The sequence below is a fragment of the Ranitomeya variabilis genome, chromosome 1 (genome assembly GCF_051348905.1).
Source record: "Ranitomeya variabilis isolate aRanVar5 chromosome 1, aRanVar5.hap1, whole genome shotgun sequence".
NCBI classification, from domain to species: Eukaryota; Metazoa; Chordata; class Amphibia; order Anura; family Dendrobatidae; genus Ranitomeya; species Ranitomeya variabilis.
Genome location: NC_135232.1, coordinates 89,493,573 through 89,565,661, shown reverse-complemented (window position 1 = coordinate 89,565,661; position 72,089 = coordinate 89,493,573). Strand labels below are relative to the sequence as shown.

At 43.5% G+C, this 72,089-nt stretch overlaps 1 protein-coding gene across 1 annotated transcript; it reads left to right on the top strand.

Annotated features, from left to right (window-relative positions):
* Window positions 1-31,335: 31,335 nt before the first annotated feature.
* On the top strand, window positions 31,336-51,074 carry LOC143793576 (uncharacterized). The gene is made up of 5 exons (XM_077280651.1): window positions 31,336-31,365; window positions 47,822-47,896; window positions 48,707-48,905; window positions 49,060-49,222; window positions 50,008-51,074. The coding sequence occupies exons 1-5, from the start codon at window positions 31,336-31,338 to the stop codon at window positions 50,180-50,182; spliced, it is 642 nt and encodes a 213-aa protein (XP_077136766.1). The 3' UTR covers window positions 50,183-51,074.
* Window positions 51,075-72,089: the final 21,015 nt, after the last annotated feature.

Sequence of the window (72,089 nt, the reverse complement as noted above, 5' to 3'; positions counted from 1 at the left end):
ATATTGCGCAGCCCACGCAGTACATTGCGCAGCCCATGCAGTACATTGTGCAGCCCACGCAGTACATTGTGCAGCCCACGTTGTATATTGCGCAGCCCACGTTGTATATAGCACAGCCACGTAGTATATTGCCCAGCCACGTAGTATATAGCACAGCCCATGTAGTATATTGCCCAGCCACGTAGTATATAGCACAGCCCATGTAGTATATTGCCCAGCCACGTAGTATATTGCCCAGCCACTTATATAGCACAGCCCATGTAGTATATAGCACAGCCCATGTAGTATATAGCACAGCCCATGTAGTATATTGCACAGTCCATGTAGTATATTGCCCAGCCATGTAGTATATAGCAATGTGGGCATCATATCCCTGTTAAAAAAAGAAATAAAATAAAAAATAGTTATATACTCACCTTCCGGAGCCCCCGGATCCAAGCTCCGGTCCCAAGAGTGCATTGCGGTCTCGCGAGATGATGATGTAGCGGTCGCGCTAGACCACTACATCATCATCTCGCGAGATCGCAGCATGGAGCGTCGGGAGGAGCGGGTAAGGTCTGTTGTCGATCTGGGAGCCGACGGACGGTGAGTATCTAACAATTTTTTATTTTTTTTATTATTTTTAACATTAGATCGTTTTACTATTCATGCCGCATAGGCAGCATGAATAGTAAAAAGTTGGTCACACGGGGTTAATAGCAGCGGTAATGGAGTGCATTACACCGCGGCATAACGCGGTCCGTTACTGCTGCCATTAACCCTGTGTGAGGGCAGACTGGAGGGAAGTACGGTGCGGGCAGTGACTGCGCGGAGGAAGGAGCGGCCGTTTTTCCGCCGGACTGTGCCCGTCGCTGATTGGTCGTGGCTGTTTTGCCATGACCAATCAGCGACTTTGATTCCATGACAGACAGAGGCCGCGACCAATGAATATCCGCGACAGACAGACAGACAGAAGGACAGACAGAAAGACGGAAGTGACCCTTAGACAATTATATAGTAGATGTATTGTGATTAGAATAACCGTATATTAAAAATGGATTTAAATAACCAAAATCAACTCAACTACAGTACCACAAACTGCTAGCTATAAAACCAACCCACCTATTGTGGTATCACTTGGGTATCGCAATTAGAAAAACTAGTGTAACAAATTGCTATAAAATGAACATTTTTTCTAATTTATTCACTTTTATGCAAATACAATCAGACCATTAGCCTCAAAACCAACCCAGCTACAGTGGTAATACATGGGTAAAGAACCTGGGAATAAAAAACAGTGTAATAAAATTGTTTCTTAAGTAAAAGCAAAACATTTTTTGCAAAACAAAAAAATAAAACCAACAAAACCAAAAATGTTATAGTGGCATTGCCTGGGTATTTCAAACAGAAAGCCATTTTAACCCCTTAGTGAAGGAGCCAAATTTTTAAAATCTGACCAGTGTCACTTTATGTGGTAATAACTCTGCAACGCTTCAACATATCCTAGTGATTTTGACATCGTTTTTCCGTGACACATTATACTTTATGATAATGGTAAATTTAGGTCAATATATTTAGCGTTTATTTATAAAAAATATCAGAACTTTGAGAAAAATGTTAAAAAATTAGCAATTTTCAAACTTTGAATGATTATCTCTTTACTTGAGATAGTCATACCACAGCAAAATATCAATAAATAACATTTCCCACGTGTCTGCTTTACATCCTCACCATTTGTAAAATGTTATTTTATTTTGTTAGTAATTTAGGAGGTTTCAAAATGTAGCAGTAATTTTTCATTTTTTCAAGGAAATTTACAATATTTTTTTTTTAGGGACCTATCCATGTTTGAAGTGACTTTAGGGGTCCTATATATTGGGAAACCCCCAAACGTGATACCATTTTAAAAACAGAACCCCCTGACATAATGAAAACTGCAGTCAGGTAGTTTACTAACCCTTCAGGTAATTTTCAGGAATTAATGCAAAGTGGCATGACAGAAATGAAAATGTGTATTTTTACCACCTAAATGAGGCTAACTTCTGAACAGGCCGCTACAGCCATCAGACTCTGAGGCCACTATTTGGTCATGAATTGCCACAGCAAACATCAGGACCACACAATCATGACCTGAGGGCACCAATTGGGATAAAGAGGAAGCCCCCACACTCTGTTAACCATTTATATGATGTAGTCATTATTGACAGCAGCATCTAAGGGGTTAAACAGATTTGGATGGTGCAAACACTGATCATGGCTGATGCAGCAAATTGTCAGCTATAGTGTACAGTTGACAGCTCCTGGATTATTACCTGCATGGAGATGCTATTCTCTTATACCTTAGGTCAGTTAAAAGACGTATTGGCGGTCATTAAGGGGTTAATAAAGTGGCAATATATACACTGAATAGAATGTAATAAAGGATGCAGACTGGCGCTAAAATTCCGTTCCTATCCCCAACTGCTAGTTGGAAAGCCATCACCACAATTTGCAAACAATAGGATTACTTCTATTACACCAAATTGGGCTATGGGAAGTTAAAATACTGAAGAAAGACCAGCCTGAGATAATATATACTAAAATTATGATAGGAGAGCGTTATACACAATCAGAATTATTTGGGCTGGTATTTATGCTTGTTATAACTTGTTTTGCACTTTGATGAAACTTACTCCGTTTATTAATTATAGTTCAATAAAGATAGAGCCTTGAATGTGGCTCTATTCACTAGTCACTTATACCTGGAGCCCAAAGGAGAGTATAAATTCTGTGTATCTGATAAGCCACGTTAGGTGGAAAATGGCATCATAGAGCAAGATACATACAGACTTGCTCATGTACTACAAGAACACCAATTGTGGCACTTGAAATTTCCTTAAGCAAGGAATAGCGTCCTGCAGCCTGCTTATCTTAGCCCATGTTAATATATGAATATTTTCATGCCTCTGGATTCGATCCGGTGGTCCTGTGCGCGTCTCTGTCCACTGAGCCACAACAGATTCTGCCGCTGTCTGGGTGCTGATTACCTTTTACCTTTATCCATTCCTTTCGGACAGGATGTGTTTTTCATTTGTTATATAGCCTGTCCTATGACAGTGGATTCTGCTTGGAGTTCTGGTCCCACTCTGGGTATCTAGGCCAGTCAGATAAGTGTACTGATGGGCATTTTTCCTTACTCTGCACTCTCCCTCTGTTCCTTAAGAGGTAGGAGATACACTCCATGGTCTTTCAGGGAGCCAGGTCCAAGTGGTCTTCTCTAGTTTCACCTGCATGGGTTTTCCAGATGCGCTAAAGCAGCTAGGGCCTGCCTTACTGGATACTTTAAGCTGCACAGGAAATGGGTGGGGTTTTGCAGTTTATTCATAGTTAGATTGACACATAAGGCAGTAGGATTGCAAAAGAGATAACTGGCTCCTATCCTGTCCTTCGAGATAGGGGAACCCTAAGCTATCCCTGTCCCCAGGATTACCCCTGATGGTGGAGATGCCTGGATTTTGTAACTTGCTATGCTCTTATTTAAAACACTTATCTATTTCCTTCCCCACCTTGGGAGGTTTGGGACAGAAGCGTATGTAATAACACAAACCAGAGAGACAGGGATAGACTGATAGGGATTAAAATAAACTACAGTCATTGTCATGATTCTCAATGGCGAGAGAACATAGCCCAGCATATATGAGAACTAGCTCTTGGAAGATGGAAACTATACTGACCATGAACTAAACCTGCCGCACAACTAGAAGTGGCCGGGTAGCATGCCTACGTTTTTTATCCCTAGATGCCCAGCGCCAGCCGGAGAACTACCTAATCCTAGCAGAGGAAAAGACAGTCCTGGCTCACCTCTAGAGAAATTTTCCCAAAAGGCAGACAGAGGCCCCCACATATATTGGCGGTGATTTTAGATGAAATGACAAACGTAGTATGAAAATAGGTTTAGCAAAATCGAGGTCCGCTTACTAGATAGCATGAAGACAGAAAGGGCACTTTCATGGTCAGCAGAAAACCCTATCAAAACACCATCCAGAAATTACTTTAAGACTCTAGCATTAACTCATAACACCAGAGTGGCAATTTCCGCTCACAAGAGCTTTCCAGACACAGTAACGAAACAGCAGCTGTGAACAGGAACAAAATGCAAAAACACACAAGGACAAAAGTCCAACTTAGCTAGGAGTTGTCTAGTAGCAGGAACATGCACAGAAGGCTTCTGATTACATTGTTGACCGGCATGAAACTGACAGAGGAGCAAGGTTATATAGCGACTCCCACATCCTGATAGGAGCAGGTGAACAGAGGGGATGATGCACACAAGTACAATTCCACAAGTGGCCACCGGGGGAGCCCAGAATCCAATTTCACAACAAGTCATACAAAAACACTCAAGAAACAACTGAGAGGAAACAGGAAAGGAGCAAGAGGAAAAAACAAATGGGAAGAGGATGAGGAAAACCACACAAACCAAATCCATGCAGAAATCTCCTGAATACAACTCCAATCGCCTGCTATAAACTTTGAATACTCCAACAACTCCAAACCAGAAAGTGGTAAACTATCACTGGCAAGGTCAGAAGCAAGGAGGAGGGTTCTTCACATGCAGGGAGTAACCAACTCAGAGCAGCTGATGCAACACAAGACAAATAACTCCAGGAGTCCAACTAAGTAGTTTAACCCTTGCAGCACCAGAGCAAAGAAGGCCAGGACTGCTAATAGGACAGTGAAGCAGTACTAACTACTGCAGATGCATGTGTCACCAGATGCTGCGATCGTCTGACCCCACTCTATTGCAGTATCCACGTGAGATAGATTATTTCCCCCGTGTTTACTACCACATGTGCATAATATATATTTATATATGTATATAAAGGAGATAACCATTCATTCATAATAATAAATAATAATAATTCATCAACCATCCAGACTGGTAAATGAAACAATTATGGAATGAAGCCCATTCTTGTTACCAACAACCCATCACAGCATATAAGCTTGATGAGGAAAACTAGAAAGAAAAATAAAATAAACTATTTTTTTTTAAATAATAGCCTGTAGAAGACACAAACCACTAGTTGCAAATGATCCCGACTATTGGCACAACCTGGGTATCCCAACCTCTAACAGAAGCAACCTACTATGTATTATCATAAATTGCAGCCAGAATCTAATAACTAAATTTACTTGAAATGCGAGCAGTGAAGCTCCATATCAATAAACTGATTTAGCGAAGTCCTCGTCCCACGGTTCTCCCCTTAAAAAAGCTCATACATAATAACCTGTTTAACAATTATTAAAATAACAGTATGGTAATATAAAGACACTGCTGTGCTACCAAACTGCAAAATCTGTCACAAAATGTCTTGCATGTAGGGCAGAGGTGTCAAACTGCATTCCTCGAGGGCCGCCAACAGGTCATATTTTCAGGATTTCCTTGTATTGCACAGGTGATAATTTAATCACCTGCACAGAATGATTCCAGCACCTTGTGGAATGCTAAGGAAATCCTGAAAACATGACCTGTTGGCGGCCCTTGAGGAATGCAGTTTGACACCTCTGATGTAGGGTATTGCTACTGCTGGTAACATAGCACTGATATCTTCTCACAATCAGGCCTGGTTGCCATTAGAAAGGTGAATACTTGCCCCACCATTTGTAGGTTCTGCAGTTAACCTGTGAAAATGGACAGCGCCAGCGAGTGAAAAACATTGGCAGATGATGTCAGAGCTGATATATTCTTTTAAATGTCTGAAATGTATTTTGCATATTTTGAGTTTTTTGGTTATTATCTCGTTTTACATTATCATTCTAAAATTTACGTTTTTCCTTTAGTTGCTTAATTCTGCACACATAGATATTCTCCTAAGGCCTCATTCAGATGTTGAATTTTCTTCACGTATAAGAAAATCGGACCGATTATTCTGATCTGAGTTTGATCAGAGTGTGGTACGAGTGTCATCCGATCTCTTGCATGTGGAGAAATAAACAAAAAATATTTCTCCACCGTCTCCATTTTGACAGTTTGTGAAAATCAATTTTTTTTCACTTACTCATTGACTTTCACTGCTGATTTTCATCCGACCACTCAAAATCGGACATGTCTCTGATATTTGCCATTCAGTCTGAGGAAAAAGTCAGACATGTGAGTGGTGCCAAAGAATATCATGGACACGAGTCCTATCCGTGAAAAACATGGATAGCACTCGTACGCAAACTTTTTGAAATGTACAGGTTTCAGGTTTAATTTTTTATTAACCAACAGCACTTCAGTTGTTCAATAATAAAATGAATTATCAAAAATACAAGCTACCTTATAATTGTGAACATAATATATATTTTCTCCCAATTAACTATCTTACAATATTATTGATAATGCTATAGAAAATAGTGTGTTGTGAAAATAAATAGACATGTATGGAGCTGTATAAAAACGATAAATAAAAAAACATTTGATATGACAATCATCCTAGTCTTCAAAACTATAAGATTCCTAGTAACCGTCAGCCCTATGGGAGTAAATGGGCTTTTCTATGTCTTCAAAACTCTGCACACTTAAAGGTTTGCACCCCAGTGTTTCTTTATGAGAAACATTCTCAATCACTGTCAGTGAGTGTCATTACAATGTTCAGCTGGGACGCTCCCATCTGATATAGATATGATACAGGGATAGATGACTTTATTGCTTCCTGAATATACACACATCATTTCTTTGAAATTGCTTTGTGGTAGAAGAAGCATGAGTACTAGCACATGGCAAATATAGGAAACTTAGGATGCACAGCGCATTTCATTAGGATACGCAGCCAGTAAATTGTGTTATTTATTATTAGCTCCTCAGAGAAGAAGAGAGCAGCATCCGAACATCAGGGGGGAAAATTAACTTACATTTTTATTAATTGTCTTTTTATTGATTCTCCTGCACTTGGGCTATAATTAGACTTGGGTAGATGAATAATATCAGTGCACATTCTGAATAAATCATTTAATACTGAATATTCATAATTTCTGCTATTGCTCAAACCTATCAACAACCTATTTATTGAGTGAAAAAATTCCAGAAAAATGAAACGTTTCGGTCAATTCCTGACCTCCCTGTCTTAGCAGTGGACACTGCAGACTCTCACACGGCGCGCTACCACGCAGATCTCCTCTATCCAGATGACTGATGAAGGTCAGGTATTGACCGAAACGTCTCATTTTTCTGGAATTTCTTCACTCAATAAATAAGTTCTTGAACACACCTATACGAGTGCCAAGTATTTCTGCATCACAGCTGACGGATTTGGTTATCCTACTTGTGTACCACCAGAATTGCAGAAGTGCCATGTTTTCCTAATTACTTCAAATCTATCAACAAACACAATGATTTACACCGTAGATACAACAGATCTTGGGCAAAAAGCATTTAAAGGGTTATTCCCAACGTTGAAAATAATCACCTATCCATAGGATAGGTCATAACTTGCTAATGACCTCTCATAATGGACCGGTGGCCAAGCATGCCCACGACTGCTCCATAAGTTATCTATTCTGGATGAAAAAGATCACAAACAGTGTTTGGAACAAAGTCACACACAGAAAGAAGTATCAACTGGGCAGCTCTCCTAAGACTTTTCCCTCCCTGGTTTCTCTTGGTTGACAGATCTTTCTTTATATTCAAATAAGGAGAACCCTGACAATAAAATGCAGCAGGGTGGGCAAATGCAAGTCTACAGGTCCAAGAAAAAAAAACAGCACTCAGATGCCTTTTGTGTGTTGTTCATTTTTCATGGACTATTTAATAGGAAAAGAGTGAGAAACCTCCAGCAGTTCATTATTTCATCCAAGATAAAATGATGAAACTCTGACCAAAGTCTGAAGGTAAAAACTGACACTGACCAAACTCTACTGACACACTGATCAAAACTTCTGATTTAACTTGGACTATTATTAGCGTACAGGAAAAATCACTGACATCTGAATGAGCCCTTAGGCTAAGTTCTTCCACTAGGACGATTTTTTTTTCTCATTTGTCATCCATATGCAATACTTTTTATACATCAGCAGTTACTAAAAATGTATAAAACCAAATATAGTTTCATACATTGAAAGACTATCTTCTAAGGGTATGTTTCCATGGTCAGGAAACGCTGAGTGTTTGATACTCCATAGAGCCGCAGTGTCAAACACGCAGCGTCCAGATGTTACAGCATAGTGGAGGGGGTTTCATGAAATCCCATCTCCACTATGCGTTAAAACATGCATGCGGCAGACCCGCGCAAACGGACATGCGGTGCGGTGCGTCTTTTCAGAACGCAGCATGTCTGTTTACAATGCGGCGACGCTCCGTCGCTGCGCCATAAATTTCCTACGGTATAGACTATCATTAGCTGTGGTTAAACCACATCTAATGATTAGTCACATGAAGGGTTGAGCGACTTTTCATTTTTTGAGATCGAGTCGGGTTTCACGAAACCCGACTTTCTCAAAAGTCGGGTCGAGTGAAATTGGCCGATCTTATTGAAAAGTCGGGGTCGGGGATCGGCCAAAACACGAAACCCAATGCAATTCAATGGGGAAGCATACTTTTTAAATATTTGCTTCAGCGCGATAATGTTGAAAAGCCGGTAATTCAATTGCCGGCTTTTCATTTCTCCTGCCTAAACCCGACATGATATGAGACATGGTTTACATACAGTAAACCATCTCATATCCCCCTTTTTTTTGCATATTCCACACTACTAATGTTAGTAGTGTGTATGTGCAAAATTTCGGCGCTGTAGCTAATAAATTTAAGGGTTAAATCGCGGAAAAAATTGGCGTGGGCTCCCGTGCAATTTTCTCCGCCAGAGTGGTAAAGCCAGTGACTGAGGGCAGATATTAATAGCCAGGAGAGGGTCCATGGTTATTGGCCCCCTGGCTAAAAACATCTGCCCCCAGCCACCCCAGAAAAGGCACATCTGGAAGATGCGCCTATTCTGGCAATTGGCCACTCTCTTCCCACTCCCGTGTAGCGGTGGGATATGGGGTAATGAAGGGTTAATGCCACCTTGCTATTGTAAGGTGACATTAAGCCAGATTAAAAAATGGAGAGGCGTCAATTCTGACACCTATCCATTATTAATCCAATTGTATGAAAGGGTTAAAACACACACACACACACACACATGATTAAAAAGTATTTTAATGAAATAAACAAACAGGTTGTTTTAATATTTTATTGCTCTCTCAATCCACCTGAAGACCCTCGCTTGGAAAAATAATAAACCAACAATATACATACCCTCTGATGAACTGTCACGTCCCACGAGGTAAATCCATCTGAAGGGGTTAAAATAGTTTACAGGCAGGAGCTCGTGGGACGTGACAGTTCATCAGTTCATTTCATTAAAATACTTTTTAATCATGTGTGTTTTTTAACCCTTTCATACAATTGGATTAATAATGGATAGGTGTCAGAATTGACGCCTCTCCATTATTAATCTGGCTTAATGTCACCTCAATAGCAAGGTGACATTAACCCTTCATTACCCCATATCCCACCGCTACACGGGAGTGGGAAGAGAGTGGCCAATTGCCAGAATAGGCGCATCTTCCAGATGTGCCTTTTCTGGGGTGGCTGGGGGCAGATGTTTTTAGCCACGGGGGGGCCAATAACCATGGACCCTCTCCTGGCTATTAATATCTGCCCTCAGTCACTGGCTTTACCACTCTGGCGGAGAAAATTGCGCGGGAGCCCACGCCAATTTTTTCCGCGATTTAACCCTTAAATTTATTAGCTACAGCGCTGAAATTTTGCACATACACACTACTAACATTAGTAGTGTGGAATATGCAAAAAAAAGGGGGATATGAGATGGTTTACTGTATGTAAACCATGTCTCATATCATGTCGGGTTTAGGCAGGAGAAATGAAAAGCCGGCAATTGAATTACCGGCTTTTCAACATTATCGCGCTGAAGTAAATATAAATATATATATATATATGTGTCTCTATGACATATATATATATAAAAAACGAAACCCGACTTTGGATTACAGATCGTGTACCGCCGACCCGATCCCAGAGTGGGATCGGGTCGGGTTTCACGAAACCCGACTTTGCTAAAAGTCGGCGACTTTTGAAAAGTGCCGATCTGTTTCACTCAACCCTAGTCACATGCGTAGTAACTGCATAAAGGCAGCTTACTACGCATGTCTACTAATTTAAGTAATCTCTTATCTGTCCCACCGCCGGAAGTCCGCGTCCACTGCAGTTCTCGTGACTTAACTTTCCGTGAGAACTGCCGTGCACATGACCGGGGGTTATCTCCGGTCACACTAGGCTAGCTCTCATGTGCTAGAGTGTAGGTGATTGCCGGAGAGTTATCTCCAGCCGTCATCTACAAGCTCTGCTATGTCTGGATGTTAGGCATCCAGATGTAGCAGAGCTGGACTCGTTGTGGGACACTCGTTATTAAATGGATTGCATCGGAACAGGGAGTATCCTGTTGGTTAATATTTTTATTTTTTTTTTTCCAGGAGAACGAGGGCGTCGCAGGAATGAGTGTATAATAAAGATGGCAAAACTGTGTGGTGTTTTATTTAATTAAAACACTTTATTCTGCATGTGTGTGTTTTATTAACCCTTTACCAACTATAGGATTAGTAATGGTAGGTATCTTATTGACGCCTATCCAATACTAAGCTGGCTTAATGTCACCTTACAAAAGTGACATTAACTCCCTATTACCCCGTATGCCACCACAGGGCAGTGGGAAGAGAGAGGCTAAGAATAGGCCTGGAATAGGCGCATCTTACAGATGCGCCATTTCTAGGGTGGCTGGGAGCTGGTATTTGTAGGCGGGGGAGGGGCAATATCCATGGCCCCTCTCTAGGCTATGAATATCAGCTCGCAGCTGTCTGCATAACCTTTGCAGGTTAATTTTAATAGCCAGTAAAGGCTAAGTATACAGCTGCGGGCTGATATTCATAGCCTGGGAAGCTCCATGGGTATTATCCCCTTCCCAGGCTACAAACATCGGTCCCCAGTGGCTGGCTTTTCCTCTCTGGTGCAGAAAATCCGGGAGCCCACGCCATTTTTTTTATTATTTTTTTTAAAAATTAAACAGATATTGCATTTAAGGCCGGGGTCGTCTGAATTTCTCGCATGTGTGATCCCGGCCTAACTCTTCATTTACCATTTTGTTATGTTTATTACTAAACAACGGCTTGGTATTATCTATCTATCCCATATCTATCTATCTATCTATCTATCTATCTATCTATCTATCTATCTATCTATCTATCTATCTATCTATCTATCCCATATCTATCTATCTATCTATCTATTTATCTATCGTATCTATCGATATATCTATCGATATATCTATCTATTAATCGATATATCTATCTAGCTATCTATAGATATATCGATGGATACGATAGATAGATAGATAGATAGTTAGATAAATAGATAGATAAATACCATAGATATGGGATAGATAGATAGATAGATAGATAGATAGATAGATAGATAGATACGATAGATAGATAGATAGATAGATAGATAGATAGATAGATAGATAGATAGATAGATACGATAGATAGATAAATACGAAAGATATGGGATAGATAGATAATATATAGAAAGATATTAGATAGATAGATATGGGATAGATAGATGATAGATAGATTTGGGATAGATAGATAGATATCTATTATCTATCGTATTTATTATCTATCGTATCTATCTATTATCTATCTATAGCTATATAGCTATAGATAGATAATAGATAGTTGATAGATATACAGTAGCTATAGATAGATAGATAATAGTAGATAGATATGGTAGATAATAAATAGATACGATAGATAGATATAGCTATAGATAGATAATAGATGATAGATAGATATAGCTATAGATAGATAGATCTATCTTTCTATCTATCGCTATATCTATAATCTATCTATATATTATCTATCTAGCACAGAACTATCTATCATCTATCTATCTATTGATGTATCTATCTATCTGTGTGTAAACATTATTCTTCAATGGAGTATGTTAAAGAAGAGGTTGGACAAGAAAATTACATCACAATTCTTTCTTTTTTGCATATCTTTATTTAGCTTACAAAAACGCACAGAAATCTGAATGAAAAAAATGCATGAAAAATGAGGATGGATGCAGCGTCCAACCCGCAGCGTTTACTGACCATGGGAACATATCCCAATATATCTGCAAACAGGAAATCACTTTTTTTTTCCTTCCCAGAAGCCAACTTTCAATTAGCTTTATTTAAAGTGACAAAAAAAACATGCAATGAAAAAACGCATCAAAAACGCCGGGGACCTGCCAGTGACCTCAGATACAGATTTGGTACAGATTTTACCTGCATCAAATCCTGAGCAAATACTGAGCCATTCCTGACCGTGGAAACATACCCTAAGACTATTTTTCTTTTCACAGTGAGCATAAAACTAACAGGCAGCTGGTTGTTGTGCCTGTTGTAGACTGCTACAGACAGCGATTCAGTAGTTTCCACTGATATCACGCCATCAGAGCAGCAGCTTCTCTTATGCTCTACTGTATTGACTGTGTGACTGCTGGCATCATGCTGATTGACAGCTGGGGAGCCAGCTGTCAATCAGCATGACGTCGGCGGTTACGTCCTGTTGACGGAGCAGCCCAGAAGAGGAAGAGCTGCTCTGTTGACACTGAGCAGCTGAATCGCCGGCAGAAGCAGTCAATGAATGATCTGTGCCGGCGTTGGATAGAACAGTCAGGTAAGTTAGCTACAGTTACCTGCTTGTTAGTTTTTAGGCCCATAGTAAAAAAAGTTGTCTCGAATAAACCCTGGAATTTTTCACATGCAGATCCAGTCGCTGAAAAAAATTGCTACTCTGCACTGCACCCTTGTATTATATAGGTATGAGTGCTGTCTAAGTGCTGTCTGTTTTTAAAGAGCAGCACTTGGACCGAAAACACAGTTCTGTGAACTTGGCCTTAGGTTAAATTCACTCGAGCGTGTAAAATTTGTCAGATATTCCTTCAGAAAATGGACGATTTTTCATGTGTTTTGTAATCCGTATGCAATCTATTTTTATACATAGTTATTAAAATTTACAAGGCAAAATACAGCTTCCTCTGTTAAAAAACTGCTATGTACTGTATCTGTAAAAGTCAGATGACATATGGTTGACCATATGGGATTTTACTTTTTTTTTTGTGCAGCCATAGGCTTGTATAGGTGAGGGTTTTTTTCACTTGGATATTTTATATGTGTGAAAAAACGATTGTTTGAACAAACCAATTGAATAACATTGGTTCGAATGCTGTTAGTTTTTTCCATGAACAGCACTGATAATACGGTTGTGTGAACATAGCCTTATAAGGGAGCCTGTGGCTCCTCCAAGCTGCCTGATTTTTACTATTGTTCGGAAATTATACATGAGTGATCCATTGTGACATGCAACAGTACACTGCTGTCTGACAACAATGTTATGTCAGGTTGTTTTAATCCGTTTTCGGAAAAGTATAAAATATTAACCAAAATGTGATCAATTATTTTCCACCTTGCACAAGTCCACTATTTTACACTTTTTCTACTTACCTCCATAATCCAGTAGTCATGCTAATTTGAAGGTTGAATTGTTGGTATGTGAGGGAGAGCCAGGGCCATAGTCATGGCCGAGGACACCGGTGCTTTAGTGCCATGGCCTCCCATCACATGAAAATAGTGTCCATTACCCTGCATACCTGTGGCGTCACTTTCTGCACCATCAGGGTCCTCTCTGCTGTAGGCTCCCTATAAACGGTTCCACAAAGATAGAGACACAGTCCATTTCAACTTTCAAATGAACAACTTTACTGTTTTCTTTAGGCAGCGCATTCATATTCTTCACATCATTTACAACAGGTTTCACATTGCACATTTCTTTCTCTTTCCCTGCACTTCTCTTTCTGTCACACAGCACATACCCAGGTTGGACCATCTCACATGGTTTCGAGCATCCTCCCTGTTCAGCTCTGCAACGGTTAGACATTCCCTAGTCTGTTTCGCGCCAGACATGAGTATCAGCCTCCGAAGTCAGTTGCCTCATGGCGAGGGACCTGCTCAAATGTACTGTCTCTTGCGATGACACAGCATCCTCCTGATCCAAACTCAGTGCATCTTAGAGTTCCCTCAACCGCTTCGCACCGGATCTGAGGGCATCAGCCCGTGTGATAAGTTGACACATTATGGAGCCACCTGCATCCCTGTACTGTCAGTGCTGCTGTCTTAAGCTTCTTTTCCTGCTGCTGTTCTGGCCTACTACTGTTCAGGCCTGGTGCTGCAGATGCCTGGGCTTCTCCATTAATCAACCTTGCGTGGTCACTGCTATCATTCGGAGCACTTAAGCCTGTACAGGCGGTTTGGGCACCCTGGTGCGACTGACTATAATCATGAAGTCCTGTCTTAAGCACAGTGACCCCTCCTACATTAACTATTTACAGTGCTATATCTGAAACTATAATCTACCCCATCTTGTGGCTAAACCTTGGTACTACACTTTCCCAAAGCAGCAGTAATAAATACGTACATTATGAAACATACACAATAGCTGTAGTCAAAGGTAAAACCTTACATTATGCATAAATATACACTATAACATACGGTACCGGGATGAGCAAGAAATGGAAGGACATATTATACCACCTTACAGGTACAACAGATTAACCGCATTCTGGCCAATACTTTTATGTTTGGTCAGCACAAGCTATGAGTCATAATTAAGATTACCTTGTGAAATAGGAGCATGAAATAAGCCAGGCATACTTCATTAAATTTTGTTAGGAGTCTAGCAGGAAGGGACATTAGAGTAAAGATAAGTCTTCTGAAATAAAGCGCATGTAGAGTTCACAAGAATTATCTATGGAATTATTTTGTTGTGTTTCTGAATAAAGCTCTGAAGGGCATAATGGCATGTTGCTTCCCAATATGAGCAGAATCTGCTTGGGTACTGCATTGTCTCACTGATTGTTATTGTGAATGTCATCCCTCCGAGAGTGTGCGTCGGGGACCATATTGATCACTAAATATATTTGTGGTCAGTTGTGCATAGAGACAGATTTAGGGGTAGAAAACAGTTTCATTAGCTTCCCTATGACTCACAGGAACAACCAGAGAGTATAACTGAAAGAAGTTCCCCCCCCCCACTGGTTACTTAAACTGATAGGACTTGATTTGGAAAGGCACACACCTGTCTATATAAGACCTCACAGCTCACAGTGCATGTCAGACTAAATGAGAATCATGAGGTCAAAGGAACTGGCCAAGGAGCTCAGAGACAGAATTGTGGCAAGGAAAAGATCTGGCCAAGGTTACAAAACAATTTCTACAGTACTCAAGGTTCCTAGGAGCACAGTGGCCTCCATAATCCTTAAATGGAAGAAGTTTGTGACCACCAGAAGTCTTTCTAGACCTGGCCGTCCAGCCAAACTGAGCAGTAAAGAAAGAATGAGCAGTAAAGAATATAATATATATATATATTATATATATATAGTACATTTAAATATTTTTCTGTATTTTCATGACTATGGAAATTGTACATTCACACTGAAGGCATCAAAACTATGAATTAACACATGTGGAATTATATACTTAACAAAAAAGTGTGAAATAACTGAAATTATGTCTTATATTCTAGGTTCTTTAAAGTAGCCCTCTTTTGCTTTAATGACTGCTTTGCACACTCTTGGCATTCTCTTGATGAGCTTCAAGAGGTACTCACCGGGAATGGTCTTCCAACAATCTTGAAGGAGTTCCCAGAGATGCTTAGCACTTGTTGGCCCTTTTGCCTTCACTCTGCGGTCCAGCTCACCCTAAACCATGTCCATTGGGTTCAGGTGTGGTGACTGTGGAGGCCAGGTCATCTGGCGTAGCACCCCATCAATCACTCTCCTTCTTGGTCAAATAGCCCTTACACAGCTTGGAGGTGTGTTTGCGGTCATTGTCCTGTTGTCTCCCCCAATTTTTTATTTTCCCAAGGGTAAGAGAAGAAATTGGACCTCAAAAGTTGTTATACAATTTGTCCTGAGTACGCTGATACCCCATATGTGGGGGCAGGGCCGTATTTCCCACTAGGCACTCGAGGGCACGTGCCTGGGGCGGCGACATTGCGGGGGGGCGGCACCTGAGCAAGGTTTTTTTTTTTTTTTTTTTTTAAAGTCCCAGGTCACAAGCGACCGACCGCCCCTCCCCCCCCCCGCCTCCCGCCCCCTCCTCCAAGTCCGACCCGCCCTCCTTGAAGACAATACTCACAACTCACACCGGGCGGGGGGCGTGGAGAGCAGCTGCACCATCCAGGAAGTGTCTTCTCCGCGCTGCAGCTCGGAGGAGGCATGGGGCTGGAGGAAGCCGACGCTCGCATTTTCATGGAGGAGTTCAGCCGCTCCTCTGCCCAGATGCTGACGCCGGAGAAATCGTATGACAGTCAGCCGGACCGGGACCTGAACGGGCACCTGAAGGTGAGTGCTGCGCAGATGTAGCAGAGCCGAGCGGTCCCGGTCTGGCTGACTGGCAAACTCCCGGCACGCCATCCAAGTCCTGCACTGCCACCCCTGTGTATGCCAGGGCTGCAGGCACGGTATATACCTGGTCCTACGGGGGAATATATATATTCCACCTCCCCGTACGCATGGCTGATGGCCCATCAGCCATGCATACAGGGGGGGAGGGTGAATATGAGCCATGCATACAGGGGGGGAGGGTGAATATGAGCCATGCATACAGGGGGGGGAGGGTGAATATGAGCCATGCATACGGGGGGGGGGGGTGAATATGAGCCATGCATACGGGGGGGGGGTGAATATGAGCCATGCATACAGGGGGGGAGGGTGAATATGAGCCATGCATACGGGGGGGGGGAGGGTGAATATGAGCCATGCATACGGTGGGGGGGGGGTTGAATATGAGCCATGCATACGGGGGGGGGGGTTGACTATGAGCCATGCATACGGGGGGGAGGTGAATATGAGCCATGCATACAGGGGGGGGAGGGGGTGAATATGAGCCATGCATACGGGGGGGGGCGGGGTTGAATATGAGCCATGCATACGGGGGGGGGGTTGAATATGAGCCATGCATACGGGGGGGGTTGAATATGAGCCATGCATACGGGGGGGGGGGGGTTGAATATGAGCCATGCATACAGGGGGGGGAGGTGAATATGAGCCATGCATACAGGGGGGAGGTGAATATGAGCCATGCATGCAGGGGGGGGTGAATATGAGCCATGCATGCAGGGGGGGGTGAATATGAGCCATGCATACAGGGGGGGGTGAATATGAGCCATGCATGCAGGGGGAGGGTGAATATGAGCCATGCATGCAGGGGGAGGGTGAATATGAGCCATGCATACAGGGGGGGGAGGGTGAATGAGCCATGCATACAGGGGGGGGAGGTGAATATGAGCCATGCATACAGGGGGGGGAGGTGAATATGAGCCATGCATACAGGGGGGGGAGGTGAATATGAGCCATGCATACAGGGGGGAGGTGAATATGAGCCATGCATGCAGGGGGGGGTGAATATGAGCCATGCATGCAGGGGGGGGGTGAATATGAGCCATGCATACAGGGGGGGGTGAATATGAGCCATGCATGCAGGGGGAGGGTGAATATGAGCCATGCATGCAGGGGGAGGGTGAATATGAGCCATGCATACAGGGGGGGGAGGGTGAATGAGCCATGCATACAGGGGGGGGAGGTGAATATGAGCCATGCATACAGGGGGGGAAGGTGAATATGAGCCATGCATACAGGGGGGGGAGGTGAATATGAGCCATGCATACAGGGGGGAGGTGAATATGAGCCATGCATGCAGCGGGGGTGTATATGAGCCATGCATGCAGGGGGGGGTGAATATGAGCCATGCATACAGGGGGGAGGTGAATATGAGCCATGCATGCAGGGGGAGTGTGAGCCATGCATACAGGGGGGGGGGGGAGTGTGAGCCATGCATACAGGGGGGAATATGAGCCATGCATACAGGAGGGGGGGTCATTATACAGTATCATGGAGAACTGTGTGTGGCCATTATACAGTATTGAGCATCATGTGTGGCCGTTGTACAGTATTGAGCATCATGTGTGGCCGTTGTACAGTATTGAGCATCATGTGTGGCCGTTGTACAGTATTGAGCATCATGTGTGGCCGTTATACAGTATGGAGCATCATGTGTGGCCCATGGCCATTATACAATATGGAGCATCATGTGTGGCCGTTATACAGTATGGAGAACTGTGTGTGGCCATTATACAGTATGGAGCATCATGTGTGGCCCATGGCCATTATACAATATGGAGCAACATGTGTGGCCGTTATACAGTATGGAGCATCATGTGTGGCCCATGGCCATTATACAATATGGAGCATCATGTGTGGCCGTTATACAGTATGGAGAACTGTGTGTGGCCATTATACAGTATGGAGCATCATGTGTGGCCATTATACAGTATGGAGCACTGTGGCCATATTTTTTCGTTTATAATTATTGTATATAAAACAGTGTGATCAGCAGTGCTAATTGGCTGTGGTTGGGACGTGGATATGGGTGTGACTAGTTGTGAAATGGGTGTGGTCAGAGGCGTGGCCTAAAATTTGCCGCGGCGCGCTACGCGCGCCGCACACTTCGTACCTCCTTCCCTTCAAAAGTTGGGAGGTATGGTACCACATTTGCCAGATCATGGCAAGTGCCGCAAATACCATAGGGAATGAATGAGGCCGACCGCAGTGTTGCCGTAAGTGATCCGTTACGTGGCAGATGCAGAAAAACTGCCCCATCTGCTGCAAAAGGCGACTTTCACATCAGCGATTCTTGCTAAAGTCACTGCCGATAGTGTCATACTCACCAAAGGGGGAGGCAGCGCTAAAAGTGCCTAGGGCAGCAGAAGCTCTAAATACGGCCCTGGGTGGGGGTAAACCACTGTTTGGGCGCATGGGAGAGCTCAGAAGAGAAGGAGTGCCGTTTAACTTTTCAATGCAAAATTGACAGGAATTGAGATGGGACGCCATGTTGCGTTTGGAGAGCCACTGATGTGCATAAACATTGAAACCCCCCACAAGTGACACTTGGGTATTTTCTATCATATAGACCCCTCAAAATGACTTCAAATGAGATGTGGTCCCTAAAAAAAAAATGGTGTTGTAAAAATGAGAAATTGCTGGTCAACTTTTAACCCTTATAGCTCCCTAACAAAAAAAAATTTTGGTTCCAAAATTGTGCTGATGTAAAGTAGACATGTGGGAAATGTTACTTATTAAGTATTTTGTGTGACATATCTCTGTGATTTAATTGCATAAAAATTCAAAGTTGGAAAATTGCGAAATGTTCCAAATTTTTGCCAAATTTCTGTTTTTTTCACAAATAAACGCAGGTAATATCAAAGAAATTTTACCACTACCATGAAGTACAATATGTCATGAGAAAACAATGTCAGAATCATCAGGATCTGTTGAAGCGTTCCAGAGTTATAACCTCATAAAGGGACAGTGGTCAGAATTGTGAAAATTGGCCTGGTCATTAACGTGCAAACCACCCTTTGGGGTAAAGGGGTTAATAATAGTAATGAGTTACTGGTAGTTGTTAACAGACATAATCAGACTACAGATCATACAACAACTGCAGTACTGATGAGAGGAAATCATTATCACAAGTAATCATTTACATCTTATAGGTGACACCTTCTCTGAATGGAGTTGTTCTTTTTCATTTCGCCTCCATTTTGTCCAGATGTCATGATGAATTTGGACATCCACAGCTTGTCTCTGCAAATCTCAATCTTCTCCAAACTTCTGCAGCACATCTCGACACAGTGCCATTAAAAATTACATTGTCTTTATAATGCTCCTAAATAACAATATCTGCACATACGATATCACTGAATAATTATTGCCCCTCACTGTACTGGTTGCCCAAAATGTGTGCCCTACACCATCCGTCTTATGATGCATAGCCTCTACACTGTTCACCTCTATAAAATATTACCTCCACAACATTCACCTTTATAAACTCTAACTGTGACACTCTCTACCCTTATGAACTATAACCTTCACACTGTTTGATCCTATTGGCTGTAACCACCATACATTTCTTATGTATCTGGCCTCTTCACTATTTCCAAGTGATGATGTGATGTCACTTCATGTCCTGATGGAGATGTGTAGTTCCTAATTTTTGTGAGCCAAGATATCTATGACGTATTTTCCTCTTGCAAAGCCTGCACACAGAAAATAATTGCAATTTGACTCAAAGTTCGATTTTCTGCAGATCAATTCAGTCATCTCTAGTAATGAGGTATTATGACTTCTGCCGTTTTTATACAATTGCAGAAATCTGACATGACCTTAGGCGCAATCATATAGGATTCCACATAATGCCTTGCAACTATCACATTACATTGTGTAATGCAGACAATCAGAAGGGTCATCATAATTTACACCTGTGTAAAAGCTTAGGCAAGGAGTGCAGCAGCCATTTTAGGGTGACTACAGATAGGATGAGGATGTCAGAGCTCACAGCTCAGCAATAGAGATAAAAAAGAAAAAGCCCTATAACATCGAGGATTTATTCATAATATGGCAGGGTGCTGTGACTCAACTGGAGCAATTCATTAACCAATTGAATACAAATCCTTTCAATATCAAACGGACTTTCAACTATGACACAAGTAAAATATTATTTCTAGATATTATTATTGATGTTGATGACCATCATTCTCTACAGATGGATGTCTATAGGAAAACAACATCTGTAAACTCGTTACTACATGCTAAATCAGCACATAATTTTTCTACCATAAAGGCTGTCCCAGTTGGTCAATTCCTCAGAATGAAGCGGATCTGCTTTTCTGATACAAAGGGCTCGTTTCCACTTGCGAGAAACATGTCCCAACATAGTCAGCTCCTACACTCTAAACCTAAGCGGGAGTTTGGCCATGGACAACTTAGATTTATTTCCACCTACAGTCAGGATTGGGGGACCATGAGATCTATTCTTGAGAGACATTGGTGTGTATTACTCATTAAACCATCTTTAACATCCCACTTACCAGCTACCGCTTTGATGACTCAAAAGCACCGTAAAAACTTTAAAGATATATTGGTTAATAGCCATTACAAAATTCCTCCAAAATCCAGTATAAAATTAATCATGTGCTGGTTTCAACGTTATTTACTATGCAACTTATGGCTGTGGTAAGATATACGTTGGACTCACATCTAGAGAATTAACCCCTTCCTGACATGGGCTGTGAATATATTCGGCACTGTGGGAGTTGCATTCTCGCAAATCGTCGTATACATATGACGTGATGATTGCTAGGACTCACACTGAGCGCGACCGCGATCATATGCACGTGACAGCTCTATATGATAGATAACACCCAGCAGCATCACCCACGATCGGTGTTCTCACCGATCATGGGGGGTTAACCCCATTGATGCAGCTGTCAGCAGTAAAAAAGTGAAAAAAAAAAGTTACTATTGGAAAAATATTTTTTAAAAATCACAAAATGAACAAAAAAAGAAAACATTATTCAAATAAATGCATTTATTTATGTAAAAACAAAAATAAACAAAAAAGGTACACATATTTGGTATCACCGCATCCGGAACAACCCGACCTGAAAAACTGTCCCACTAGTTAACCCAGTGAACAACATTATACAAATAAATAAAAAACAAGGCAAAAAACTATGCTTTATCATCAGTGGAATAATTAAAAAAAAAGTTAGAGCTCTCAAAATAAAGCAATGCAAAAATAATTATATTTTTCTGTAAAATAGTTTTTATTGCATAAAAATGCCAAAACATTAAAAAAGATATAAATGTGATATCAATTATATCATACTGACCCGCAGTAAATCTGGTCTCACATTTATCCTGCTCTCTTCGCTGAGCGCTCACATTGGGGTTTCCATGTAAATCTCTGAAATACGTGATTCAGACAGAACCTCCAGCAGTAGATTCCCTATAGTGAAGCAGATGAAGGGACTGTGGACTTTGTCTGATCTGTGATCTGGCAGTGTCCGTCTTTTTAGGCGTGCATAAAAGCGCGGTCCGCCACATTTTTGTGCACTTCTGGAAAGAATGACACCACTGAATAGAGACCAGATGGAGTCCAGAGTAACTCTGCTGCCTTGTTATAATGAGTGACTCCCTAGGGGGTTTCAACTGAATCACGTCACTTGGGGATTTATATGGAAACCTCAATGTGCGTGCTCAGCATAGAGCACCAGATAAATGTGATCAAAATGTTATGTAAAATGTTCCCAATTAAAGCTCCAGGACCTTCATATGCTTCTTACGAAGCCACTCCTTCATTGCCCTGGCGGTGTGCTTGGGATCATTATCATGCTGAAAGACCTATCCACATTTCATCTTCAATGCCCTTGCTGATGGAAGGAGGTTTGCACTCACGATACATGGCCCCATTCATTCTTTCATATACACGAATCAGTTGTCCTGGTCCCTGTGCAGAGAAACAGCGCCAAAGCATGATGTTGCCATGATGTTGCCACCCCCATGTTTCACAGTAGGTATGGTGTTTTTTGGATTTTGGATGCAACTCAGCATTCTGTCTCCACCAAACACGACAAGTTTTGTTTCTACCAAACAGTTCTACTTTGGTTTCTTCAGACCATATGACATTCTCCCAGTACTCTTATGGATAATCCAAATGTTCTCTAGCAAACTTCAGATGGGCCCGTACATGTACTGGCTTAAGCAGGGGGACACATCTGGCACTGCAGGATCTGAGTCCCTGGCGGCGTAGTGTGTTACTGATGGTAGCCTTTGTTACGATGGTCCCATCTCTATGCAGGTCATTCTCTAGGTCCCCCCTAGTGGCTCTTGGATTTTTGCTCACTGTTCTTGTGATCATTTTGACACCACGAGGTGAGATCTTGCATGGAGCACCAGATCGAGGGAGATTATCAGTGGTATTGTATGTCTTCCATTTTCTTATTATTGCTCCCACAGTTGATTTCATCACACCAAGCTACTTGCCTATTGCAGATTCAGTCTTCCCAGCCTGGTGCAGGGCTACAATTTTGTTTCTAGTGTCCTTTGCAGCTCTTTGGTCTTCACCATAGCGGAGTTTGGAGTGTGACTGTTTGAGGTTGTGGATAGGTGTCTTTTATAAGGATAACAAGTTCAAACAGGTGCCATTACTACAGGTAATGAGTGGAGGACAGAGGAGTCTCTTAAAGAAGAAGTTACAGGTCTGTGAGAGTCAGAAATCTTGCATGTTTTTAGGTGACCAAATACTTATTTTCCAGCATAGTTTGCAAAATAAATCTTGCCAAATCAGCCAAGGTGATTTTCTGGATTTGTTTTCTCATTTTGACTCTCATAGTTGTGGTCTACCCAGGGCCGTATTTAGAGCTTCTGCTGCCCTAGGCACTTTTAGCGCTGCCTCCCCCTTTGGTGAGTATGACACTATCGGCAGTGACTTTAGCAAGAATCGCTGATGTGAAAGTCGCCTTTTGCAGCAGATGGGGCAGTTTTTCTGCATCTGCCACGTAACGGATCACTTACGGCAACACTGCGGTCGGCCTCATTCATTCCCTATGGTATTTGCGGCACTTGCCATGATCTGGCAAATGTGGTACCATACCTCCCAACTTTTGAAGGGAAGGAGGTACGAAGTGTGCGGCGCGCGTAGCGCGCCGCGGCAAATTTTAGGCCACGCCTCTGACCACACCCATTTCACAACTAGTCACACCCATATCCACGTCCCAACCACAGCCAATTAGCACTGCTGATCACACTGTTTTATATACAATAATTATAAACGAAAAAATATGGCCACAGTGCTCCATACTGTATAATGGCCACACATGATGCTCCATACTGTATAATGGCCACACACAGTTCTCCATACTGTATAACGGCCACACATGATGCTCCATATTGTATAATGGCCATGGGCCACACATGATGCTCCATACTGTATAACGGCCACACATGTTGCTCCATATTGTATAATGGCCATGGGCCACACATGATGCTCCATACTGTATAATGGCCACACACAGTTCTCCATACTGTATAACGGCCACACATGATGCTCCATATTGTATAATGGCCATGGGCCACACATGATGCTCCATACTGTATAACGGCCACACATGATGCTCAATACTGTACAACGGCCACACATGATGCTCAATACTGTACAACGGCCACACATGATGCTCAATACTGTACAACGGCCACACATGATGCTCAATACTGTATAATGGCCACACACAGTTCTCCATGATACTGTATAATGACCCCCCCTCCTGTATGCATGGCTCATATTCCCCCCTGTATGCATGGCTCACACTCCCCCCCCCCCCTGTATGCATGGCTCACACTCCCCCTGCATGCATGGCTCATATTCACCTCCCCCCTGTATGCATGGCTCATATTCACCCCCCCCTGCATGCATGGCTCATATACACCCCCGCTGCATGCATGGCTCATATTCACCTCCCCCCTGTATGCATGGCTCATATTCACCTCCCCCCCCTGTATGCATGGCTCATATTCACCTCCCCCCCCTGTATGCATGGCTCATATTCACCTCCCCCCCCTGTATGCATGGCTCATATTCAACCCCCCCCCCGTATGCATGGCTCATATTCAACCCCCCCCGTATGCATGGCTCATATTCAACCCCCCCCCCGTATGCATGGCTCATATTCAACCCCGCCCCCCCCCCCGTATGCATGGCTCATATTCACCCCCTCCCCCCCCTGTATGCATGGCTCATATTCACCTCCCCCCCGTATGCATGGCTCATAGTCAACCCCCCCCCCGTATGCATGGCTCATATTCAACCCCCCCCCCCACCGTATGCATGGCTCATATTCACCCTCCCCCCCCCGTATGCATGGCTCATATTCACCCTCCCCCCCTGTATGCATGGCTCATATTCACCCCCCCCCCGTATGCATGGCTCATATTCACCCCCCCCCCCCGTATGCATGGCTCATATTCACCCTCCCCCCCTGTATGCATGGCTCATATTCACCCTCCCCCCCTGTATGCATGGCTCATATTCACCCTCCCCCCCTGTATGCATGGCTCATATTCACCCTCCCCCCCTGTATGCATGGCTGATGGGCCATCAGCCATGCGTACGGGGAGGTGGAATATATATATTCCCCCGTAGGACCAGGTATATACCGTGCCTGCAGCCCTGGCATACACAGGGGTGGCAGTGCAGGACTTGGATGGCGTGCCGGGAGTTTGCCAGTCAGCCAGACCGGGACCGCTCGGCTCTGCTACATCTGCGCAGCACTCACCTTCAGGTGCCCGTTCAGGTCCCGGTCCGGCTGACTGTCATACGATTTCTCCGGCGTCAGCATCTGGGCAGAGGAGCGGCTGAACTTGGAGGAGGGGGCGGGAGGCGGGGGGGGAGGGGCGGTCGGTCGCTTGTGACCTGGGACTTTAAAAAAAAAAAAAAAACAAAAAAAAAACCTTGCTCAGGTGCCGCCCCCCCGCAATGTCGCCGCCCCAGGCACGTGCCCTCGAGTGCCTAGTGGGAAATACGGCCCTGGGTCTACCTATAATGTAAATTACAGACCTCGCTCATCTTTTTCAGTGGGAGAACTAGCACATAGTGTACAAATACCCGAAAGAACCTATGATCAGAACTGGCAGAATTTCTGAATAAATTTAATTTTTTTATAGCCCCTGACAATCTATTTAAGAATGTGCAGTCATAAAGTAATTGTGTCTAGTCATCTTTCTGTCACCATGCAAAATAGAAAGTCTTTTGCATATGTTAATATTTTAGGTTTATAGACAATCTTAATAAATCATAAAATTCAACCAGATTCCTTCGGCTAGCTGCACAAATATTTACAGAATAGAATTCATTATTACTTTTTTAATATAACAAATAACAATGTAAAAATAATAAAATATATATATTGTAAATATGATAAATTATTGGATAAATAACGTGAAATTTATTTCACAATCAGAATTATTATGTATTAAAATGTTTGCAAATATTGTGATCCCAGACATGCAGCATAAGTGAGATTCCATGTAATGTAAAATGATGGAGTCATTAATCCTGCACCATTAATGACACCCAGCCCCCTCTGCTATTATTGATATCAATTCCATTGTCTCTGACTCCCCAGTTCATCAGTATGCAAACGGAGTGTCACTATGATGGGTGGTGACTTGGTTGGGTGCACTTTCTAGATTTCTGGCAAATGAGTATAATTATTTTCAGAGCTGCGGGCAACTCATGCATGTTTTATCCTCCATCTGGACCTGCACGATACACAATAGTGATAAAAGATGATATCCCTTCTTGAATGCTTGCGGACCATCATCAACCAAGCACTGATGAAATGCTAGTGTATCCCTTAGCACTTTTTATTTGTGCCACAGCTTGACAGCACATTTATTTCCCAAAAGTGCAAAAAAAAAAGGAAGAAAAAAAAATCACTTCAAATATTCAAACCTTCTGTGCATACAGTTGTGGTTTTAAAGCATTTGGCAATAACATCATGGCATAATTTAAAAATTGACAAATTAAGTGTGTAGAAATTGTGCAAAGAGAATGTTATGGTCTCTGAAGCTGTAAAATAGAGAAAATGCTTGTTTTTTTTTCATTACCTAAATTATGATTATCTAGTCCTTTGTTATATAAACCTTGTAGCAACTGTATTATGGTCTTTGTATTTGTATATGAGAGGAATATTGCTAAATAATACAAATATTGTTTTGAATAATACATATGTAAATACATATAAAATGTGTGTGTATATATATATACACTCACTGGCCACTTTATTAGGTACACCTGTCCAACTTCTTGTTAACACTTAATTTCTAATCAGCCAATCACATGGCGGCAACTCAGTGCATTTAGGCATGTAGACATGGTCAAGACAATCTCCTGCAGTTCAAACCGAGCATCAGTATGGGGAAGAAAGGTGATTTGAGTGCCTTTGAACGTGGCATGGTTGTTGGTGCCAGAAGGGCTGGTCTGAGTATTTCAGAAACTGCTGATCTACTGGGATTTTCACGCACAACCATCTCTAGGGTTTACAGAGAATGGTCCGAAAAAGAAAAAAAATCCAGTGAGCGGCAGTTCTGTGGGCGGAAATGCCTTGTTGATGCCAGAGGTCAGAGGAGAATGGGCAGACTGGTTCGAGCTGATAGAAAGGCAACAGTGACTCAAATCGCCACCCGTTACAACCAAGGTAGGCCTAAGAGCATCTCTGAACGCACAGTGCGTCGAACTTTGAGGCAGATGGGCTACAGCAGCAGAAGACCACACCGGGTACCACTCCTTTCAGCTAGGAACAGGAAACTGAGGCTACAATTTGTACAAGCTCATCGAAATTGGACAGTAGAAGATTGGAAAAACGTTGCTTGGTCTGATGAGTCTCGATTTCTGCTGCGACATTCGGATGGTAGGGTCAGAATTTGGCGTAAACAACATGAAAGCATGGATCCATCCTGCCTTGTATGGAGCATCTTTGGGATGTGCAGCCGACAAATCTGCGGCAACTGTGTGATGCCATCATGTCAATATGGACCAAAATCTCTGAGGAATGCTTCCAGCACCTTGTTGAATCTATGCCACGAAGAATTGAGGCAGTTCTGAAGGCAAAAGGGGGTCCAACCCGTTACTAGCATGGTGTACCTAATAAAGTGGCCGGTGAGTGTATATATATATATATATATATATATATATATATATTTACAGTATGTATGTCAGTATTTGTATATAGATAGATAGATAGATAGATAGATAGATAGACAAAACATCTTGGCGAACTAGCCACAGATCTTATTTGTGTGTAAGTTTGCGCAAGATTCTTATGTCTATTCATGTAATCCCAGACAGATTTTGAGATCTGGGCTCTGTGGTGCCATATCATCGCTTCCAGGACTCTTTGTCCTATTCTACGATGAAAATAGTTCTTAATGATATTGGCTGAATGTTTGGAGTCATTGTCCTACTGCAAAATAAATTTGTAGCCTCTCCAAACAACCAATGTCAGAGGCGTAGCTAGGGTTTTGGTTCAGGGGGGCGAAACTTCTGAGTGGGCCCTTAACCAGGTAACCTTCATTACAACTCAGTGACGTGCCCTAATACTGGAGGAGAACCTCAGCAGATGACCGCGCTGTTACTGAAGATAATCTCTATATAAAGATCAATATGGATATTACCGCCATATGGTCAGTGGTAGATACCAGCCCTACAGAACATATAACAGATCACTGCACATTTACAGATGTCTTACCGCTGACGTCCTTTCTGATGGAATCGTTCATTTTTGCCGTCTTTTCCATCTGGCCCAGACTGACATGACAACTTCTTCCAGCTACAACTCATCTGCAGAGAAAACAACAAAGACATATTTCACTTCTTATATTCCAGCCCCATTACCATCTACTACCAACCTGCACAAACTCCTCATCCTGCTTACAACCCAATACTGAGCCGCTGCTGCCGTATGTGTCCCTATTACTGCACCTGATACCCCAATACTGAGCCGCTGCTACCGTATGTGTCCCTATTACTTTCCCTGATACCCCAATACTGAGCCGCTGCTGCCATATGTGTCCCTATTACGGCACCTGATACCCCAATACTGATCCGCTGCTGCCATATGTGTCCCTATTACGGCACCTGATACCCCAATACTGAGCCGCTGCTGCCATATGTGTCCCTATTACTGCACCTCCTGTGTGGTTCTTTGTACCCTCTAAATTCTAAAGCAACTCTCTACAATATAGTTTGCCAGGTACAAGTGCCCTAGAAAACAGTGCCCATATTTTGCTCCTAGAAAGTAATAATGCCCTGTGTGCCCCTTTGATAGCTACAGTAACCTGAGTTCCCCTATAACAATAAGTGCCCACTTTACATTTAATAAAGTCCCGAGTCTCCCCCTGTACAGCTCCCCTATACACAGCATGATGCTCTCTTATACACAGTATAATGCCCCCTCACTGTATAGTACCACCCACACAGTATAATGACTCCTTAGTAGCCCCCAAACTGTTTGATGGCTCTAACAATGTATAATGACCCCCACACTGTAATCTCCATACTGTATGATGGCCCCCTAGATAGCCTCCATATACAGTAGCATAATGCATCAAATAGTCCACAATAAAGTATAATGCACTCCCCATAGGCAGACTCTATAGCATACGGCAGCCCCCATAGGCAGACACTGTAATAAGGCAGCCCCCATAGTTAGACCCTGTAATAAGGCAGTACCCCCATAGTCAGACCCTGTAATAAGTCAGCACCCTCATAGTCAGACCCTGTAATGAGGCAGCACCCCTATAGGCAGACCCTGTAATGAGGCAGCACCCCTATAGTCAGACCCTGTAATGTGGCAGCCCCCATAGTTAGACCCTGCAATAAGGCAGCCCCCTTAGTCAGACCCTGTAATAAGGCGGCACCCCCCATAGGCAGACCCTGTAATAAGGCAGCACCCCTATAGGCAGACCCTGTAATAAGGCAGCACCCCCATAGTCAGACCCTGTAATAAGGCAGCACCCCTATAGGCACACCCTGTAATAAGGTAGAACCCCCATAGTCAGACCCTGTAATGAGGCAGCCCCCACAGTCAGACCCTGTAATAAGGCAGCCCCATCATAGGCAGACCCTGTAATAAGGCAGCACCCCTATAGTCAGATCCTGTAATAAAGCAGCCCCCACAGTCAGACCCTGTAATAAGGCAGCCCTCCATAGGCAGACCCTGTACAAAGGCAGCACCCCCATAGTCAGACCCTGTAATGAGGCAGCGACCCTATAGTCGGGCCCTGTAATGAGGCAGCCCCCACAGTCAGACCCTGTAATAAGGCAGCACCCATTAAAAAATAAATACTCACCTCTCTTCTTCCTGGTTCCTGTGCTGCTCCCGCTGATCTCCTGACAGCGGGCGCCGGGCAGTGACGTCTTCGCGCTCGCTGTCAGTGTCGGCGACGTCAGACGCTGACACTGACAGGGGGATGATGGGAGAAGGAGCACAGCCGAAACGAAGGAAATGCAGCGTGGGCGCGCTGGAAGTTGAGTAGGATGTGTGCTGGAAACCAGCGGCTGCAAGTGTCACTGTGCGCTGTTACAGACGGCACAGGCTTTAGCCACAGCCGCCGGCTCCTGCCTCTGTAACCTGCTGCTCCGCAGCTCCCCCTCCTCCGCCAGCTTTCTGGGACAATTGACTCATGTATAAGCTGAGAGGGGCGTTTTCAGCACAAAAAAATGTGCTGAAAAACCCGGCATATACACGAGTATATACGGTATATACACTCACCGGCCACTTTATTAGGTACACCATGCTAGTAACGGGTTGGACCCCCTTTTGCCTTCAGAACTGCCTCAATTCTTTGTGGCATAGATTCAACAAGGTGCTGGAAGCATTCCTCAGAGATTTTGGTCCATATTGACATGATGGCATCACACAGTTGCCGCAGATTTGTCGGCTGCACATCCCAAAGATGCTCCATACAAGGCAGGATGGATCCATGCTTTCATGTTGTTTACGCCAAATTCTGACCCTACCATCCGAATGTCGCAGCAGAAATCGAGACTCATCAGACCAAGCAACGTTTTTCCAATCTTCTACTATCCAATTTCGATGAGCTTGTACAAATTGTAGCCTCAGTTTCCTGTTCTTAGCTGAAAGGAGTGGTACCCGGTGTGGTCTTCTGCTGCTGTAGCCCATCTGCCTCAAAGTTCGACGCATTGTGCGTTCAGAGATGCTCTTAGGCCTACCTTGGTTGTAACGGGTGGCGATTTGAGTCACTGTTGCCTTTCTATCAGCTCGAACCAGTCTGCCCATTCTCCTCTGACCTCTGGCATCAACAAGGCATTTCCGCCCACAGAACTGCCGCTCACTGGATTTTTTTTCTTTTTCGGACCATTCTCTGTAAACCCTAGAGATGGTTGTGCGTGAAAATCCCAGTAGATCAGCAGTTTCTGAAATACTCAGACCAGCCCTTCTGGCACCAACAACCATGCCACGTTCAAAGGCACTCAAATCACCTTTCTTCCCCATACTGATGCTCGGTTTGAACTGCAGGAGATTGTCTTGACCATGTCTACATGCCTAAATGCACTCAGTTGCCGCCATGTGATTGGCTGATTAGAAATTAAGTGTTAACAAGAAGTTGGACAGGTGTACCTAATAAAGTGGCCGGTGAGTGTATATAGTTCAATATATTTCTGTGGTTAGCAGTTTCCAGTACCATATCAGAGAACAGTGTGAAGGAGCAGTACTTCTTCAGCTGGTAGCAGCTGATCGTGGAGGTCTCTGCACTTCCAATCATGCACAGTGCGCCTCTCCGAAGCCAGCACACATACACCTGGCTTCCAAGGATCAATGATTAGAGGAGAAGAAGTCATGTGCGAGGTAAGTAGGACGCTTGCAATGACGCCGGTGCTTTTAAGTTATGTTATGACGCCCACATGAGTGTGATAAGATGCTTAGTGGGTCAATTAGTCTGGGAACACTAACACCCCATCTAGTCAAAGCCCTCATTTACATATCATAAAAAACTTTAGAAATACTTTTGCTAAAGATCTGTTTATGTGTTTAATGTAATACAGGGACTGTTTGGCAGGGAATTTATATATGCAGACACAACTGCTGCTGGTTCTGGAGAGCATGGGGGATCTGACAGGATCCCTTTAAAGGGTAGATAGGATCCAGCAATAGTTAAAAACAGCAGTAGATCAAATGCTAATGTTCAGTATTCGGTCAGTATTTAACCTCAGTATTTGTAACTAAAATCAGGAGTGGAACAATCAGAGGAAAAGTATAAGGGTATTTTTCCACGTTCCGTAAAGGCAGCGCTTTGGACGCAGCAGATACCCGCTCGGTCCAAAGCGCTGCCGGCTTCCGCATGTGGTCACTGAACACATGCAGAATCACCGCATCCTATGCATAGGACAGTGCTATTTATCTTGCGGAGACTGAGAGTCTCCGCAAGATAAATAGACATGCTGCGGTCTATAAAGATGTGCCGCATGTGCGTATTCTCAGGTCTGCCACCTACGTCTTTGAACGTATAGTGGAAATGGAATTTCATAAAATTCCCTCCACTGGCCGCGGCGGATTGGATGCTGTGGCTGTACGCAGCGTTCAATCCGCAGCAAATACTGAACATGGAAACATACCCTAATAGAAACACGTCACATCTTCTGTATTTTTCACCCACTCCTGGTTTTGACTTACAGATACTGATGCAAAATAATGAGCATGTGAATGTGGCTTTAGGCTGATGGGATATGGAGTGCTCAGCCAAATATGGGTGACGAATGACAAAAAACTGACTGGCACATCCAGACTAATGTGAATAGGTGCATGCCAGGAGGAGCTACCTCCATATACAATATACCAAAAAAAAAGGTTGCACTCTATTGTGCTAAAGCATGTCAATGTGAAATAAATGAAATATGAATAGCAATATGGCTTTTGAATATTAGAAAAAAAAATTAAACGCTTTGCATAAAATTTGGCCAAATTATATCTGCCCATCAACCAACGTCAAGGTGGTCTCAAAGACTGATGGGTCCTTACATGTCTGTAAACCTTTCTTAGGCTGAATTCCTGGGCAAATGTGGACACCTCTGTCAGCAATTCCTGCATTTATGGGTAGGTAGGAACCTGCTGCAGTTAAAATCACCACATGGTGAAGGGCGGAGTGCTCAGTCAGTAAGCTAACATACACAGCCAAATACGGGGACAGTCACCACCTCCAACAGTATACTACGACAAAAGTTGATATTTCATATTCTTGATGTTTGTATACATCTTAGCACTTACAGAGGTTACTGCATTTGTTACTGCATTTGATTATTTGTATATTATGCAGTCACTGCAGCTTGCACCTGTTCACGCTTGGTTTATTCTATTAGGATATGTTTGTCACTTTATCTATCTTTCTATCTCATTACTTATCTATCTATTATATATCTACAGTTAAAACCAGAAGTTTACATACACTATATAAAAAGACACAAATGGATGTTTTTCTCAATATCTGACATGAAATCAGAATAAACCTTTCCCATTTAGGTCAATTAGGATTACTATAATTATTAATATTTGCCAAATGCCAAAATAATGAGAGAGAATGTTTTAAGGCATTTTTATTACTTACTAAAGTCAAAAGGTTACATACCTTTCAATAGTATTTGGTACCATTGCCCTTAAACTGAATGACTTGGGTCAAATGTTTGGGATATCCTTCCACAAGCTTCTAACAATAGTGGGTTGGAATTTGGGCCCATTCCTCCTGACAAAACTGGTGTAACTGATCCAGGTTTGTAGGTCGCCTTGCTCGCACCTGCCATTTCAGCTTTGCCCATACATTATCAATAGAATAGAGATCAGGGCTTTGTGATGGCCACTCCAAAACATTGACTTTGTTGTCCTTAAGCTACTTTGTTACTATTTGGCAGTATGCTTTGGGTCATTGACCATTTGGTAGACCCATTTCCACCCAATATTTAACTTCCTGGCTGATGTCTTGAGATATTGCTTCAGTATTGTCACATAATCTTCTTTTCTCATGATTCCATCTATTCTGTGAAGTGCACCAGTCCCTCCTGCAACAAAACAATCCCACAACATGATGCTGCCACCCCTGTGCTTCACAGTAGGCTTCCAAGTTTCTCCCCTTTTCCTTCCTTATGCCCAAATAGTTAAATTTTAGTTTCATCAAACCACAGGAAGTGTCTACAAAAATTAAGGTCTGTGTTCCTGTGTGCATTTTCAAACATTATTCTGGTTTTTGTATGTTTCTTTTGGAGTAATGGCTTCTTCCTGGCAGAGTGGCCTTTCAGCCCATGTTGATACAGTACTCATTTCACTGTGGATATTGACACAATTTTACCAGCTTTCACCATCATCTTCCCAAGGTCTTTTTCTTTTTTCCTTGGGTTGATATGCACATGTCAGACCAAAGAAAGTTCATCTCTGAGACACAGAACCCATCTCCTTCCTGAGCGGTATGATGTCTGGACATTCCCATCCTGTCTGTACTTGCATACAATTGTACTGATGAATGAGGCACCTTCAGGTATCTTGAAATTGTTCCCAAGGATGAACCAGACTTGTGCAAGTCCACAATTCTCTTCCTGATATCTTGGCTGATTTCTTGAGACTTTCCCATGATGATACACAAAGAAGCAGTGTGTTTCAGGTGTGCATTAAAATACATCCACATGTGTGTCTCTAATCAACTCAGATGTTGCAAAAAAACTTTCAGAAGCTTCCAAATACATGACATCATCATACTGACCAGTCCAAAATTGTTTAAAGGCATAGTAATCTTAGAGTATGTAAACTTTTGATTTTGCAGTAAGAAATCAAAATGCCTTAAAAACATTCTCTCTCTCATTTTTCTGGCGTTTGGCAAATATTAATTATGGTAATCCTAGTTGATGTAAAACGGGAAAGGTTTATTCTGATTTCATGTCAGATAGTTTCAACTGTATCTATTTATCTATCTACATACAGAAATGGAACAGCACAATGCAAATTGGTGGGTGGCAAGCCTCCCAGGCAAAAAGTCCAATACTTGCCCAATATCCAGACAAAAATTAAAAAGGAAGGCAGCACTCCATATTTTGCAATGTGGAAAAAAGGAACTTTATTCAGACCCACATGTCTGGGCGACGTTTTGGCTCACACTGAGTCTTTCTTTTTTAATTTATCTATCTATCCATCTATTATCTATCTATCTCTCTATTATCTATCTATCTAGTCAGAAAAAAAGAATTAGGCACAGCACAGCAAAAAACTGGGTGCAAAGTCTCATAGGCATATACCAAACCTTGTAAGTAGGGTTGAGCGAAACGGATCGTTCATTTTCATAAGTTGCCGACTTTTGGCAAAGTCGGCGTCTCATGAAACCCGACCCGATCCCTGTGTGGGGTCGGCCATGCGGTACGCGATCTTGGCGCCAAAGTCGCGTTTCGTATGACGCGTTTAGCGCCATTTTTTTAGCCAATGAAGGAGTGTGGGCAGAGTGATGACATAGGGGTTAGGGGCGTGCACGCCTATGATCATTTTAGCGCTTGTGCGCAGCAGGGATTTGCAATGTGTAAAACGGAATTTTCGGGGCTGGGACAGAGGGGGAGAGAGAGAGAGAGAGAGAGAGAGAGAGAGAGAGAGAGAGAAAAAAAAACCATAAAAAAAAAAAAATCCCCATTGACGTGCATAGGGTTTCGTGTTCCGGCCGATCCTCGACTTTTCGCAGTAATCGGCCGATTTCGCCCGATTCGACTTTTCAAAAAGTCGGGTTTCGCAAAACATGACTCGACCCTAAAAAGGTCAAGGTCGCTCAACCCTATTTGTAAGTAGAGTCAAAAAATTCTGAAACATCACTCTATGTGGCAATAATAAGGTGCTCTTTATTGGCCCATGTGGCGAAACGTCACCACATGGGCCCATAAAGAGCACCTTCTTATTGCCATAGGGAGTGCTGAGGCTGCCGTCACACTAGCAGTATTTGGTCAGTATTTTACATCAGTATTTGTAAGCCAAAACCAGGAGTGGGTGATAAATGCAGAAGTGGTGCATATGTTTCTGTTATACTTTTCCTCTGTTGCACTCCTGGTTTTGGCTTACAGATACTGAGGTAAAATACTGACCAAATACTGCTACTGTGACGGCAGCCCTAAAAAGATAAAAAATGCTATGAATGGTCTCAAGACCATGATTAAGACACTCCGTCGAAATATGTAGGTCTGTGACCTCCTTGTTTGTACTGTCTAAGGCCGGTTTCACACGTCAGTGGCTCCGGTACGTGAGGTGACAGTTTCCTCCCGTACCGGAGACACTGACACACGTAGACCCATAAAAATCAATGCATCTGTTCAGATGTCATTGATTTTGTGCGGACCGTGTGCGGACCGTGTCTCCGTGTGCCAAACACGGAGACATGTCAGTGTTCGTGGGAGCGCACGGATTACACGGACCCAATAGAGTCAATGGGTCCGTGTAAAACACGCACCTCACACGGACATTCTCCGTCTGGGGTCCGTGTGCGTGCCGGAGACAGCGCTACAGTAAGCGCTGTCCCCCCCCCACATGGTGCTGAAGCCGCCATTCATATGTTCCCTGTAGCACCGTTTGCTACAGAGAAAATATGAATGATAGTGTTTAAAATAAAGATCCATGTGTCCGCCGCCCCCCCACCCCCTGTGCGCCCCCCCCCGCTGGTCAGAAAATACTTATCCGGGTCCCCCGTCGGCTGTCGCTCCTTCCTGGTCTGGCCGCGCCTCCTACTGTATGCGGCCGATTACACTCATGAATATGTGGCTCCACCTCCAATAGGGGCGGAGCCGCCTATTCATGAGTGTAAATGAGCGGCCCCACGTGACCGCATACAGTAAGCCGCGGCCAGACCAGGAAGGAGCGACTGCCGACGGGGGATCCGGGTGAGTATTTTCTGACCAGCGGGGGGGGCGCACAGGGGGTGGGGGGGCGGCGGACACATGGATCTTTATTTTAAACACTATTCTTCATATTTTCCCTGCAGCAAACGTTGCTGCAGGGATGATATGAATCGCAGCTTCAGCACCATGCAGAGTGGGTACCACACGCTCCGTGTGGTACCCACTCGCCATACGGGCGGCACACGTGTGCCGCAGGTATGGCCTCCGTGAGTTCCCAGGCACACGGACACGGATAACTCCGGTACCGATTTATTCCGGTACCGGAATTATCTGGACGTGTGGGTCAGCCCTAAGGCTGCCGTCACACTCGCAGTATTTGGTCAGTATTTTACATCAATATTCTTCAACCAAAACCAGGAGTGGAACAAATAGAGGAAAAGTATAATAGAAACATATGCTCCACGTCTGTATTTATCACCCACTCCTGGTTTTGGCTTACAAATTCTGAGGTAAAATACTGACCAAATACTGCTAGTGTGATGGCAGCCTAATTCAGAATTTTTTTATTATCTATCTATCTATCTATCTATCTATCTATCTATCTATCTATCTATCTATCTATCTAATAAGTTTCTCTTCATCTCTCCGTTTTCCATAGTCTCGGCACACTCTGGTTACAAACACAACACTGATATTATTTCCACCATTCTGCTGAAATGAATTCCTGTATTTCATTGGTGGAAAGAAAATAAATGCATCTTGTTTTTTTTGTTTTTCTCTGACTTTTTTGCTGTCCTCATCATATCTGTGTGATGACTCGCGCCCGGTACATTAAATTGCTGGAGGCATTAATTTATTTGCACATCCAGCATGGTGATACATGGCATCCCTTCATAATGCTCCTCTCATCTAACCTCTCCCTGCTCGCGCTTTCATTCTGCGCCCATGCGTGCGGCATAATCACACACTCTCATATTCCATGCACTGCCTTCTTTCATACGGAATGGCTTGTACCAGGCTACAGGGGCTCACCAAACATCAGACGCTCTTTATCAGCAGTTGTGCCAGGGTCTCCATAGCAACAGTATAATAGATTTGCCCTTATTCAATCCCAGAGGCCACATTGAAGAGCAATGCAAAATTTGCTGGAGCCTGAATTCCTTTCAACTCATAGCTCATGTGTCAAGGCGCAGGCAGCGGTAAACATTTACATGCACAGGAACCTTAATTCTGCAGCCTGGCCCGCTGTCGGTGACATTCACAAGCCTGGGACGCTTCCACTTGTCACATCCTCCGTGCTCGTTGTGAAGTCTTCTAGGATACAGATGGCTCCATTGCTCGCGATGGTTCAGAACGGGCCGCAAAAGAGAGAAAAAAAAAGGATGTATTTCAATTTTCCAAGGTGAATTTAGATCCCTAACAAAAATAAGACTCAGCGTGGAAGCTCTGGAGAGCCGAGCCGCAGCAATTACCTAGTAAACCCAGAAATGAGAGACTTATTTAACAGCGTTTTAGTCACAAAAGCCTCTTCTAGCACAAAAGTAAACACAATTGTTGCTGAACATCAGACTGGAGCGCTGCCTGAATACACCGCCTGGCAGCAATTCAATAGAAAATTCCATTATGTGTCCATCTCTGAGCCCCAAACTGAAATATTAGTGCAAATATAATAGTAAAAAAAAGTTACAAATTCTCCTTATTTTTTTTAAATCAATTTAATTTTAATTATTTAATTTTTGGGGTTATGTGTGCTCCAGGAAATTTTCTAACTCTGGTTAATTTTAGGTATTTTATCTTCACTTGTCTCTTGGATGCCAATGTATATATATTCATTATTCCAAATGCATATAATTGTTAAAACATTCAGATTATTAACCCCTTCATGACCCCAGCCTTTTTCAGTTTTGCGTTTTCGTTTTTCGCTACCCTCTTTCCCAGAGCCATAACTTTTTAATTTTTCCGTCAATATGGCCATGTGAGGGCTTATTTTTTGCGGGACAAGTTGTACCATTGGTTTTAGCATATCGTGTACTAGAAAACGGGAAAAAAATTGCAAGTGCGGTGAAATTGCAAAAAAAGTGCAATCCCATACTAGTTTTTTGTTTGGCTTTTTTGCTAGGTTCACTAAATGCTAAACCTGACCGGCCATTTTGATTCTCCAGGTCATTATGAGTTCATAGAAACCAAACATGTCTAGGTTATTTTTTACTTAAGTGGTAACAAAATTCCAAACTTTGCTAAAAAAAAAAATTGGGCAATTTTCCGATACCCGTAGCTTCTCCATTTTTTGTGATCTGGGGTTGGGTGAGGGCTTTTTTTTGTGTGCCGAGCTGACGTTTTTAATGATAACATTTTGGTGCAGATACATTCATTTGATCGCCCGTTATTGCATTTTAATGCAGTGTCGCGGCGACAAAAAAACGTAATTCTGGGGTTTTCAATTTTTTCTCTCTACACCGTTTAGCAATCAGGTTAATCCTTTCTTTCATTGATAGATCGGGAGATTCTAAACGCAGTGATACCAAACATGTGTAGGTTTGATTTTTTTTTTCTTGTTTTATTTTGATTGGGGCGAAAGGGGGGTGATTTAAACTTTTATTTTTTTTAACTTTTTTCATATATATTTTTTTTTTACTTTTTTCATGCTTCAATAGCCTCCATGCGAGGCTAGAAGCTGGCACAACTCGATCGGCTCAGCTACATAGGAGGAAGCTCAGATCGCTCCTATGTAGTAGATTTACTGCATTGCTATGAGCACCGACCACAGGGTGGCGCTCACAGCAATCCGGCATCAACAACCATAGAGGTCTTCAATAGGCCTCTGGTTGTCATGTCGACGCATCACTGACCCTCGATCACGTGACGGAGTCAGTGATGCACTCATTTCCGGCCCGATGGACGGAAGCACTAGTTAAATGCCGCTATCAGCGTTCGACAGTGGCATTTAACTAGTTAATAGCGGCAGGTGGATCGTGATTCCACCCGCCGCTATTGCGGGCACATGTCAGCTGTACAAAACAGCTGACATGTCCCGGCTTTGATGCGGGCTCACCACCGGAGCCCGCATCAAAGCAGGGGATCTGACCTCAGACGTACTATCCCATCCGAGGTCAGAAAGGGGTTAAGTGATGTTTCTTCTTTAGTGTCTATCAGGTTCTTGAAGATTTTTAAAACAGGCAATCAATGTAAACAGCACTTGAAGTACGCTTAGTATTTTATATACTTTTTTTGTGTTTTTAAATGGTCATTGTCTTTTCAAGAAACTTTATCAAAGGCCGGTTTCACACGTCAGTGGCTCCGCTACATGTAGTGACAGTTTTCTCACGTACCGGAGACACTGACACATGTAGACCCATTCAAATGAATGGGTCTATGCACATGCCTGCGTGTTTTCACGGACGGTGTGTCCATGTGCAAAACACGGAGACATGTCCATTTTTCTCCGGCAGCACGGTCCACAATATGTCCCGCACACGTGCACACGGTGAACAGTGTGCACTCTCCTCCGTGTGCACGTACCGCCGCAGGAGAAACAGCGCTACAGTTAAGCGCTGTCCCCTGCGTGTGGTGCTGAAGCCGGCATTCATCCCTTCTGTCCTGCTCAGCTGAAAGCAGCGCTTGCAGGAGAGAAGGGCTGAAAGATCAAGGTTTTTTTTGTTAAAAATAAAATTGGGGTCACCTCCCATAGGGGTGGAGCCGCATATTCATCACTGTAATGAGCGGTACCATGTGACCGCTCCCACAGGACAAGCTGCCGGCGCTGAGAGGAGGCATCGCGGGAGCAGGCTGAGTATTTCTCTGCAAGCGGGCGGGCGTACGGGGGGTGGGAGGCGGCAGGTGACCCCCAAACTTTATTTTTAACAAAAAAAAATTAATTTTTCATCTCTTCTCTCCTGGGAGCACTGGGGACAAGAGATGAATGCCGCCTCCAGTACCACACGCTGGGGACAGAACTAACTGTAGCGATGTCTCCTGCATGGTCCATGTGGTCCTCATGCAGCACACGGGCAGCACACGGCTGCCGCACATGTGCCACACTGATGTGCCACGTGAGCACACGGACACGGATAACTCCAGTACCGTTTTCACCAGTACTGGAATTATCTGGATGTGTGAGACTGGCCTAAATCAATAGTGCAAGCAAATAAAATAAACATTTTATTAGATCTCATCACAGAAATCAGCTTTTTCTAAACTTATGAATCACTTCTCCTCCTCCTGTCTCCCAAATTCATCATTCACAAAAAAACAACTCAACTCTGACTTGGTCAATGTAAGATGAACATACAGTTCAGTGAGGAGTCATGTTACAGATTTACAGATCTTGCTTAACTCTATGGAGAGGAGGGAGAGATGAGTGAGGGTACTCAGCATAGAGAGCAACCGGCAGTTTCTACCAAATTTATTTCTCTTATGCTAGGTACAGACGACCATATATTCTCTCATCCTATCATGCAAATCAAACTCTGATCAGTGTCAGCATATCGCAATGTACATTATTTATTAGTTCGTGGAAATCGTATTGCACTCAGATGTTATGCAAGTGCAGATTGATGTTTTCCCTGGACTCATTGTCTTGCATGGCCAAGTGTGATGCGATTATCCGATCAAACTCAGGCATGCTACGAGGAAAAAAAATAGAAGGGAAACAATAATAGGACATGTGCACGACCCCAGAGAATAACATTGGTTAGAGCGTGACTCGATGTTTTGACGGATCGCACTCTGACCGAAAATAAGGCTGTCTGTCAGCTCTTGGATTCACAGTCACACAGCTCAGTACTGCTGTATATTGCCCTCAGTGCTGCTGCTTCTGTTTGTGTGCTAAAAAGAGAAAGAGATGGAATCCCTAAGGTCTGTGTATTTGGTGTATGGAAGACATCATAACAACTAGTCTCCACTTATTAACTTAGACCAGAGACATTTGAAAACTAGGGCCTGGAAAGGCGAAAAATGCTGACAATGTAGGATACAAGTCATAAAATGGGCAGAAATTGTGTTATGTACACATGCAGCAGCTTATTGCAAAAAAAGTTATTTTAAGCTGCAGAGGTAAACTTTAAAGGTTCCTCTTAATGCTTCTCTCATGGGGATTTTTTAAACCCCATAACATTTTTTCCAAAATGATCTAAAATAAGAATATGAGTTATACTCACATTAATATTATTATTTATTTATATAGCACCATTGATTCCATGGTGCTATACATGAGAAGGTGTTACATACAAATTACATATATCATTTACAGTAAGCAAACTAACAATTACAGACTGATACAGAGGGGCGAGGACCCTGCCCTTGCGGGCTTACATTCTACAGGATGGTGGGGATGGAGACAATAGGTTGAGGGTGTAGGAGCTCCGGTGTTGGTGAGGAGGTAGCTTCAGTAGTGGTGAGGAGGCAGCGGGGTCAGTGCAGGCTGTAGGCTTTCCTGAAAAGGTGTGTTTTCAGGTTCCGTCTGAAGGATCCGAATGTGGTTGATAGTCGGACATGGACATGGGGCAAAGAATTCCAGAGGATGGGGCATATTCTGGAGAAGTCTTGGAGGCGGTTGGGTGAGGAGCGGATAAGTGTGGAGGAGAGAAAGAGGTCTCAGGAAGACCGGAGATTATGTGAGGAAAGATATCAGGAGATTATTTCAGAGATATATGGAGGAGATAGGTTATGGATGGCCTTGTAGGCCAGTAATTTGAACTGGATACGCTGAGGGAATGGGAGCCAGTGAAGAGATTTGCAGAGTGGGGAAGTGGAGGAATAGCGAGGAGAGAGATGAATTATTCAGCCAGCAGAGTTAAGGATGGACTGGAGAGGTGTAAGGTGTTAGCAGGGAGGCCACAGAGGAGGGGGTTGCAGTAGTCAAGGCAGGAGATGATGAGGGCATGCACAAGCATCTATATATATAATTGTCTAAGGGTTTTTCCGTCTGTCTGTCTGTCTGTCTGTCTTTCTTTCTGTCTGTCTGTCTGTCTGTCCTGGAAATCCCTCGTCTCTGATTGGTCGAGGCCGCCAGGCCTCGACCAATCAGAGACGGGCACAGCATGGTGACGATGATGTCATAAAGGTTGCCTCGACCAATCAGCGACGGGCACAGTCTGCTGCGAATTTGCCTCGACCAATCAGGGACGGGCACAGTATCGACGTAGATGTCATAATGGTTGCCATGGCGATGATGATGTCATAAAGGTTGCCTCGACCAATCAGCAACGGGCACAGTCTGCCGCGAATTCTGGAATCATCATTGTCCATATACTACGGGGACATGCATATTCTAGAATACCCGATGCATTAGAATCGGGCCACAATCTAGTTTTAGTAGATTGACAGTTGAGGAAAGGACGGATTCTGGAGATATTTTTGAGCTGGAGGTGACAGGAGGTGGAAAGAGCTTGGATGTGCGGTTTGAAGGACATTGCAGAGTCAAGGGTTACTCTGAGGCAGCGGACTTCTGGTAAGGGGGAAAGCGTGATGTCATTAATTGCGATAGATAGGTCAGGTATGGAAGATCTATGAGATGGAGGAAAGATGATGAGTGCAGATTTGTCCACAATGAGTTTGAGGAAGTGAGAGGAGAAGAAGGACGATATGGCTGATAGACACTCCGGGATTCTGGACAGCAGAAAGGTGATGTTTGGGCCAGAAAGGTAGATCTGAGTGTCATCAGCATAAAGGTGGTACTGGAATCCATGGGACTTTATGAGTTGTCCCAGGCCAAGTGTGTAGATTGAGAAGAGTAGGGGTCCTAGAACAGAGCCTTGAGGGACTCCAACAGAGAGAGGGTGGAATGAGGAGGTAGTGTGGGAGTGGGAGAAGCTGAATGTGCGGTTGGAAAGGTATGAGGAGATCCAGGATAGGGCGAGGTCTTTGATGCCAAAGGAGGAGAGGATATGTAGTAAGAGGCAGTGGTTAACTGTGTAAAAAGCAGAGGACAGGTCTAGAAGGAGGAGTACAGAGTATTGTCCGTTAGCTTTGGCTGTAAGTAGGTCATTAGTGATTTTGGTCAGGGCTGAAGAGACTTGTTTGGGCTAAAGAACACAAGGAATGGATATTAGGCCAATGTTAATCTGTGCTTTGGTCTGATGAGTCCATATTTGAGAACTTTGGTTCCAACCACCATATCTTTGTGCGACGCAGAAAAGGTGAACGGATGGACTCTACATGCCTGGTTCCCACCGTTAAGCATGAAGGAGGAAGTGTGATGGTGTGGGGGTGCTTTGCTGGTGACACTGTTGGGGATGTATTCAAAATTGAAGGCATACTGAACCAGCATGGCTACCACAGCATCTTGCAGCGGCATGCTATTTCATCCGGTTTGCGTTTAGTTGGACCATCATTTATTTTTCAACAGGCCAATGACCCCAAACACACCTCCAGGCTGTGTAAGGGCTATTTGACCAAGAAGGAGAGTGATGGGGTGCTACGCCAGATGACCTGGCCTCCACAGTCACCAGACCTGAACCCAATCGAGATGGTTTGGGGTGAGCTGGACTGCAGAGTGAAGGCAAAAGGGCCAACAAGTGCTAAGCATCTCTGGGAACTCCTTCAAGATTGTTGGAAGACCATTTCCGGTGACTATCTCTTGAAGCTCATCAAGAGAATGCCAAGAGTGTGGGAAGCAGTCATCAAAGCAAAAGGTGGCTACTTTGAAGAACCTAGAATATAAGATATATTTTCAGTTGTTTCACACTTTTTTGTTAAGTATATAATTCCACATGTGTTAATTCATAGTTTTGATGCCTTCAGTGTGAATTTACAATTTTCATAGTCATGAAAATGCAGAAAAATCTTTAAATGAGAAGGTGTGTCCAAAGTTTTGCTCTAGTCTGCACTGTATATATATATATATGCACATATATATGTATAATATATATATATATATATATATATATATATATATATATATCTATATATAAAGAATTCTAGAGGTAGGCCTCATAGACATCCTGTAAAAATTATGAAGGAGGGCATCATACCCACCCTGAAAAAAAAGAGTGAGGGCCACCTGATGCCCCTATAAAGATTTTGAGTGAGGGCTGTCTGATGACCCTATAAAGATTTTGAGTGAGGATCCACTGCATGACCTTATAAAACTTTTGATTGAGGGCCGCCTCATGATCCTATAAAGATTCTGAGTGAAGGTCGCTTAATGATTCTATAAACCACAACCTGTCCCCTCCCTATATCTCTGAACTAATCTCCTACTATCTTCCCTCACATAATCTTCGATCCTCCCAAGACCTCCTACTCTCCTCCACACTTATTCGTTCCTCACACAACCGCTTCCAAGATTTCTCCCGAATATCCCCCATTCTCTGGAATTCCACGCCTTAACACGTCAGATTATCCACCACCCTCGGATCCTTCAGACGGAACCTGAAAACCCATCTCTTCAGGAAAGACTACAGCCTTCAATAACCATTCTGCCGCCTCACCAACCACCCGAGCTGCCACCTCACCAACCACCTGAGCTGCTGCCTTACCAACCTCCCGAGCTGTCGCCTCACCACCCGAGCTGCTGCCTCACCAACCACTCGAGCTGCCGCCACGTCACCAACCACCCGAGCTGCCGTGTCGCTGCCGCCTCACCAACCACCCGAGCTGCCGCCTCACCAACCACCCAAGCTGCCGCCTCACCACCACCAGTGCTGCAGCACACTGACTTCCTGTCTCTTCCCCATTATCCCAAAGAATGTAAGTCCGCAAGGACAGGGTCCTCTCCCCTCTGTACCAGTCTGTCACTGTAAATTTGTTTACTGTTAACGATATCTATAACCCTGTATGTAACCCCTTTTCACATGTACAGCACCATGGAATTAATGGTGCTATATAAATAAATAATAATAATATAAAGATTTTGAGTGAGGGCTGTCTGATGACCCTGTAAAGATTTTGAGTGAGAGCTGCCTGATGACCCTGTTGAAACAGTGAAGGAGGAGGACAAGAAAAAGGAAGAAACCATAAACGAGATATGCTTTTTTTTTGGGTGCGAGGGGGTGCATGGGAATATAACAGAAAAAAGGAACATTTATATTGGCTTTATGTTCCGCTGCTGTCATACGGTATCGTTAAGATAAGAAGTCTGTGCCAATCCAGGCTTTGTTCAATTTGATAAGAGTCAGCCTGTCAACATTTTCAATGATTCAGAACAGGTGAGGAATATGTAGGCACCAGTGGATGAACTGTTGTGAAAACCAAAAACAGCTGTTCAGAAAACTTTTGATGCTTGTGGTGCAGTAGCCAACAAGTAATATACAAACATGAAAAGGTATAGAAAAGCAGCATTCACTGTTTCCTGTGGTGAAAAGAACAGCACATGTTGAGAGGGTTAAGTTGCATAAAAGGGCTGGTTTTATGTGGACCCTCATAGAGCAAGTGGTAGAGGGTCCACTTTATCTCCCGGGCAGATCTGCATGAGGTCATGATCATGTGATCAGTCACATGATGGGAATCACCGGCTTAGGTTTAAATAACCGAGCTCTACAGGCAGTTGGGGTTCAGCTAGCCAGGAGAAAGGTGTCTCCAGAGGCTTTGTGGCTTGTTGGGCACAGATTGAACCTGTGCTGCTCCAGAGTGGGGTGTCACCCGCAACATAGAGACAGTGTTGCAGTATTGTTATTTTTTCCTTTTTGCTTGTTTGTACTGGTTTTAGCCAAAAAGGCTGTTTTGTTTCCATGAGTTGGTTTATGCTGCCTGATAATAAACCTACAATGACTAAGGCTACGTTCACATTTGCGGTGTGCGCCGCAGCGTCGTCGCCGCACCAAAACGCATGCGGCGTGCGGCCCTATCTTGAACATTGGGGCCGCATGGCGCCGCATGTACATGCGTTGTCATGCGTTTTGGTGCGTTGTACGCCGCATGCGGCGTTAGGGCGCACCTGTCAGGGCGCGGCAAACGCAACATGTTGCATTTTTTGGGCGGCGCAGACTTTGGAAAAAACGCATGCGTCGTGTTTGCGTCGTGTTTGCGTCGTCGATGCAGCTTTTTTCCCATTGACTTGTATTGACAACGCAGACGACGCAAGTACTTGCGTCGTGGTGCGTTGTACGACGCATGCGTTTTTAAATAAAAAATGCAAAACATTGTCTAGACTTTTGTCTAGACAAAAAAAAACCACTATATATAGAGAGAAAAAAAGGGGTTTGGCATTGTCTTTCACAAGGCTATCTACAGAGAAGACTGACTGAAGGGAATCTGCTTTCCAAACCTGTAAGTATATATTTCTCTTTGCATATTTTTTATTCTGTGTTTTATTTTTTGATTTGGATTTAATTTGTGCAATGTTTGGTCTGTGCTATTGTACGGTTATGGCACTGTGGGTTGTTAGTGAAAAATTGTGTTTTTTAATCTTGTTTTGATGTACTTCTGGCGTTATATGCTGGCGTTTATTGTCACCGGCCTTGCTTGGTTTTGGATTGGTTTTATGGATTTGGGGTTGTTCTGGTGTCATGCGGTTGTTCAATGTCTTTAAATTTGGAAAATTTTTATGTTAAATTTCTGGTGCATGTCTTTTTCTGGTTTCTATTGTTGGGGGTATCCGTATGGCATTTTCTTGGCTCATGTCTTGCTGTGTTTTATGCTGTTGGCATTTTTTTTTCTTTCCTTGAGTGTCTTTTCTTGCTGGTGGGGGGGCTACATTTATGATGTTTCATTTGTATTGTATTGTTCTGTGCTGCTATGCCATTCTATTTTCAATTGTATTTTCCCTTTTTTTTTTTTTTTTTTTAACTGATGGTTTTATGTCGTTTTCCCTATGGCTTCCGTATGTATCTCCTTTCTTGAATGTTTCCATTGACAAGTGTGTAGTATGGCTTTTTTTTTTTTTTTTTTTTTTTTTTAAGTTGGGGGCCTTTTTTTTAAAATTTATTGTGTTTTCTTTTCATTTGGACTATGTTTTATCTTTTGGGTTGCTGTATATTGTAACAGCGGTTGTCCCGTACTGTTTATTGCTTATTATCTAGAATGTTATTTAGCGCCTTTTTCTGATGTATTTTGGTGGATGTCACCAGATGGTGTTGTTTTGGATTATGTCTTGTTGTAATTGTAAATTATGGCGTTCATTAGTTTGCTTATTTCATTGTGCCTTTTTTTTTTCCTGTAGAAATTTTTACATAGGTGTCTATTTTTTCTGAATTTTATTTGGTTCTATTCTTGTATTGTTTCTTCGATTGTGTTCTCTTGCAATGTATGGCATTGTGGTGTCGCTTTTTGAGTTTGCATTGTCCTATCAGTCAACAGTCAATTGTGGTTGTTTTAATGTTTTGGGCCTATTTTATTGTATGTGGCATTGGATGTGATTTTTTGCTCATTTTTTTCATTGCAGAACAAACTTGCAAGAATGCCAAGTTCTTCGGAGCATAGCCAATCGGCGCGGGGGAGTGCGGTGAGTAATTATGTCTAGTTGCTTACAATTCGCTGCCATTTGTAGCATTGACAATAATTTTTGTATACAATTTTTCCAGGCTTCTTCAAGTGAGGGGGAAGACGGTCAGCGGGAGCAGAGAGATCGGGGCCAAGATGTGGCGTCAGGCCGGCGAGTGAGTATTTTTTTTCTTTATTTTTTTTTTTTCAGTAGCATCCTGCTGTGAGGAACATTACATTTGAGGAGCATCCTGCTTTCACTAGGGATGTTTACTAAGCTTAGGCCCCCGTCACACATAGCGAGATCGCTGCTGAGTCACTAGTTTTGTGACGCAACAGCGACCTCAGTAGCGATCTCGCTATGTGTGACACGTACCAGCGATCAGGCCCCTGCTGTGAGATCGCTGGTCGTGTTGGAATGGCCTGGGCCGTTTTTTGGTCGTTGAGGTCCCGCTGACATCGCTGAATCGGTGTGTGTGACACCGATCCAGCGATGTCTTCACTGGTAACCAGGGTAAACATCGGGTTACTAAGCGCAGGGCCGCGCTTAGTAACCCGATGTTTACCCTGGTTACCCGGGTGCTGCAGGGGGACTTCGGCATCGTTGAAGACAGTTTCAACGATGCTGAATTCGGTCCCCTGATCGTTGGTCGCTGGAGAGAGCGGTCTGTGTAACAGCTCCCCAGCGACCACACAGCGACTTACCAACGATCACGGCCAGGTCGTATCGCTATTCGTGATCGTTGGTAAATCGCTATGTGAGACGGGGCCTTTATACATTATAGATTTTCAGGGCAGCAAGTATTGGGGGAAGGTAAAATAAAGTTGAACTCCCTGCACACAAACATTCCAAAACACAGGTGTAGAAAACATCAATATACATACATCAAATGGCAAAGGATAGGGCAAAGGTACCTATCATTCCAGGTACTGGTGGTTGTTATTATTTGCATATTTTTAACCTATTTGTTTTCTAATTTTTCTAGGTTTCACAACGGGACCAAGGAGACAGTGGAATAGATGTGGACCTCCTGATCTCCAGCATCCAGGAGCGTGGCCCGTTGTGGGACAGCCGTGACCCTCGGCACATGGACCAGGTGGTGTCGAGGCGTTTGTGGGCAGAGGTGGCAAAGTCGCTGTGGGATGGCTTTGACAGTGCCTCAGCGAAGGCCAAAGGCAACTTTAGTGAGTATTGCAGATACGCTGCTATGACCCATCTTGCCAGGATAAACACAACCGTGTGTGATGCGATCAACGCCTAAACTTTGCATCGCTCACGGTTGTTTTATCCTTTTAAAATGCTAAATATGTAACCATTTTTTTGTCTTTACATTCACAGTGAAAAAGTTGAGGACCAGATGGCGATCCATGAAGGACCGTTTCAATAAGGGGATCCGTGCTGCGGAGGAGCAAGCTCGGAGTGGTGCTGCTGCGTCCAAGTCGGTGCCCTACAAATACAACAGGGCCCTCCAGTTCCTAAGACCGGTCCTTACCCGCCGACAGTAAGTATTTTGGCCACATAACATATTGCACAGCCACATTGTACATTGCCCAGACACATAGCATATTGCACAGCCACATAGTACATTGCCCAGCCACGTACATTGTGCATCCACATAGTAGATTGCCAGGCCACTATATAGCAGCCACATAGTACACGTTCTAGCTACATATACACATAGTATATTTCAAAAGGAACATAGTGTATTGGCCATCCATGTAGTCATTGTAGCATTTTGGCCATCCTTTTACCCTAGTGGAATGGTATATAGCCCATTAGTAATTTTTTGGTTAGGCGTGAGTCATTGTAGTCCATGACAGGTTACGTTCTGAGTCAGGGTAGTTCTGATCGCATGAATAATGATGACGTCTGGATCACATGATCCTAACGTCATGGCCGTTCCTGCGATCAGATCAGCAAAGTTTTTTTTTTTGTTTTTTTTTAAATGTTTTTCTTGACTTTAAATTTTTTACTAATTTTGCGGCATAGGCAGCATCAAGAAAGATTTTTTTAAAAAAAATGTTTTAAAACGATGACAGAGGTATGCATTGACTTTTGCAGCGGGAATGACCAGTCATTTTCTACCGTAGGTATGTCCATGATTGTTATCGTCAGCCCTAATGGTCAGCTGGCGGTAACAATCAGCAATTTATTATAGGCAACACAGACTGAGAGACAGGGGATTGTAATGTATTGATGTGTCATGTAATGTTAATTTTTTAACAGGAGTTGGCGTATGTGATAGGTTATTAATTGAAGACTAATTTTTTCCTTATCTTTTCACAGCACACACAGCAGCACCCTCGAGCGAGCTCCCCCCTGTGAAGCGGAACTTCATGGATCGCCATCTGACCCGTCACAGCCCTCCCACAGCGACAGCAGGCTTGCACCACCATCATCTGGAGAACCGGCTGCCGGTACATCAGGTTTTCCCCTGCCCGAGGCCTCTGGCGCACCTTAGTTCGGGAATTCCCGACAGCGCCAGCGGGCCTCGGACAGGTCAGTCATGCCCGAATTTTTGCACTTGGGCACGGTGTTCCAGAACGGTTTCAAGGCGTTGAGCGATAAAATGTCCAGTATGGAACGGCGCCTTGAAATCCTGGAAGCCGAGCTCTCAAATCCGGCAAAGCATTTTTTAAGTACAATTGCTAAAGGCATGGTGGAAAACCTTACGCCGGAACTCCAGATTTCGGTGATGCAGGACTGCAACAATTCCTACGTGAGGGCTCTGCAGCAGTCTCGGCGCATGCAGTCAGCGACACTGCCAGTAGTACCGTCGCTGGCTAGCATGACTCCGACTACTGCTGCAGAGCCACTCCAGCCACCCCACCCTGGTCCAAGTGCCGAGCGACGCCACCACAGTCACCATAGCAGTGTGCCGCTGACTCCTGCTCCTGCCAGGCCCTCATCCTCCCGCAGCCATCATTCTGGGGGAGCCGATACTGGAAAAAAAAGGAAAAGGAAGAGCAAGAAAAAAAAAAGCAAAAGGTCACGCACTGAGGCTCTGGCTGCTCAAGGTCAAACAAGTACACGTCGGGGCTCTAGCCGCAGCAGGAGCAGCCAGAGCCAACCAAGAACTTTGCAAAGGCTCGTGTTGCCTCCTCCCTGCCCTGCAGAGGTGGCGGTTTCCTCCCCATTATACCCTGTGGAGGGTTTAGACCTGCCATCCAGCCTCCTGGACTATAGGTCAACATCCTCCTCCTCGTCATCGTCTTCATCAGCCTCATTTTCCTCTCCCCATTCCCAAAAAGAAACATACCATTCCCCCTTTGTGGCACAGGTTGATACCCCCTAAGTTTATTTCCCCTTTTTTTTTTCTGTTTCCCCCAAATAAAAAATTTTGGTTTGAATACAACAATATTTGTTCTTATTTTCATGTATACTTCTCAGCAAGTCACACTGTGCGCCGTCTACACATATTATGTGTTTAAAACAACTCATATATGCAATGTCAGACACTATTTTTAACTTTTTTATTTTGCCTTTTTTGGTGTGTCTCTCATTGCTGTATGAGGTGTTTACAAACAATAAAGTGTATGAGGTGTTTTCAATCACTAGGGTATGTGTCCACGCTCAGGATTGCATGAGGATTTGGTCACGATTTTTCATCAGTATTTTGTAACCCAAAACCAGGAGTGGGTGATAAATACAGAAGTGGAGCATATGTTTCTATTCTACTTTGCCTCTAATTGTTCCACTCCTGGTTTTGTATTACAAATACTGAAGAAAAATCGTGACAAAATCATGATGCAATCCTGAACGTGGACACATACCGTAAAGGTACCTTCACACTTAACAATGCTGCAGCGAAACATACAATGATGCAGATCACTGCAGCATCGCTATTTGGTCGCTGGAGAGCTGTCTGTGTGACAGCTCTCCAGCGACCAACGATGCCGAGGTCCCCGGGTAACCAGGGTAAACATCAGGTTGTTAAGCGCAGGCCGCCGCGCTTCCGATGATTACCCTGGTTACCAGTGTTTTGTAAATCAAACAACAGTACATACACTCAGAATTGCGTCCCCCGGCGTCCGCTTCCCTGCCCTGACTGAGTGACGGCCCTAACAGCAGAGCGGTCACATCACCGCTGTGCTGTGCATTCACTTTCCGGCCGGCGCTCAGTCCGTGCAGGAAGCAGACGCCGGGGGACGCGAAGATGAGTATATGTACTGTTTTTTTTGTAAACTTTCACACTGGGAAACAGGGTAAATATCAGGTTACTAAGCGCCGCCCTACGCTTAGTAACCCGATATTTACCCTGATTACCATTGTAAAACATCGCTGGTATCGTTGATTTTGCTGTCAAACACAATGATACACGGCGATCTGACAAACAAATAAATATGTTATATGGTATGGTATAAATTTTGTCTTTGAAGCAGGGTAGAAAACTTAAGAAAATTTTTTTATTAAAACACAACATTTTAAAAACAAAGGGTTACAAGTTTTTTAGATAAGGCACATTACATTGGTGAACTATTTTAAGCATAGTCACACCAGAATACAGTCCAACAGTTTACTACACCATTGTATCTTGCCATGACAGACGGCCAACATCTGACACAAAATAGGCCGCAAAACGATCCCTCATCTGCGCAATTTCCACACTTGTCCTCAGAGGATGATCATGGAAATCGGGCAATGGGTTGGCTATGGTTTCATCGAGATCAACGTTCAGTCTCTCTTTGGCCAGAATAAAATTGTGGAGAACCACACACGCCTTCACCACCTCATCCACTGTCTCAGTTTTCAGATTAATGGCGGATCCTAATATCCGCCATTTGGAGACAAGGATGCCAAAGGCGCACTCCACAGTCCTTCTGGCCCTGGACAGTCTGTAATTGAACACCCTTTTCGTATGGTCCAAGCCCCGACTGGAGTAGGGTTTCAATAGGTTGGCAGACATTTGGAATGCCTCATCCCCAACCACAACAAATGGCATCGCAGGGCCTTCGGTGTGGGGAAGAGGTCGTGGCTGGGGGAAATTGAAATTGTTGCCATATAATTTTTGGCCCATATCCGACTCTTTGAATGTGCGCGAGTCATTTGAACGGCCAAACGCACCAATGTCGACTGCGAGAAAACGGCAGTCCGCACCGGCAATTGCCATCAGCACAGTGGAAAAATATTTTTTATAGTTGTAGAAAAGGGATCCACTTTTCCCTGGCTTGGTAATCCGAATGTGCTTGCCATCCACCGCGCCAATACAGTTTGGAAATGAACACACTTGGTCAAATTTCTGGGCGTTGGCCAACCAGATATCGCTTGTAGGGACGGGTAAAAATTCTTCCCGGAGATTATCCCACAAAGCGCGGCAGGTCTCAGCAAGAATTCCGGAGAGAGTGGAGACTCCAATCCGGAACTGAAATTGAAGGGATCTCAAGGTCTCTCCGGTAGCCAGGAAACTGCCAAGAAGAAAAATAAATTACATTAAAGTACATTGCAATTTATAAAAGTACATTGACCATACCACCCCCAAAAAAAATTAAGAAAAAAAAAAAAAAAAAAGGGAAGATGTGAACGTAGCCGAACATATCTCAGTCATTCAAACAGCTACGTACCGTAGAGTCACCAGAAGCCGCTCCTCTGCAGAAATAGCTCTCCGGAGCTGCGTGTCCTGCCTGCTAATGGCTCCTTCCACCCGACGCAGAAGATACCGGAAGCTCTCCTGAGACATCCTGGTGTACTCGAAATATTTCTCCAGGTTCTCATTCAGTTCGCCAAACAAGCTATGGTATGCTCCACGGCTCTCCCGGACTTCCAAGATAGGGTGTATCCAAAATCGGCGATGAATCCATCTCCGTTTTTCTCTTTCTCTTTGATGAGCACAGGCGACAGCATAGGCATGAGCCAAGGCAAATTCCATCTCCATATCCATGACGATACTGTCCATGGGACGCTCCATCATGAATACCAGCAAAATGGGAGGAATTCATGTCTGCCATGGTATATATACACAATTACATAAACACCAACCCTCTTCTAGCCATTGGTGGTCCTTATCTATTGTGTAGACACTTTTTTTTGTGGGTGGGATGAAGAATGACTCACTGCACAAAAAAACGCATGCGGCGCAAAACGCTGCGTTTTTTGTTGAAAACGCAACTGCGTTTACAAAAAACGCTGCGTTTTGCGCCGCATGCGTTGAAAGCATGCGGCGCAAAACGCAGCGTTGTGCATGCGTTTTGCTGCGTTTTTGTTTGCGTTGTGCGTTGCGGCGACGACGCTGCGGCGCACACCGCAAATGTGAACGTAGCCTTAAAGAGATGGTGTATCCAGTTTTTCCTACCTCTCTGTGCTGCCACGAGTGTGAACTATCACAATATGTATAACAAAACATGCGCAATTGCAATATTTTTCTGGGAGTAAAACTTCATTTTCTGGAAAAATGTAATGGGTGCCAACACTTTCGGCCATAACTGTGTCTGTGTATATGTATATATATATATATATATATTGTGAGGCTGTGGCCTCTGATACAGCTAGGGGGCGCTGTTTGTTCTCCCCAAAATGTGCATGCAGACGGATGAAGTCCATAGGTGTGCATGAGAGTCATGGATTTCCGGTCCGGGTTTTCCAGGTGGCTGAAGGCCACAGGTTAGTGTGTGTTTAAAAGCCCTGCAGTAAGGGGTATGGGTGTGTCAGGCCGTGTCAGGCCGTGCAGGCCGTGTCAGGTGTCTGGCCAGGTGAGGCTAGGTGTGCGAGGTGCACGTCAGTGTCAGTCTGGTGTGTGCTGGTCTGCAGAGTGCATGGAGGCCAGCAGAGCCAGCACCCAGGGCAGCTGAATAGCCTGGCACCCGCAGCGTACACAGAGATGCAAGTCGTCCATGGTACTGGTCTCGGAGGTGGACAGTCCTGTGCCCGGAGGTGGACAGTCCTGTGCCCGGAGGTGGATGTCCTGTGCCCGTAGGAGTCAGATGTGGACAGTCCTGTGCCCGGAGGTGGATGTTCTGTGCCCGGAGGTGGATGTCCTGTGCCCGAAAAAGGACTAGCATGTGCAACGATTGCAAACAGGTGGATATGGTGCCCGGCTGCTATCCAGAGGATATCCTGAACTGTGTACAACTGTGTGAGTAAAGAGTCTGTAAGAGACTGTGATACAGCGATGCAGGACACCCATGAGAACTAGTCAGAGGAGGGCTGGCGTGAGTAGTGTCTGCAACATATGAGGCTGTGTGTATGGAGACGTATAGAGACTGAGATGGCGTGCGGTCGCCCAGGAAACTGGACAAGGGAAGTCTGGCCTGTTCAGGGACTACAAATCTAAAGCCATGTGAAATGTATTGCATTGAACTGGTGTAAACTGATCACTGAAGTTATATGCATTTATATGTACCCGGCTGCACTCCAGAGGATAAAGAGTGCAGTACGCTGAGTGAGTTCAGAGGACTGACACCCTGCGTCTTGGGCTGTCTTATTTGTACCCGGCTGCACTCCAGAGGATAAAGAGTGCAGTACGTTGAGTGAGTACAGAGACTTGTTACCGGCGTGCGGTCACCCAGGGAAACTGGACAGAGGGAAGTTCGGCCTGTGTATTGACTGCGTCATATAGCCATGCATTATTAATGGACTGTATGAAGAAGCCGTTTTACTATATTGACTGTGTGAAGTAACACAATAAAAGAGACTTTTGTGTTTGAATTTGTGGGTCACTGCTTCTTCACTTCGTACGAAGCTACTGCAGCTTTACAATATATATATATATATATATATATATATATATATATATATATATATATTACTCACAGTATATAGCGCCATTAATTCTACAGCGCTTTACAGACATCATCATATGATACATATGCACTGTATGTATATGTATGGATATATACTGCGGGCAAAATGAATATTGAACACATCACCAATTTTCTAAGTAAATATATTTCTAAAGGTGCTATTGACATGGAATTATAACCAGATCTTGGCCAACCCATCCAATGCACACTGGCAAAGAAATCAAACCAAAGATATCCATAAATTAAGTTATGTGTAACAATGAGAACTAACACAGGGAAAAGGTATCGAAGGCATGAAGAAAGAGAGGTGCAAAAAGCCATGGAAAGTCTTTACACCAGCTGAAATCTATCAGTATTTAGAAAGCAATCTTGCCACAGGCTACTTTCACACTTGCGTTTTTCAGCTTCCGTCACAATCCGTCGTTTTTTGAGAATGCAGGATCCTGCATAAAAATTGCATTTTCCCATAGACTTGTATTAGTGACGGATTGTGACCGATGTCCATCCGTTTGATCCGTCGTGCACTGGATCCGTCGGAAAATAGCGGTCCGTCGTGCGGAGAAAACGTTCAGAGGAACGTTTTTCTGCACGTCGGAAAATCGGTCAGCGACGCATACTGCGCTGCCTGTCGTTGCCTATAATGGAAGCCTATGGATGCAGGATCCGTCGCTGACCGTCACACACTGGAATCCAGCGACGTATCACGTTTTCCCCTCTGAGTATGCCCGGAAGATTTTTATATCCGGGAAAAAGTCTCTCTCTCTCTCCTCCCAGGACGAAATTTCTCCATTGAAATTGTGGCAACAACACAAACGACTCATCCGTCATTACACTGGATGCGTCACACACGTTTTTCACTATTTTCAGAACGTCCGTCGATACGTCTTTTTACTACACAACGAGGCACAACAGACGACGCAAGTGTGAAAGAAGCCTTAGTGAAAATAATTTCAGCTGGTTCAACTGATGGTCTATAAAAAGGTGTCTCGTTAGCAGATTGCCACAGAAGAAACATCTCATGATGGGTAGCACCAGTAAGTTTTCCCAAGACCTTCACAACCTTATTGTTGCCAAACATACTGATGGCATTGGTCACAGAAGAATTTCTAAACTACTGAGGGTTCCACTGAGCACTGTTGAGGCCATAATCTGGAAGTGGTAAGAACATAAATTCACCATAAACTGGCCATGACTAGATACTCCCCACAATATTTCAGACACAGGAGTGAAAAGAATTATCAGAAGAGTTGTCCAAGAGTCCAAGAGCCAAGGTCCTCCTGTGTAGAGCTAAAAAAAGCATAAGTAACGCACTCAATTTCCATGGCTTGTATGCATGCTCACAACATTGCTGAACAAAAACCATGTCTAATAGAATATAGTCTGGTTAGATGAGACCAAAACTGAACTCTTTGAATGCCATAATATGCCCCATGTTTGGAGGCCAAAAGGCACTACATATTGCCCCAAAACACCATGCCAACAGTGAAAATTGTAAGTGGGAACATCATGGTGTTGGTCTGTTTTTCAGAATACTGCACGGGCAAACTTCATATAATAGAAGTAAAGATGAAAGGACAAATGTACAGATACATTCTTGAAAATTAGTGAGATGTTCAGTACTTATTTCACTCGATATACTGTATATATATATATATATATATATATATATCACACACACATGTCCTCTTCGTACTGATAGTTGACTATGATAATTCACAATATATCGTAAAATCACACCAGTTTATTTCACTTTTATTTGTTCACTGTTTCAGTTAGGGCATTATAACCATATGAAATTTGTTCATTTCCAGTATGTTGTGATCATTACAGGAACTTGTTTGGGAACCGATCAAGGAACAACAATGCATGCCAAAATATGAGGAGCTGAACTGAGGCCAAAATAAATGTACTGAGTAAAGCACATCGAAGAATGTATAAATGAGCAATAAATTCACTGGTCTCATGACATGTGTAAAGATGCACAGTAAAAAAAAATGAATACAGGAAGCCAGGAAAATAAATAGGAAACATGTCATCTACTTCGTAGATCACCAAGGGCTATATCACGTGGGCAGTTACACACAGGGTACGTGCAAACGTTAGGCAAATTACAACACTCTGGAAAGACAGGCTGGGTAAACACTTGACCCCTATTACACTGATCACCACTTCACAGAATACACTTCCCCGAGTCTGTCATGATTAATATACAAACTGCTTACAATATGGAAGCGACCCGACAAATAATTGTTGGGTCCTGAAGAAAAAGACAGAGTATATATACAGTATATATATTTATATATATATATATATATATATATATATATATATATATATATTTACGTGCATGTATACATACACACTCCTCAATCTTGACAGATAGACATGTTAATGATCTCCAAATGATGAACAATGGAGACAAAATTTTCAAAACATTTAAATTTATTCGCTACACGCAAAAATCTCTGCTCACATACACCTTGGCTGCTATAAGTGAGGATATTAATAATTGTCTGAGGAATGTTCTGCCAAGCTGAATGCACAGAAGCAATGGCAGGCTTGCTTGTGTAACTGTGAGTAACCTGCACAGCCTAAACGTACCACTATGACCGGTAGTATCAGGAAACATATCTTGCATCGATCACATCTGGGACAACATTGGTTGGCAATTGCAAAAGGAGCTGCCAGCAGCAGATGTTGATGACTTGTGTGACCAAGTCAGATAACTAGATAGATAGATAGATAGATAGATAGATAGATAGATAGATAGATAGATAGATAGATAGATAGATAGAGATGAAGTGAGAAGAAAGCAGTATAGAGTTGCAATTCGATTCACACTGACTTAGCATAGCAAACAGTCTGAATCAAGTACTCACTTTTGCATACAGGATTCTCGACCTGGCATCCTAGATGCCTATTACTAGACCCCGTGATGTCTATTCACTAGGCTGTGACATCGTAACATTGCGGGCCCAGTAAGCACCAGAGGTACAGAGTATATCGGGTGCAGAAGTAATCCCCGACTTCCATGGAGAGCAAGCCTGGATGCCGATCCAGGGCAGTGTGAATCAAAATTGCACATCTCTAATGTAAAGTTTAATGTGGAACAGAAAGAGGAAAACCTTGAATTCTGATACATGGATTCCATATTACATAAGTTTTATCCTTCAGAAGAGCCAAACCGAGGGAGGTCTCCTCCACACCTTATAAGGGAAAGGAGGAACAGTGTATACTGTAGTTTCACATGAAAAAGAAACCAATAAATTGAAACTAAAAATGTGTAGAGGAAAAACACTTTTTAAAATACAACATTCCTTAGAACCAAGCAGTTGCCTCTAAAGCTATCCAAACATTGGTAGCCACATAGTCTCTATGTTTTTTGTTTGTTTTTTGTACATGCGGATGCATAGTTTAAAGGTGTTGAGCCCAAATTCAAAATCTGTATGACATTGACAGGTCCTCAGGTATTATATCTTTTTTAACACTCCTTTTTAAAAAGTAGCCAGAGCTAAAGGATCTTTACAAAAGAAATACAAATGTTAGGTGTCAAGTTCCCGCCTCTGAACATGGGGAATCTCGAACCATCTCCGCTGCAGTCTCCCATTTTTCTCCAGCCGCAATGGAGTCTGCTCAGCAGAAACATCGGTCCCAGCATCTATCTCAGGCTGATACTGGACAACTGGTTACTACTGCCCTTCCAGGCTCTGTCCTTGTAGCCAGCAATGTTCAGCAGCGAACAGGTCTTTCTGGGACTAAGTCCTGCTTTTCCCTTACTGAGCATGCCCACGGGACGACCTCCCATTGGAGGTCGGGGGTCACATGCTCAGGTCCTGTTGCGGCTCCTATTGGTCCATCTGGAAGGTCTTGTAGCACTGCCACTATAAAAGGTTCGCATGGCCGCTCGGCCATGCGCTAGTGTACTCTTGAAATTGTGTGTGTGTTGATGAGTGAAAGTCGTTCATTAATCATCCCCTCCCTTGTGTATGACTGCTCGTGTAAGGTGGATGTCTGCTATCTAGCACCCGGCTGAGCCACCAGCAATAAACACACGAAACAGCGTCTAATTGCGGTGACCGCCAGTGCTGCGCCGTGTGCTATTACAGCGCTTTCCTAAACCAAGTGTGGGTGGTTATTGGCGTCCGCCAGTGCGGCACTGCATGCACTCTTGTGCATTTAAGTTATTTTTGCAGTTGCTCTCACACCCCAGTTGCGGTGTTGAGCGCAAAAGGTCTAGACAAACTCTAATCCTGTGTCTTGGGATTGAGTTCTGAGACTCCTTGCTTGCGCTCTTGGTGCGGTACCGCGGCCCTGTGACACAACAGGGTTTGCTTCCTTCAAACAGGGTGAAGTTAACCCGTGTGTGTATCCACATTCTACCGCCATATAGTCCGTCATTACTTAGCAGCAGGTTCCATCTCTGCACGGTGGACCCCGAGCTGCGAATGCACCTTACCCTATCTTTCTAATTATTTGGTACGTTCCGCTAGCCCTAACAACGAATGCACAAAGTATGGGCAACAAACAAGGAGAATTGGAACTACTAGCACAGGAAAAGAAATATGATGTCATTGGAATCACTGAAACTTGGTGGGACGATACACATTTTTGGAATACAAGGCTAGAAGGATACAACTTATTTGCAAGAAACAGACTTGATAAATGAGGAGGAGGTGTCACATTGTTACAAAAGCGTATATCTGCACAGAGATTGAAACTTCAGAGACTGGGAGCACTGTGGAAACTGTGTAAGAATACAAGGAGAGAACTACGGAAAATACACCATTGTAGGCATTTACTACAGGCCGCCTGTGCAAGCTGCAGATATGGATGAACTCTTTATGCATCAAATGGCCAAGTTCTCCAAAAAATATGACACAGTGGTCATGGGAGATTTCAACTATCCAGACCTTTGTTGGGAATCTCTCTCAGGCAAAAGTAACAGGTCAAACGCATTCTTATCCTCTCTTGCTGACAATTTTATCTTTCAAAAGGTAGGAGAGAAAACAAGGGGATCTGCTACCTTGCATCTAACGCTTATAAACAGGGAGGAAATGGTTGATGAGGTAAGAGTGGCTGGGACCCTAGGAGGTAGGGACCATGCTATTGTAGAATTTTGGATAACTAGAGGAGGAAGACCTGTGAAGACTCAGACGTCAAGGTTTGATTTCAGAAAGGCAGATTTCAAGGGACTCAGAAAGAAAATCAGAGGGATCCAATGGCTGGATATCCTTAAGGACAAAAATGTCCAGGAAGGATGGGAAATCTTGAAAAATGAGATTATCAAAGCACAATTGTTAACAATTCCAAAAAGAGGGAAGAATATGAAGCATTTAAGGAAACCAGGATGGATGAATATAGAACTTAAACACATGCTAAAAAGGAAGAAAGAAATGTTTAGCAAATGGAAAGAGGGAGGCATATCTAAAAAACAATATAATGCTGTTTGCAGAACCTGCAGGGCACAAATCAGATTATCTAAAGCTGACAATTAAGGCTTGCAAGAGACGTCAAAAGCAATAAAAAAGGATTTTGGGGATATGTCAAAAGTGAAAGAAAAGTCAAAGATGCTATAGGATTTACAGGATGAAAATCATGTTGAGAAGGCTGAACTTTTAAATTCCTATTTTGCATAATTTTTCTCTCAGAAAGAAAATCTAACATCAACTGATTTTCACTGTCCTACTAATGGAATAGAAGAATCCAGGATATCTATAGTCAGGAAGATAGTAAGGAAACACCTAGCTAACATAAATGAATTCAATTCTCCGGGTCCAGATGAATTACACCCCAGAGTACTGAAGGAGATAGCAGAAGAAATTTTTGAACAACTCTCCATAATCTTTGAAAATTCTTAGAGAACAGGAGAAGTCCCAGAAGACTAGAAAAGAGCAAATGTTCCTATCTTCAAAAAGGGGAAGAAGGTGGACCCAGGGAGTTATAGACCGGTGAGTCTGACATCTATACCAGAAAAGATCTTTGAACAAATTATTAAACAACGTGTATGTAAGTACCTGGATATGAATGAAGTGATTAAACAGAGTCAGCATGGGTTTGTAACTAATAAGTCATGTCAGACTAACTTAATTTCCTTCTATGACTGAATCACTGACTGGGTGGATCAGGGAAATGCTGTAGATATAGAATATCTTGACTTCAGCAAAGCATTTGACAAAGTATCTCATACAATCCTTATTGAAAAAAAGACTAAGTATGGAATGGACAAGGCAACTGTTAGTTGCATTCAAAACTGGCTTAGTGATCGGACCCAAAGAGTGGTTGTAAATGGCTCCACATCCAGTTGGAAGAATGTCTCAAGTGGGGTACAACAGGGTTCTGTCCTTGGCCCTGTATTGTTCAACATCTTTAGCATTGATTTAGATGAAGGAATTGAGGGTAAACTGATTAAATTTGCTGATGACACAAAGCTAGGAGGGATAGCTAGTGCTAGAGAAGAGAGAGGATTGAAAAAGATATAAATAAACTGGAGCAGTGGGCAGCAACTAACAGAATGATTTTTAACAGGGAAAAATTCAAAGTACTACATCTGGGCAATAAAAATAAAAAAGAAGACTGAGAAGAGACTTAACAGCTGTCTACAAATATCTCAAGGGCTGTCACATTGTAGAAGGAACATCTTTATTCTCATTTGCACAAGGAAAGATTAGAAGCAATGGGATGAAACTGAATGGGAGGAGACACAGACTAGATATTAGAAATAACGTTTTGACAGTGAGGGTGATCAATGAGTGGAACAGGCGGCCACGAGAGGTGCTGACTGAGTTCTCCTTTAATGGAAGTCTTCAAACAGAGGCTGGACAGACATATGTCTGGGATGATTTAGTGAATCCTGCTTTGAGCGTGGGGTTGGACCAGATGACCCAGGAGGTCCCTTCCTACTCTACCATTCTATGATTCTATGATTCTATAGAAATAATGTACCACTCATTCAGTCACTAGACCACTGAGGTCAGTGATAGGCTGCAGAATAAGGTGACCGATGAGCAGGATATCATCACTTCCAGAGATCACTGGAGCAGTGGGACTTTCACTATTTTACTTATTTTATACAGATCCCTTCTCTCTGATCAGTTTTCAAAAAGGTATGGAGAGCCCGTTTAAATTGTCTTCTTTTATGGCAGAAAGTCTCCATGGCCGGGGAATGACAACCTCTTTGTCCTCTATAGGCTGCTGTTTACATGGGATTCATACATTCATATACTGCTAAAGTACAGTAATTTCTAGCCCTGTAACTTGCATGTATGGAAGAACGGGGGGCTGGTGGGGCCCCAAAAATGATATCCCCCCAAAAATTAATGTTTTTTTCTTTAGCAAGGAAGAACGAATAGCCGATGCTCACCCACCCTCTCTATAGGGCTTTGACATGGGACGTACTGTGACATTGTTCTCAAACTTGGCTCCATTAATTTGGCTTTACAGTGGCATTATTTTTTACACCAACCTCATTGAGAAATGGGAATTTACTTGTCTGAATTAATGAAACATATGCAATCTGACATTTAGACTTTATATCCTCCTGCTTACAAACATTATTACTTACGCTAGTTTTGCTTGTTATTAAGAGAAAACATTTAATAAATGTCACACATACACTTACGTGTGTGATGTTAGACATGTGTTACACGTGGTGCTTCAGTAATTATACCTGTTTCTCAATGCAAATTGTTTTCCTGAAGCAATTGTCACTGCTCCGCTACAAAGCATCAGAAGTTACAAAATTATTATAATTATAATATGATACTCTGTAACTTCATGACTTCAGTGAAATTCAAGCACATGTCATCAATCTTCACAATATAAACTGTATATGCTATAAAATAGATCACTTAGATCTGGCAAGACCGGTGTCTTCACTTTAAGGCCACGGTCATACATTCAGTATGTGGTTAGTATTTTACATCAGTATTTGTAAGCCAAAACCAGGAGTGGAACAAATAGAGGAAAAGTATAATAGAAACATATGCACCATTTCTGGATTTCTCACCCACTCCTGGTCTTGGCTTACAAATACTGATGTAAAATACTGACCAAACACTGAGCGTGTGAACGTGGCCTAACCCCTTCATCCTCCAAGCCTGTTTTTACCTTCCTGGCCAAGCCACTTTTTTCAATTCTGACCAGTGTCACCTTATGAGGTTATAACTGTGGAACACTTCAATGAATGCCACTGATTCTGAGTCAATTTTCTTATGACATATTGTACTTCATGATGCTAGTAACATTTTTTCGATACAACTTACATTTATTTGTGAAAATTTCGAAAATTTGGTGAAAATTTCACAATTTTTAAACTTTTATTTTTTATCCCCTTAAACCAGAGTTATGTCGCATATAGTGTTGAGCATTCCGATACTGCAAGTATCGGGTATCGGCCGATACTTGCTGTATCGGAATTCCGATACCGAGATCCGATATTTTTGTGATATCGGGTATCGGTATCGAAACAACATTAATGTAAAAATGTGTAAAAGAGAGAATTAAAATAAAAAATATTGCTATACTCACCTCTCCGACGCAGCCTGCACCTTACCGAGGGAAGCGGCAGCGTTCTTTGTTTAAAATTCGCGCTTTTCTTTCCTTTACGTGAGTCCCGGCTTGTGATTGGTTGCGTGCCGCCCATGTGACCGGGACGCAACCAATCACAGCAAGCCGTGACGTAATTTCAGGTCCTTCAGGATTTTAAAATTACATTCCGGCGTTGTGATTGGTTGCGTCGCAGTCACATGGGCGACGCAACCAATCACAGCAAGCCGTGACGTAATTTCAGGTCCTTAAGGATTTTAAAATTACGTCCCGGCTTTGTGATTGGTTGCGTCGCAGTCACATGGGAGACGCAACCAATCACAAGCCGTGACGTCACGGGAGGCTGGACACGCGCGCATTTTAAAATGGGCGCGTGTCCAGCCTCCCGTGACGTCCCGGCTTGTGATTGGTTGCGCCGCGATCAACCAATCACAAGCCGGGAGGCTGGACACGCGCGCATTTTAAAATTTTAAAATGCGCGCGTGTCCAGCCTCCCGGCTTGTGATTGGTTGACCGCGGCGCAACCAATCACAAGCCGGGACGTCACGGGAGGCTGGACACGCGCCCATTTTAAAAAGCGCACGTGTCCAGCCTCCCGTGACATCACGGCTTGTGATTGGTTAATGGCGGCCATGTTGCCGGGACGCGGACCAATCACAGCAAGCCGTGACGTAATTTCGTCACGGCTTGCTGTGATTGGTCCGCGTCCCGGCAACATGGCGCCGTGACCAATCATAAGCCGGGACGTCACTGGAGGCTGGACACGCGCGCTTTTTAAAAAGCGCGCGTGTCCAGCCTCCCGTGACGTCACGGCTTGTGATTGGTTAATGGCGGCCATGTTGCCGGGACGCGGACCAATCACAGCAAGCCGTGACGTAATTTCGTCACGGCTTGCTGTGATTGGTCCGCGTCCCGGCAACATGGCCGCCCTGACCAATCACAAGCCGGGACTTCACGTAACCAAGTAAAAGTGCGAATTTTAAACAAACAACGCTGCCGGTTCCCTCGCTGAGGTCCAGGCTGCGTCGGACAGGTGAGTATAGCGATATTTTTTATTTTAATTCTTTCTTTTACACATTTATATGGATCCCAGGGCCTGAAGGAGAGTTTCCTCTCCTTCAGACCCTGGGAACCATCAGGAATACCGTCCGATACTTGAGTCTCATTGACTTGTATTGGTATCGGGTATCGGTATCGGATTGGATCCGATACTTTGCCGGTATCGGCCGATACTTTCCGATACCGATACTTTCAAGTATCGGACGGTATCGCTCAACACTAGTCGCATAAAATAGTTAGTAAATCAAATTTCCCACATGTCTACTTTACATCAGCACAATTGTTTAAAACAATTTATTTTTGTTAGAAAGTTATAAGGGTTAAAGTTGACCAGCGATTTCTCATTTTTCCAAAAGAATGTCCAAAACCATTTTTTTTAGGGACCACATCACATTTGAAATGACTTTGAGGAGTCTATATGACAGAAAATACAACAAAGTGACACCATTCTAAAAACTACACTTTTCAAGTTGCTTAAATCCACATTCAAGAAGTTTATTAACCCTTCAGGGGCTTCACAGGAACTGAAGCAATGTGAAAGGAAAAAATGCACATTTCACTTTTTTTTCACAAAAATTTTACTTTAGATCAATTTTTTTTCAAAAGATCACAGGAGAAAATGGACCCCAAACATTATTGTGCAATTTCTTCTGAGCACAATGATACCCGTTACATCGGGGAAAACTATTGTTTGGGCGCATGGCAGGGCTCGGAAGGGACGGAGCGCCATTTGAATTTTTGAATGTAAAGTTTGCTGTAATCATTAGGGGATGCCTTGTCATGTTTGGAGGGCCCCCGATGTGCATAAAGAATGGAAACCCCCCACAAGTGACTGCATTTTGGAAACTAGACTCCTTAATGAACTTACCGGATGTGTAAAATAGAAAAAACAGTGTTAGATCACCTCCCAAATTAGTTGGGTGTTGTCACGACTCGGTTGTCAGGTGACCCGGGACCAGGGGCTCCTACCCTGTTCCTAACACTTGGGGGCACCTTAGCTCTCCCTATTCCTCTGGTTACTTTTGAAGGTGAAGATGCCGGGGACACCAACCTTCCCTTATCTCCTGTATCTGCCCTCCATTTGTTCCCTACCCCCTCCAAGGGAAGAGGGGAGCAACTGTACACTGCAGTACACCACCTCGACGAACAAGGGCAACTGAAAACACCAGGCATACAAATATTCACTCACATATAACAGAAGAATGCACTGGGGAGTGGAGGATGGGGAAAACCAAAGTAAGAGGAGGAAAGGGAATTATCACTCTTACAAACCCATGCAACTGTCACAGATAAATCCACCAAACTCCTTCTCCCATAACCACCAAACAACTCTCCTCCAAGCCATGCAGCATAAGCTAGCTCTGATGATGTGCTTGTCAGGACACAGATTATATAGAGGATAGGAGTGGCTCAGACTCCCAGCTCAGCTGAGTGCTCAGACTCCCAGAACTCCCAACATGACCGATTAACTCCAGTCCAGCAAAAGAAAATAGCACCATTTAAAAAGAGGGTGAATTGCTTCTTTTCAGCACAAGAGTAGGAGCAATCAGATGCTGCGGTCAACTGGCTCCTCTCTGTTGCAGTAACCTCGTGACAGATGTAGTAAAAGTGGAGTTGACAGAAGCCAGTCAGAGCAGCTACCCATGAACAAAGATGAAGTGAGAAACGATCCAGTTTCTTTTAAAAGTAAAACTTAGCATTTATTCAAGTGTAAAAAAACTCCAAAGGTACGGGCAATGTAGAATAAAAAACTGTAAACAGGACCTACTAGTTTTCGACAATCTGCCTCATGGTCTTATCTACATGTGTGGTGAGCACCTTGAACCCCCAGGTGCTTCATAGAAGTTTATAACGTTGAACTGTGAAAATAAAAATTACAATTTTCCCACAAAAATGTTATTTTAGCAAAAAAAAAAAATTTTTTCACAAGGGTAACTGCAGCGCCCCAGAGTCCTGGTTGTTGCAGTAATGTCGTTCTTCCACCAGGGGGAGTGATATTACGTCCGAAGGCAATAAAGGAGATCTCTTTACCAGGTATCACAAACCACACAACACACTTCACACTCCAGGTCGCCAGGGGAAGCTATGCTTCTATCTATTAGGGCACTCCTCACAATTAGGTAAAACTGGTAGTCAGGAGAGGAAGTGAGGGCAGAAGCTGGCTGGAGGGAGTAGGAGCCAGATCCAGACTGTGGTCTGAGGAGGACGAGGGTCCACGGAGTTGCGCCTGCCCCACATGCGGCAGCATCCTAAGAAAGAGACATTAGAAGAGAAGTGTATTGCACAGGGTGAGAAACGAAGTCATAGCAAAAAGGAGAGGAAACCAGAAGGAGTTCTGCCCTGTGAAAGGCTGCCTCCTTCTGAGGTGCAAGAATCCGGTGGCCAGCATACCGAGGGAGTAAGGATCTCTTCGCTTTACTTCAGAGACTGGCAGGACAGTTAATTCCATGTTAGCTGCCCAACCTTATACCCAGGAGGCACAGTGGCAACTTGTGGGGGCCGGGGCGTGGTAGAGTCCCTGTAAAAAGCCTCAGGCCATCAGTCATACGGGTTTGTCCTATCCTATCCATCAGGGGGACAGAGAGAAAGAGACTTAACATCCAGAATAGTTGTGAGGACCTTACCGAGAAGCTCAGCACGGAGGTACTACAACACCAAGGCGCTAGAGGAAGGCTATTAATTTCCACCTGGATAAGGGAACTCTGGATTTGCCTTCAGACCGGCCGGACCCTGCCTACCCTGTGGTCCGTACCCTGGACTGTGGACACTGAAGCCTTCAGTAAAGGTAAAAAGACTGCAACCTGGTGTCCTCGTTATTCACTGCGCCTCACACCATTCACCATCTACACTCTGGAAAGCCCTGGGGAGACACTTCACCTGTGGGATGGTAAACCATCTAGCTGCCATAACATCACCCCAGCGGACCCCTAAGCAGCGTCGGTCACCCTGACTGAATACCACAGGTGGCGTCATGAACATTATCCCTTTAAAGACCTTTCCCTTATTTAACAACGGATGTTCCCCTAGGGCCACGAACCGGGTCAGCCACCGTGACATCCCCCGCCAAGAGAACCGAAGGACCCGGTACCGAGTACCCCACGGTCCTATGGGGGTGTTCCATAACAGGAGAAAATGCACCATACAGTTTGTTATGCAATTTCTCTTGAGTGAGCCGATACCCAATATGTGGAGGAAAACTACTGTTTTGGCACACAGCATGGCTCATAAAGGAAGGAGTGACGCGTGACTTTTTGAATGTAAATTTGCTGGAATCATTAGCGGACACTATGTTGCGTTGGAGAGCCTCTGATGTGCCTAAACATTGGAAAACCCAACAATTGACCCCATTTTGAAAACCAGACCCCTCAAAGAAGTTAGCTAGATGTATAGTGAGCACATTGAATCCCCAGATGCTTTATAGAAGTTTATAATGATGAGCTGTGAAAAAATAAAATCACATATTTTCCCCAAAAATATTCTTTTAGCCCCAATTTTTTTTTCACAGGGGTAACAGGAGAAAATAGCCCACAAAATTTGTTGCACAATTTCTCCTGAGTAAGACGATACCCTATATGTTGGGGAACACTACTGTTTAGCTCAGAAAGGATGGAGTGACGTTTTAGAACGTAATGTGATGCAATGTTCTGAAGGTGCCATGTCACGTTTGGAGAGCCCTGATGTGGCTAAACAATGGAAACCCCATACAAGTGACCCCATTTTGGAAACTAGATCCCTCAAGAAATGTATCTTGATTTGTGGGGAGCACCTTAAACTCCTAGGCGCTTCACAGAATTTTCCCCCCCAAAATTTTTTCCCCACAAAAATGTTGTTTAGCCACAAATATTTTCATTTTCACAAGGATAAAATGGACCCCAAATGTTGTCGTGCAATTTCTACTGAGCACACCAATGCCCCATATGTGGTTGAAAACTACTTTTGAGGGTGCAGTGATCATATTGACACCAAAGGTCTGTCAAATAATGTTATACCATTGGGCAGTGAAGAAAAAAAATTACATTTTTACCAAATTTTGTTATAGCCCCAGATTTTACATTTTAACACTGGGAAATAGGTAAAAATGGCATCAAAATTTGTGCCACAATTTCTGATGAATGTAGAAATGCCCTATATATGGCTGTACAGTACTGATTAGCCACACGGTGATATTTGGGAGGGAAAGAGCGCTATTTGTGGATTGAGTTGAAACTTTTATTGGGATGATTTTACATAACGTTTGGGAACACATGTATCCAGCACTCTATGCTGAGCACTTATATCGGGGTTTACATCTAAATCTCTGAGTCACGTGATTCAGATGAACGTCCCGAAGGAGGCACTCACTATAATGAGGCAGCAGACTAAGGCCGGCGTCACACTAGGCGTAAGACAATAAAGTCCGTTTTTTTACGGCCGTAATACGCAGAAATCTTCCCAAAATAGTGATCCGTATGTCATCCGTAGGCAGGGTGTGGCAGCGTATTTTGCACGTCATCCTCCGTATGTAATCCGTACGGCATCCGTACTGCGATATTTTCTCGCAGGCTTGCAAAACCGACATCTAATGGATTTATGGGCTCAAATGTTTGGTGAACCATATATACAGTATATATATACGGTATATATGTCATTGAGACACACACATATATATATATATATATATATATATATTTATTTATATTTAATTCAGCGCGATATAGCAGAAAAGCCGGTAATTCAATTGCCGGCCTTGCATTTCTCCTTCACAAACCCGACAGGATATGAGACATGGTTTACATACAGTAAACCATCTCATATCCCTTTTTTTTTTGCATATTCCACACTACTAATGTTAAATAAAGGGTTAAATGGTGGAAAAAATTGGCGTGGGCTCCCGTGCAATTTTCTCCGCCAGAGCGGTAAAGCCAGTGACTGAGGGCAGATATTAATAGCCTAGAGAGGGTCCATGGTTATTGCCCCCCTGGCTACAAACATGATATCTAGCGCTGTATGAAATATAAATATACATAGTTCACCGATGCACAGTGACACCATCTGCAGCAAGTTGATGCTGCAGCTCTCTGGAGGTGGTCTGAGGATTGTCCTTGACTGATCTCACCATTCTTCTTCTCTGCCTTTCTGATGTTTTTCTTGGCCTGCCACTTCTGGCCTTAACAAGAACTGTACTTGTGTTCTTCCATTTCCTTACTATGTTCCTCACAGTGGAAATTGACAGGTTAAATCTCTGAGACAGCTTTTTGTATCCTTCCCCTGAACAACTATGTTGAATAATCTTTGTTTTCAGATCATTTGACAGTTGTTTTGAGGAGCCCATGATGCCACTCTTCAGAGGAGATTCAAACAGGAGAACAACTTGCAAGTGGCCACTTTAAGTAGCTTTTCTCATGATTGCATACACCTAGCTATGAAGTTCAAAGCTCAATGAGGTTACAAAACCAAAAAAAGTGCTTTAGTAAGTCAGTAAAAAGTAGGTAGGAGTATTTAAAACAAGAAAATGATAAGGGTGCCCATATTTATGCACCTGTCAAATTTTGTTTGAATGCAGATTGCACATTTTCTGTTAGTACAATAAACCTCATTTCAAGGCAGAAACATTACTGTGTCCAACAGTTATTAGATATATGAAACTGAAATAGCTGTTGCAAAAAAAACAATTTTTATAAAACATTAAGCTTAAGATTAATAGCGGTGCCCAAACTTCTTCATATGACTGTATATAGGTGTCTCAATGACATATATAAATATATACTAGAACGGTAGCCCGATTCTAATGCATCGGGTATTCTAGAATATGTATGTAGTTTATTTATGAAGATTTTAGAATAATACATTGAATACACAGGATTCGGCCAACCGCGACCAATTAGCGAAGCGTGGTTCAAATCCCGCGCCCATTCGCGGCCAGACTGCGCCTGTCGCTGATTGTTCACGGCCGGCCACGTAGTATATAGCACAGCCACGTAGTATATAACAGCCCACATAGTAAATAGCACAGCCCACGGAGTATATAGCACAGCCCACGGAGTGTACAACAGCCCACATAACACATAACACAGCCACGTAGTTTATAACAGCCCACGTAGCATATAACACAGCTCACGTAGTATATAACAGCCCACGCACGCAGTATAACACAATGATGATTCCAGAATTCGCTGCAGACTGTGCCCGTCGCTGAATGGTCGAGGCCGGCTGCCCTCGACCAATCAGAGATTGTGCCCGTCGCTGATTGGTCGAGGCCTGGCGGCCTCGACCAATCAGCGACGTGGGATTTCTAGGACAGACAGACAGACAGAAAAACCCTTAGACAATTATATATATATATATATATATATATATATATATATATATATATATATATATACCTATTCTATGTGTAGACATTTATTCTACCTATTCTATTCTATTCTATTTTATTCTGTCAGTGTGATTTTACTGTACACCGCACTGAATTGCCGGCTTTTCTCTCTAACACTGCTGCGTATTTCTCGCAAGTCACACGCATGGTCCGTGTGTAATCCATATTTTTCTCGCCCCCATAGACTTTCATTGGGGATTTTTTTGCGCAATACGGTGACAAACACAGCATGCTGCGATTTTCTACGGCCGTAGAAGACCGTATAATACGGATCAGTAAAATACGGCTGATAGGAGCTGGGCCATAGAGAATCATTGGGCCGTGTGTTATGCGTATTTTACGGATGTATTTTCTGTGCTCATACATCCGTAAAACTCGCTAGTGTGATGCCGGCCTTACTCTGGACTCCATCTGTTTAGTGTTGTCCTTTTCAGAAGTGCACAAAACTGTGGTGGACCATGCTTTTATGCACACGTAAAAGACAGACACCGCAGGATCACAGGCCAGACAGAGTGCCTTCATCTGCCTCATTATAGCGAGTTTTCTTGTCAGGGATTCCATCTGAATCACGTATTTCAGAGATTTAAACGGAAATCCAAGTGTAAAAGCTCAGCATAGAGTGCATGGTAAATGTGAGCCAAGCCTTACTGCAATCTTTGGTAGGCACAATGAAC

Coding starts and splice junctions, on each gene's coding strand:
- LOC143793576 (XM_077280651.1), top strand. CDS start 31,336: ATGATTAGAGGAGAAGAAGTCATGTGCGAG. Junction 47,897..48,706: donor ATGTGGCGTCAGGCCGGCGA/GTGAGTATTTTT, acceptor TAATTTTTCTAG/GTTTCACAACGGGACCAAGG. Junction 48,906..49,059: donor GAAGGCCAAAGGCAACTTTA/GTGAGTATTGCA, acceptor TTACATTCACAG/TGAAAAAGTTGAGGACCAGA.